The sequence below is a fragment of the Danio rerio genome, chromosome 18, assembly GCF_049306965.1.
Source record: "Danio rerio strain Tuebingen ecotype United States chromosome 18, GRCz12tu, whole genome shotgun sequence".
Taxonomy (NCBI): Eukaryota; Metazoa; Chordata; class Actinopteri; order Cypriniformes; family Danionidae; genus Danio; species Danio rerio.
In genome coordinates, this window is record NC_133193.1 from 47,260,605 (window position 1) to 47,325,000 (window position 64,396).

Below are 64,396 nucleotides of genomic sequence, written 5' to 3' on the forward strand. Positions count from 1 at the left end.
CTTCATGAAGTTTGCATGCTATCTATCCTGGAATTGAAATCATTAGAATCATGAAATACTTTGTAAAGCTCTTGTTGAATTACGGAAATGGCCAATGAATGGCAGGAGAGCAGCTGAACATTTCATTTGGAGAGAAAATGAATGTAGCTTCATGATGACTCTTATAGACCCTGATGAATGGGAATCTTTCTTATACATTTTAGTACTATAACTTATCCCCATACAGTGTATAGACTCGCCAGTCTGATTTCACCAAGTAGGACATGTTCCTGCATTAACATCTATGTTAATCCAGGAACAAAATTTTAGTCATCCAATCAGAATTAAGGGCTATGTTTACAATTTATGTTACGTTCAGGCTTATTCATTTCTACATGATTGTAACAACTAGTATTCCCCTCAGATTTTGTGAATAATTTACAGTTATCATTGGGTTTTGGGGTAGGGAATAGGTATATTACATTTTCCAAAAAAATTATGTTCCAGGATCAATAGATGTTAATCTAGGATCTTGTTGCAAATCATGATGTGCTGTATAGACTTCCTTTTTAGAGTGATTTGTGAGCCTTGCAGGCAGGATTCAGCTTATGTGAAGCATTATTTGTGATGAAATTGTGCCCTCGTGTGGCCAAATATGGCATGGCAAGCACTGATCATCAGACTTTAGTATACTGTGTCTGATTAATATTTCCATATTTATAATTCAGCTAATTGACTAAATAATTTAAAGTTAAAATACTACATTTTAGAGTAATAGGAGATGACTTTCGTAATATTAGATTGCAAAAAATGGTCAGAAAAACAAATGTTTTCAATTGTTGATTAAAAAAACAAGTAAATGCCATCAAATATTGGATTTCTTAAGTTAAAAAAATGGCATTGTGTTGTCTAAAATGATTGTAAATATGTCTGAAAACATGATTTATGTTTTATTTATGATTAACATCTTTATGTTATGCAGACTTGGAAGAATGGTCATCTGTAATTTACTAAATAATCTAAACTGCTGATCTACTGGGATTTTTCATGCACAACTATCTCAGAAAAAGAGAAAATATCAAGTATGCGGCAGTTCAGTGGGCACAAATGCCTTGTTGATGCCAAAGGTCAGAGGAGAATGGCCAGACTGGTTCGAGCTGATAGAAAGGCAACAGTAACTCAAATAACCACTAGTTAAAACTGAGGTATGCAGAGGAGCATCTCTGAATATGTCCAACCTTGAGGCGGATGGGCTACAGCAGCAGAAGACCACACTGGGTGCCACTCCTGTCAGCTAAGAACAGGAAACTGAGGCTACAATTCACATAGGCTCACTAAAACTGGACAATAAAAGATAGAAGACAATAGAAAAACGTTGCCTGGTCTAATGAGTCTCAATTTCTGTTGTGACATTCGGTTGGTAGGGTCAGAATTTGGTGTCAACAACATGAAAGCATGGGTCCATTCTGCCTTGATCAATGGTTTAGGCTGGTGGTGGTGGTGTAATGGTGTGGGGGATATTTTCTTGGCACACTTTAGGCTCATTTAGTGCCAATTGAGCATCGTGTCAACACCACAGCCAACCCGAGTATTGTTGCTAACCATGTCCATCCCTTTATGACCACAGTGTACCCATCTTCTGATGACTACTTTCAGCAGGATAACGCGCCATGTCATAAAGCGCAAATCATCTCAGACTGGTTTCTTAAACTTTGCAATGAGTTCACTGTACTCAAATGGCCTCCACAGTTACCAGTTCTCAATCCAATAGAGCACCTTTGGGATGTGGTGAAACGGGAGATTCACATCATGGATGTGCAGTCAAAAACTCTGCAGCAACTGTGTGATGCTATCATGTCAATATGGACCAAAATCTCAGAGGAATATTTCTAGTTCCTTGTTGAATCTATGCCACGAAGGATTACGGCAGTTCTGAAGGCAAAAGGGGGTCCAAACCGGTACTAGTAAGGTGTACCTAATAAAGTGGCCGGTAAGTGTAATATCCATAGAAAGTTTTTTTAATGGTTATGTACATATAATTTTAATAAAAACCCATCACTCACTATTATATTTATTATCATGAATATTACTTTATTAATTATTTAAAATGAAAATATATTAGTGGCAAGTTTACAGGTAGAAAATCCTGTCATTATAGATATCATTTTCTGACAGAATATTTAGTAAAACTGTGCATAAAGTGCATAAACCTGCTCAACAGGCTGCTCAATTTAATACAACAACATTTAAGGACATCCAACCTCCATCACAGCTGCGGTGTTGACGTCCTCCTCTTCCTCCCACAGAGCATGTGGAAAGGAGACATTCTGGAGTGGCGTTTCTGAGAGGCTTCTGGAGACTCCTGATCACTTTCTGGGTCTGAATGAGGCTGCGCTGCTTCCGGAACAGCGATGTACACTGGGACAGCAGGAGGAGATGCTGTTTGTGTCTGATCAGCTTCGCTTATTATTGTCTTTTCCTCCTCAGGAACATTTAGGCCCCTCAAGTGGATCACAAAATTTGACGTCTGCTGCTCCAAAGACATGAAATCCTCCTGGATCTCTGAAAACTGTCAGTAAAGAGAAAGAAGAAGATTCACAAAACAAATCAAAGCTTATCAAAATCAAAAATACACTATTTTGTACTGGTTTTGTCTGGGTAAGAGTTCTGATTCCGTCATATTTTCTTCCTCTGTCAGAATATTGACCTTATTCTTCGATGCGGAAGTGCGCTCGTTTTTGCGATTGTTTTAGAACTTTCGATTTAGCTGCCTAAGGGAAAAATGACTATGAATAATAAACGTCAGAAAACAGTCAAACTACTTGCTCTACAAACAAGCGTTTGCATGACTATACAGACAAAATAGAATAATATAAAATGAAAATATCAGTTTGCGACATCAAGCAGCCGAACGAGCTGTTTTTAACATATAAAAATGAATGGGAGTGAATGAGACAGGAAGTATCGAGCCAAAATAATTAAAATGGCTGCGCCCGCTCGTCCGTGGAGAATAAGGTGAATAGCCTGTAAAGTGAGCATCTCAGTTTGAGTAAATGTTTATTACATGCTATTATCACCTAGCATTATAATAAAAGTTGTACAGTACTTCCTACTTTATTAAATCCATGAAGTATACTTACATAATATGATAAATACCTTCTAGCAAGTCTCATCAGTATGACTTTATTACACAGCTTTCTGGAATACTTGATTTGATTGGTCAATCACAACATTCCAAAGAATTTTATTCCTGGATAACAACCAATCAAACTAATAACACAGACTAATTAACATACTAGTGGATTAGTGAATCTGTATATATATATATATATATATATATAGTGTGTGTGTGTGTGTGTGTGTGTGTGTGTGTGTGTGTGTGTATATATTATTATTATTAGACTAGACCATATATATATATATATATATATATATATATATATATATATATATATATATATATATATATATATATATATATATATATATATATATAATTATTATTATTATTAATATTATTATTATTATTATTATTATTATTATTATTAGACCACTTGTTTATTTTTTCCCCAATTTCTGTTTAACGGAGAGCAGATTTTTTTCAACACATTTCTAAACATAATAGTTTTAATAACTCATTTCTAATAACTGATTTATTTTATCTTTGCCATAATGAAAAATAAAATATTTGACTAGATATTTTTCAAGACACTTCTATACAGCTTAAAGTGACATTTAAAGGCTTAACTAGGTTAATTAGGTTAACTAGGCAGGTTAGGGTAATTAGGCAAGTTAATGTAAAACGATGGTTTGTTCTGTCGACTATTGAGAAAAAATATAGCTTAAAGGGGCTAATAATTTTGGCCCTAAAATGGTGTTTAAAGAATTAATAACTGCTTTTATTCTAGCTTAAATAAAATAAATAAGACTTTCTCCAGAAAAAATATTATCAGACATACTGTAAAAATGTCCTTGCTCTGTTAAACATCATTTGGGAAATATTTAAACAAAGAAGAAAAAAATGTGAAGGGGGCTAACTACTACTGTATTTAGTATATAACATAAGTGTGTGTGTGCATACGTATGGGTTTGATTTAGCATAGTGTGTATTATATAGTATGATTTCACCAAGTAGGACATGTTTAGGCTTACAGTTAGGGTTATGTACTTCTACATGATTATCCGCTATTATTTTGGGAAAAATTCACAGTTAGGGTTGTGTTTATGGGTAGGGATTAGGTATGGGTTACATTTTCAAACAAAAATTACGTTCCAGGATTGCAACACACTTGGCAGAATCACACCCACTGTAAGTTTGTGTACATTTATCTGCAAACATTGTTCAAGGTTAAAAAGAGCTTACAAGAAAAGACATAGCAAATGCAAATACACTCGCATGAAGCATGACATATCTTCGGTACACTCATGGAGGATAATATATGTTTATTGGAAAAGTCGTAAAATATTTTTAGAATAAAATTGGATATTTAAGTATGTTCAAGTTTATCCACATGCATGAAGTATACTCTCAAAATGTGATATTAACTACAGTACAATGCAAATTGCATCCCCTTGGCATGTGAATGTGATTTGTATTGTATTGTAAGCATTATAAGTAGATACTGTTTGTGAATGTCTTCATACCAGATCAGAGTTTGTCTGTAATAAGTCTTTGCTCCATGTAGTTTCAATAGCGGTGCCCACAATCTCATTCAGATGCTGATGACTGCTGCGAAGGGCCTGCAAAAACACATATAACATGTATAAAATTTGCTGTTGGCAGTGTGTACTTGTATACAATAACCCATAATAATATTATACATTCCTGACAAGAGTCTTGTTGAATTTCCAAGTTTTAGGAACAACAAATAATAACTTGACTTCTAGTTGATCATTTGGTATCAGAAGTGGCTTATTTAAAAGGCAAATGCGTCTAGATTACGCAAAATAAAACATGATCAAGCCTTAATTTTTGATGATTTAATTAGGACAGTAAGGTCTGACTTAAACAAAAGTGTTGTCACTTAAAAGAAACAATGGCCAGTATAGAATATAAAGTCATGGTGCAGTTGGAAAAGAATTAATATGGTGTATGACTCTGCAATGACTCAAATAAATAATTATTAAAGTCATCTGGAATGGCACAGAAAGTCTTCTTGCAGAACTTTTCCTCCTCCTTCATCTTATCCCAGACATGCTCAATAATGTTCATCTCTGGTGACTGGGCTGGCCAATCCCAAAGCACCTTGACCATCTTTGTTTTCAGTACTTGATATGGAGGCTGAAGTATGAGAAGGAGCGCTATCCTGCTGAAGAATTTGCCCTCTCCTGTGGTTTGTAATGCAATGGGCAGCACAAATGTCTTGATAGATACCTCAGGCTGTTAATGTTGCCATCCACTCTGCAGATCTCTCGCACACCCCCTTACTGAATGTAACCCCAAACCATGATTTTTCCATCTCCAAACTTGACTGATTTCTGTGAAAATCTTGGGTCCATGTGAAACGTGGCAGTATTTGTGATGATTGGGCTGCAGTTCAACAGTTGATTCAACTGAAAAATTGACCTTCTGACACTTTTCCAAATTATCAACTAGAAGTCAAGATATTATCGGTTGCTCTTACAACTGGGATTGAAGACAAGACTTTTGTCAAGTAGTGTATATATACCAATATAAAATAAACAGACCACTATTATTATTATTATAGCATTGTTTGTGTGTAGTAACCTGTAAAAGGTTTATACTGTTTTCCAGCTGTGTCCGGCACTGTTGGACTCTGCTTTTGAACTGACTGAGCTCTGTAAAAAGTCTCTAAAATACAAAGAACACAAATAAATATTCAAATATCAGTAAATATTCATTGATATGAGACAATATCAGATTTCATATGCACCCTAAAATATTGTCTTGTTCTGAACAACCTTTAATGCTGGAGAAGGAGTTGTGTTAAAATTTAGGCTGCTATATTTCAGCTGATAACGGATTTTCTGATGCTCAACCATCTAAAACTCAGACTAATAGCATTATTTTTAACAGTACATGATTTTTTTTTCTGTTAAATTTATTAAAAATCACAATAGGTAGGAAACTAGTTACAATTTGAAAGTCACAATGTATAGAAATTTTAAGGAAGAAATAATCTGTAGTAAGGTGATTTGAGGCGGAATCAAATAATCCTGAACTTTAACACAAAGAACAATTAAGAATGGTTGTTGAGGTTCTAAAACAGACCTGTTTCTGTTACACCATATAAGAATAGTTCTATTTACAACAGAAAAGATTCTGCTATTGATACATGTTTGTTGAGATTGTTCAACACAGGCTCATTCTGAAAAGTTGCCCTATATACATTTCTGGAGATCGCAAATAATGTAGCCAGAGGTATGTATGGCTGCATTTCTTCTTTAAAACAAATTCTATAGGGCGGTATGACGTTGATCCTTCTCGTGCTTACCAGCTGACCGCTTATCTCCGTATGGACGGCTTTACTGCTGTTAACAGATTGTCCAGTGGCTCGCCATGTACGTTGGCGGCCTTGAGACGCAGAAAGAAGTTGACCACGGCGACAGGGTACGACTCTGGCGGAGAGCGGTGGGTAAAACAAAAACAGAAGCCAAAAAATAAAATAAACAAGTAAATAACAAGGTGAGAATGTGGTCTTTTTCTTCTTCTTTGGCCTTAGTCCTGTATGGTTGCGGGGTCGGCTCTTTGGAACAAGTCCTCCATTTAGACTTGTCCATATGATAACGACTTTTTTACACATTTTGGCCGGCCTGTCACCCTCATACACTCACACACTCATACACTACGGACAATTTAGCCTACCCAATTCACCTGCAGCATGTCTTTTGACTGTGGGGGAAACCGGAGCACCCGGAGGAAACCCACGCGAACGTAGGGAGAATATGCAAACTCCTTACAGAAATGCCAACTGAGCCGAGGCTCGAACCAGCAACCCAGCGACCTTTTTGCTGTGAGGCAACAACACTACCTACTGCGTCACTGCTTCGCCAAGGTGAGAATGTGGTAAACTCTCGAAACGTGGCAAAAATCAGACGAAGGCTTTTCTTTTTCTGTAATGCTTTTAAAAACACTGTCGGTTAGGTTTACGAAGTGGGTGGGCGAGTCAGTCTGCACTTTTGAAAACACTATTGGTTGGGTTAAGGAAAGGAGGAGGGTGGGTCGGTCAATTAGTCAATAAGTCTACAGCTGCCTCTAATGGATTCGTGAAAACAAAAACTGCAAAAAACTTAGCTTCTGGGACGTATTTGGTGCTCTCCAGAAATGTATATGGGAGTACGTTTTTAGAAGGTTAAGATTGTTGTATTACCTCAGTGTCGTTTAGGACAGCGTGCGGCTCGTGATCATCCTGTGTGCTGTCAGGCCTCAGAGTGACTCTGCTGTGTAAATCCTCAAGCAGAGCCCAGTGCTTCTGTAAAGACCTCTGAACATCACACACATTTGCATCACACTCGCGCTGAACCTGCAGCAGAGAGCGCAGAGAGCTCACCCTGTACACACACAGAGGATAACTGTATTAGAACAAGACATGATAAAACATAAATCTGTCAGCCCATCCAAACAACCTTATACACCAAGCTGATTATCAGTTTCTTTTTAGAGATGCTGGACTTATGCTAGAAGACAGCAGCTGGATATAGTAGTTATAATAAATTAAAATGAATGTTGCCACAGTACTAAATATTAGTACTAAATTTAACGGTTTGGTACCATGGAAACTTAATTTCCAATCTAGATTTTGGGCTCTGATAATGCTTTAAGTTATAGTAGTTTTATTTATAGTTTATAAGTCAGAACTATTAGCCCCCTTTTAAATTTGTTTTTCTTTTAAAAAAAATTCCCAAATGATGTTTAACAGAGCAAGGAAATTTTCACAGTATGTCTGATAATATTTTTTTCTTCTGGAAAAAGTTTTATTTGTTTTATTTCGGCAAGAATAAAAGCAGTTAAAAAAAAATTTTTAAACTATTTTTCAAAATTATTCAAAATTATTAGCCTCTTTAAGCTGTTTTTTTCGATAGTCTACAGAACAAACCATCGTTATTCAATAACTTCCCTGATTACCTTAACCTGTCTAGTTAACCTAATTAACCTAGTTAAGCCATTAAATGTCCATTTAAGCTGTATAAAAATGTCCTGAAAAAATATCTAGTAAAATACTATTTACTGTCATCATGGCAAAGAGAAAATAAATCAGTTATTAGAAATGAGTTATCAAAACCATTATGTTTAGAAATGTGTTGAAAAAAATATTTTTTTTAAAAAACCTCATGAATTGAGAGAAAAATAAACAGGGGGGCTAATAATAAACTTCAACTTTAAAGACTTCAACTGTGTACCTGTATAATATTTTAAATATATTCATTCATTCGATCCTTTTGTTAATCCAGGATCGCATCGTACTTTGCAAAATCATGATGTGCTATATAGACTTCCTTTTTGGAGTGATTTGTGAGCCTTGCAGGCAGGATGCGGCTAATGAAGCATTATTTGTGATGAAATTGTGCCCTTGTGTGGCCACATATGGCATGGCAAGCACTGATCGTCAGACTATGGTATACTGTCTCAATAATGTTTCCATATTAAAATTCAGTTAATTCATTCATTCATTTTCCTTCGGCTTAGTCCCTTTATTAATCAGGGGTCGCCACAGCGGAATGAACCACCAACTTATCCAGCATATGTTTTACGCAACGATGCCCTTCCAGCTGCAACCCAATACTGGGAAATTTTAAATATATGTAATAATGAAATATATGTAATAATAACAAGATGTACTAAAGCATTTTTAAGCATTTTATAATAAAACAACACATTTTTTTATAGTAACTAGATGTTTTGTCTTCAAAACAACATATTTTCTCATAATGACGACTACATGTGTGTTCAGTATAATAACACAATATATAAAATGAAATTAAAGGTCACTTAACTAAAAATATACTTTAAAAGAGAATACTTTTATACTTTTGATGGCTGACACATACATACTATGTGTAAACATACTATTATACAAAACCGAGGCTCATTCTGAAAACGTACCCCCATATACATTTCTGGAGAGCGCTAAATACATCCCAGGAGCAACATTTTTTTCCAGTTTTTGTTTTCGTGAATCCACCAGAGGCTGCTGTGTATGCTTTTTGAGATCTCAAATTTCTCTCACAAGTGCCGTTCGTGCCTGGTCTTCTCGCGTAAATTCACCTGAGGCGACTGACTGACTGACCGACCAATCGTTTTAATAGAATTTTTTTTAGTTTTTTACCACATTCTCAACCAGTTATTTACTTGTTAATTTTATTTTTTGTGTCTGTTTTTGTTTTGAAACCGTTCTTCTCTGGACTCAAATCCGATTGTAGTGGTCAACTCCTGTCTGCATCTCAAGTCCGCCGAAGTACATAACAAGCTACTGGGCAAACTGGTAACAGCGGAGCGCGAAAAGAAACGGTGACATACTGCACTGTAGCATTCGTTTTAAAGACAAAATGAAGCCATACATAGTTCTGACTACATAATTAGCGATCTGCAATGTATATAGGGCTACGTTTTCAGAATGAGCCTATTATACATGTACAACGTAAAGTGTATGTTTTAATAACTGTATTTTATCTATCATTTAATATATAAGAAACATTTTATGTATTTTAGATGCACTGTATATCAAGTTCATCCATTGTAGCAAATGTGTAATTACAAAAATATAATGTAACTATATAACACAAATGTTTCAAATACAAAGGAAAATCCATTTAAGCAACACAGGCTCATTCTGAAAACATAGTCCTGTGTAGGTTTCTGGAGACCGCAAATTATGAAGCAAGAGGTACGTATGGCTGCATTTTATTTTTTTAAACCAACGCTACGGTACGGTATGACGGCTTTTCTTTTCGCTCGTACCAGCTGACCGATTACCTCCACGTGGACGGCTTTTCCACTGCAACCAGTTTTCCCAGTTAGCTCATCAAGTACGTCAGCGGACTTGAGACACAGAGAGGAGTTGACCACGATGACAGGGTTCGAGTCTGAGTAAGAACGGTTCCAGAAATCGGGTAAGACAAAAACAGACGCCAAAAATTAAATAAACAAGTAAATTGCTGGGTGAAAATGTGGTAGAAATCAGATGAGGGCTTTTCTTTTTCTAAATGGTTTTTGTAAACCGTTGGTTGAGTTTAGGGAAGTGGGTGGGCGGGTCAATCGATAAAATTGGCTGGGTTTAGGGAAGGAGGAGGGTGGGTGGGTCAGTCAGTCGATTGGTCAGTCAACATCGGCCTCTGGTGGGTTTACGTGAGAACAGCAGGCACAAACGGCACTCGTGAGAAAAAAAGAGCACACAGCGGCCTCTTGTGATAACAAAAACTGCCAAAATATATACCTCCCAGGATGTATTTCACAGTCTCCAGAAATGTATGAATGACAAAACTACGTTTTTAGAATGAGCCTGGGTTGCCTTTAAGGGTACTTTATTTCACAATAAATGCTTGTCAGCACAATCATCAGTACACTTTCTGTATTTTTATGAAAAAAAAACTCTAGAAGTTATTTAAAAATGTATTTGAATAATACTACTCAAATAATGTTCAAATAAATGCATTTTTTTCATTAAATTTTGTAAAAAAATACTTAATTAAGCAACAAAAATGTTTACATTTGTATTCAAGAATATTATTTTAGGGGGGACACGATGGCTCAGTGGTTAGCACTGTCACAGCAAGATCGCTGGTTCGAGTCCCGTTCAGTTGGCATTTATGTGTGAAGTTAGTTCGCGTGGGTTTCCTCAGAGTGCTCTGGTTTCCCCTACAGTCCAAAGACATGAGCTATAGGTGAATTGAATAAACTAGAGTATGTGTGTGCAAGTGAGTGTGTATGGGTGTTACTGGGTTACAACTAGAAGGGCATCCGCTGTATAAAGACATATGCTAGATAAGTTGGCGGTTCATTCCGCTGTGGCAACCCCTGATGAATAAAGAGACTAAGCTGAAGGAAAAAGAATGAATATTATTCAAAAGTACAATATATTACTTTTGCAGTAAGTACGACTTTAAAAGCATGGAACTGTTTACATATTTGTCATAATGGCGTGCAGTTACATTCAAGACATATTCCCATGTCAGTCGGCAGTCTTACATGACAGAATGTGAGGTGGAGTTGAATGTAGACAATTACAAGTCTGAGGAGCTTGTGACAAAGGGTAAATATTTGTCCTATGTATGTGTGAAGATCAGGCTCATCTCACCTGTCCAGCAGGTAAGAGCGTATCTGATGAACTCTATCTTGAAGTACACATTTCCCCTTCTCTTCCTCATTATAAACCCTCCTCTGGAGTGCCCGAGACACTGCCTGAATTAAAAAAGACAAACATTTTTGGTATGTTAAACGTCACTAATTCAAGTCTATCAGGATCAACAAGGGAGTTCAGTTTCCAAGGGCAACATAATTATAAGTGCTTATACTGTGTATTGTGCTTGACATGAGAGTGTAATGACTGCTGACATGTTAATGACTATTTATTGCGACAGAAAGTCAGGGCGGGCCTGTGGAGCTTCAGAGGTGTAAATGAGGGGGATGCTTCACAGACGAACCTCCAGTCTGGTGACGAGTGCTCGTATGTGGGGCTCGCTGGAGTCCGGCAGCGGCTCATAGAGGAGAGACACGGCTAATGCATCAGCAACAACACTGAGCTGTGAATCCAGATCACCTGCATCCTGTGCATTTATACTGAGACAGAGAAGAGGAATCAACGATGTTTTTAACCAACTCTAGAATATATCTGTTAATAAACTAATTTCATTTAGCTTGTGATTTTTTGTTTGTTTAGTGCAGAAAATTTGACTAAAAGTGACTTTTATGGACATTTTTAGTAGTAGTTTGAGGTGTAAAAGCACCTTGAAACAGTATATTGAACATATTAATGATAAGACAAAAATGGGTCATGAGTAGGGCCAGATGGAATCTGCGGACGTTTTTTGCTATTTCTGCAGAGAGTTTTGATAAAAATCTGCGGATTTCTGCGGAATGATTTTGGGAGTATCATAACTAAAACCTTAGGGTGCTTTCACACCTGTGAATCGATTCAGTTGTTCCGCAACAGAGATTACAATTGTTACATTGTTGCTCTTTGCTCTTGGAGCGGTTCGCTTTCACACTGCAAAGTTTCTAATTGGACCAAAATAGCTAAAACAAGTCACGTGCGAGTAAACTCTCCTCACATTGGTCAGAGTGTCAGGGTTTATTTTGCAGAGTCCCGCGCGCGATGTCTCTGAGGAGAGATGCGGTGGGGAGGGGTGAGAAGGGTGCGCGACGTAGCCTATTTGAGGACCGGGAGGGAGACGTGAGATTACCGGGAGATCATCACTCGTTTGCGGGCATCCGGAAACTCGCGAAACTTCCCGCCATACTCATAATTCTCTCTTCATATAGCCGTAAGCCTATTACATATCCATAAAACACTGTGATATAACCGCTCCAGGGTTCGTTTCAATCGAGCCGAGACCACCTCATTCAAGCGATCTCGGAGCGATTACTTTGGCGCGGAACAGAGCGCGATTGCCCTGTTCACATATGCCAAACGAACCGCGCTAACTGGGCAAACGGGATACGTTCCGAAACAAAAGTGTAGGTGTGAAAGCACCCTTAATATATGTAATAAAAAGTAATACCTTTTTAACTTTTATTTAATGTTTAAAATGTAAATCCAATTATATTCACTTTATTTGGTAAACAAAGCAAGTCTCTCATATAATATCTCGAATAAAAGACAGAAAATATGACTGTACAAACTGCATTGTACATAAATCTTATGAACATTTTCATATTAGTCAATAATATCACTTTAATTAATAAAAAAACTGAAGAAATATAATTTACACACGTTTATTTAAGTAAATAAACAGAATTAATGATGGCTAAAAATCTGCAAAAATCTGCAGAATTCTGCGCGTGCAGATTCCGTGTGGGAATATATGAGCTGCAAGTACTTTATCTGTTATTGAACCTTGTTATTTAATTAAAATCACTAAAGAGATATGAGAATATTGAGAATATCGAGATGAGAATATATATCCATATGAGAATATCGAAAGTGAGTATTTTGTATATTATAAAGGTTGTGTGTAGGATTGGATCTCTCTTACCTGCCCTGCAGGTTCCCAGCAATTTTTTCGACGATAATATCACCATTATAAGGCAGATGCTGTGAAAATTGAGCAAAACAGAAATATTTACTTGATTAGAACTTGGTAAGCAAAACTAATGTTTTGAAACACATTTACTTTTAGTCATTTAGCAGATGCTTTTGTACAAAAACTTAAGAGGCAATACGTAAGCTGCGTCCAAAATGGCACACTGTACACTATGCACTCATGCGCTATGTACTTATGCACTTACACACTCAACAGGATAGTATATGTAGGTAGTGTCATCCCAAAAGGAGCACTAATGTTTTTTTACTAGGCGGAAATTCAAACCGTTTCCCTGATGACGTCTGACGGTTGCCAAATCAGTGAAATAAACGACCGAATTATCAAATAATACCTGCCGTGAGTATAACCGCATTCTCCATCGGGAGGCGCTATAATCACTCTCGTAGGAGAATTTTGCTTTCATCATCCAAAATAAATAGTTATCCAACTAGTGCACCCGATAGCTCCGCCCTTTCTGCTACATGAGCAAACCTGCAGCTGTTAAGTGCGTGAAGTGTCCATCATTCCACACACGGCTGAATGAGTGCATCATCCGGGTAATTAAAGTGCACTTATTATTTATAGAGTTTTCAGTGTGAACGCACTACTGACACTATTTATACTACAAAATAGCATAGAATAGTGCATAAGTATGCGATTTGGAACGCAGTGAATTTTTTTTTCTTTTTTTTTTAGAATATATGCAGCCTGATCTCACGAGAAAACATAAGTATTTTACGTTTTGGCAGTTTAGTGGCTAATTCGTACGAATTTGTACGAGTTCAGTCGTAAGAAAATGTACGATTTTAAAAAGGAGGCGTGGCACCTAACCCCACCCCTAAACCCAACCGTCATTGTGGGATACGCAAATCGTACTAAAATGTACGAATTAGATCGTACGAATTTGTACGAATTAGCCTCTAAATGAAAAAGTTACTAATTGCCGTGAGATTGTGTTGATATATGAAGTGATTGTATGTGTCGATTAAAGTGTCAGAGAGATGAAAGAGGGTGTTTTAACAGGTGGACTGTCAAGCCCACTCACCTGTGTGAGGCACACTCAGAATAGCATAATATTTTAAGGTTGTTGTGTAGTTTGATGGGAGCATTTGAAAGCACATCTTAAATAGAACATTAGACTAACCAGCTTTAAGCTTTGTCCATGCTGGAGCAGGAAGCGTAAAGCTAAAGCACAGAGAGCAGCGACGGCACACAGCAGCGCAGCTAGAAGCAGTCGAGCAGCAGCTTCAGTCAGACTGACAGAGGGGTGCAGAGGAGACTCTTCCTGAATAACCATCCACACCACTGCGATCGGAACCAGACCATGACTCCATCTCGGCCAGTTACTCCAGCGCAGGCTGGAAACAGAAAGAAAATTATTATATTGGCACAACTGACCGAACTCTGCCCTGATTTAGAAAATGTATATGAAAATGTAAATGATACAGTAGTCAGTATGGCAAAAATATAATTGAGAAAAATATGCTTATGTTTATTTATTAATTATTTCAAAATTGTAAGTTATATATTTATTTTACATTCATATTTCAAGCCATCTGTAGAACAAACTCTATCCTTTCCGTATGTACCAGACACTATCAACACTCCATGTTTCTGGAAAATATTGTACAATTCTGAGTGTGCTTCATACTGGTGAGTGGGCTTGACAAACCACCTGTAGAACACACTCTTCTCCATATGCATAAGGAAAAAAACTAAACGAACTAAAGCTCGTCATAGCATTTATATACTGCTAATCTGATGATTTGAAGTGCTTCTTTTCTATCCTCACTTGTAAGGTTCTTCAGATAAAAGTTTCTGCTTAATGCATAAATCTAAATGTGAATGAGCAGAACAATCAACATCTATTTTCAAAAGTGAAGTGACGTGTGGCCACGTATGGCGACCCCTACTCAGAATTTGTGCATTTAATTAATCACAGTACAAACACACACACACACACACACACACACACACACAGGAGTGAATACACACACAAAGCAATGGGCAGCTATTGATGTGGTGCCCAAAGGGAAAGTGGGTGTTCGATGCCTTGCTCAGATGTCCCACCTTAGTGTGTTGAAGGTAAAAGAGAACACTTCATTTCTCCTACAACTACAATCACTGCCAAAAATCAAACCCACCGCATTCGAAGTACAATTGTGACTTTCTAGTTAATATTGTTAAATTTGTTGTTGTTTTTGGAGCAACCTTTTGCTTTTAAACAAATTACTTTAGTCTGTGATTAAATTAGGTCAGTCACTTGTTTGTTTTTGAGGGAATCAGCTGTTTTGATTGAGGACGCGGAGGAAACCCACGCTAACATGGGGAGAACATGCAAACTCCACACAGAAATGCCAACTAGCCCAGTCAGAGCTCGAACCAGCAACCGTCTTGCTTAAAGGCGACAGTGCTAACCACTGGGCCAACCGTGCCGCCACGTTAAGTCTCTTAATATTAGTGGCCTTTGATTTCAGTATAATATGAAATAAACACTTTTACTTCAAAATATGATCTAAAGCACATTTAATTCCACGATTGTTTCCGAACACCCACCTCATGGGTCTCCACTGCCCTGTAGGGGTCTGCTCCACCCCTCGGCTGATCATCTGTTTGTCCACCACCTGTACATGCTGTCCTGCTCTGCTCTTCTGCCAGCAGCTCCACACATGTCCCACACTCAGCTGAGGCATGTATTCTCACAGACGTCCTGCGGAGAAGTGTTTGGGTTCCTCAAACCATGCCGTGGAAACTGAACACTGGAATTTCTGGTTGTACCAGTCGGTCCAGCAGGTTTAATTTATCAAACACTAATGTTTATTGTTGTCCATGTTGGGTTTCAAGAAGAGTATGTAAGGAATGCAGTGAGGGAAGTCAGGCGCTGCCCAACACACCTGTGCCAGCTGATGCCACTCCTAGATCTAATACACACACACACACAACACACATCACAGTGCATGACACAAAATATACAGTGTATAATATACACTTACCAGCTATTTTATTTGGTACACCGTACTAGTACCCCCTTTTGCCTCCAGAACTGTCTTAATCCTTCATGGCATAGATTCAACAAGGTACTGGAAATATTCCTCAGAAATTTTGGTCCAAATTGACATGATGGCATCAAGCAATTACTGCAGATTTGTATATTTTATCTTTTTCTCACCATTCTCTGTAAACCCTAGAGATGGTTGTGCATTAAAATCCCAGTAGATCAGCAGTTTCTGAAATACTCAGACCAGCCCGTCTGGCACCAACAATCATGCCACATTTAAATCACCTTTCTTCCTCATTCTGATGCTCGGTTTTTACTGCAGTCTTGACCATGTCTACATGCATTGAGTTGCTGCTATGTGATTGACTGATTAGAAATTTGCATTAACAAGCACTTGGAGAGGTGTACCTAATAAAGTGGCCGGTGAGTGAATTTACATCACTTGCACAGTGAAAGTAGAAAAATTAAAATTCTTAAATATACAAGTGTACATTTGTATTGTTGGCCTACTTTCAATTTTAAAAGTATAATAAAAATCAAATAATTATTATTAATTAATTAGTTAAAGAAAATACACTGCAAAAAATGCTTTTCTTACTTTGATTTTTTGTCTTGTTTCGAGTCCAAATATCTAAAAATTCTCAAATCAAGAAGAATTTACTAGATAAGCAAAACATATTGTCTTGTTTTGAGAAATAATATGCTAATATTAAGTGAGTTTTTCATTAAAACAAGCAAAATAATCTGCCAATGGGGTAAGCAAAAAAATCTTATGTCAAAAGAAAAAACAAGACTATTTTGCTTACCCCATTGGCAGACTATTTTGCTTGTTTTAAGGAAAAATTCACTTAATATTGGCATATTATTTCTCAAAACAAGACAATATGTTTTGCTTGTCTAGAAAATTCTTCTTGATTTGAGAATTTTTAGATATTTGGACTCGAAACAAGACAAAAAATCGAAGTAAGAAAAGCATTTTCTGCAGTGTAATGCTTACAACTGACTAACTATATTTCCTAAAACACATAAGTATGCACTTAAATGTATTTATTTTTTATGTGCACTTTTAAAGTTTTGTTCATTTCGACTATTTAGGGTGCTAACAAATACAATCTATTACACTTTAGAGAAAATTCAATTACAGGATAAACAGAGTTGTTGTCTTTAACCATTGACTGAACTGCTGAAACGAGTCATCAGTAATTCCAGTTTTAAATCTCTAGGCTATTTCTAAACTTCAAATGAATTAAACAAATCAATAGAGACAGTCGATTGTTTTGTTTTTTTACTTGAATGCATGTAATGCTTTAAGTACCATAACATAACTAGCACAGTTTTAGTTTCACTTTTTGTTTCTCTAAATGTAGAAATAACAGAATTTTGTAACACTTTATTATAGGATGCCCATGTTCTGTAAATACTATTGTATATTCAGTGCACTTTAAGTCAAATATCAAATTCCCTGACCGTCACTGACAAAAAAGATGAATTTCTGTGAACCAATAAAAATAAGGTAACTGTTGTGCTTGTGTTTTAATAATGTAACATTAAAATAATATGTTAAAATATTAGCAATACACAACAATTCCCTGACTTTCAATGTCAGGAAGAGAGCTTTAAAAATTGCATGATATTCCAGAAATCACATGACGCGTGGGAACCCTGTATATTAACTACAATTAATTATGCATAATTACCCATAACACCCTAAACCTAACCTACATTCTAACCTTTAACATATAATATAGTAGTAAGTATGTGTAATTAATTCATGTTACTCAGTAGGTAAATAAATAGTTATACTGTGAAGACACCTAAAGTGTAACCAACAATTTTCCAAGACGCCTATGTATTTTGTATTTATTTATAGGAAACTGCCACAAAACTAGTAAATTTTTGCCACAAAAATGTAATCTATGCAAAATCAGCTCAAGAGTGTTGTCGGTGTCAATTCTAACAATATTCTAACACAAGTAATTGTGTGTTTTTCACCTGTATTCATCTCTCTCCCTGGTTGAATCTGTGAGACCCTGGTCCAAAGTCAGTAATTGACCACCTTAATGTATAAAATAGGAAAGAAAAAAAGATTTAAACTTCACACATCGGCAGCCTTGAGTTTTTAAACTGTTTGAATGTCAAAGCAACTACTAGAAATGTACAATATCTACATCAAACATCATATTATGTTTGTTGATTTTGTCTGCAATGAATATCTAACGTTACCGGCATGCACTAAATTCCAGGGGTTTCATTACCACGACGTAAAATGGACATGGCTCGGTCGGTGTTTAGGAAACGCCCCCTTAAAAAACAATATGAGAGAGAGGTCTGATGTTACTGTATATAATAAAAAAAAATGATCAACTTAATGGGCTAACGTTACATACCATATTGCAGCGCATTACGAGTTATTTTGATAACTGGATTGTTACTGCTAACATTAGCTAAGCTGACGAACACAACAGTAAATTATGTTAACGTTAGATGAAACTCAATTGCACACTTGATGTATGAACAGCTCGGTACCTTCCTTGGGTCCTTTTAGAAAGTTTTTTTTAGCATCTTTGCTCCACCAGGGTTAATTTTTCTCCATCTTCAAGTCCCTCACTGTCGGTTTGAATTTGATAACGTTAACCGTTTTCAATTGCGCGCTCGCGTTCACGAACCATCCAGTTTCTGTGGTTTCAAGATAAATAAAAATATTAATAGCCGAATTCAGAAATTAAAAATGTATCACGTAACAGTTTTAAATAGTGACACTATATTAGCCAACAGTATAAAATGTGTATCACCATACTGATTTACTGTTTATTTATTTTTGAATGAGAGCTTAACGTAAATGTTTTACTTCATTCAATTTCTTTTCAGCCTAACTTTAGTCCCTTTATTAATCAGGGGTCGCCATAGCACTGCCATGTTTTTACTTAAATATGCGGTAAAACATATGATGTTTTAAAATAATAAAGGATATTTGAGCTCTTTAATCCCTCCGTAACTTAGAAAAAAAACACCACAAAGATCAACAATAGTTTCTGACTATGTGTAGAATAAATTGTACATAAATGGGTAAATAATATAAAATATTCATCTGTAAAAACCACTATGAATAGAACTGTATATTTCTGAAAATGCGTTAGAAAAGAAACATATTATGAAAAGCCTAAAAATTGAACCGACAGCTGCATAAAAATAGGCCCCACATTTAGTTTGCTTTTTGATTGAGTTAAAAAGATGAAAATATCATTGACTGACCTTATCAAAACTGCCAAGAGAGACATTCAGTTGATGTACAGTTACTGTGTTGTATTCTTCTCTCATTAAAATAAAAAACTGAAATGGCAGCCGTGAGGAAACAGCGGTGAAGCAAACACAGAACGTTCCCCTAACATTGCCAGATGGTCTCATTAGGTTATTTTTTCAGCATTTACATAAAACAAATGAGTCGACAGACTTTTCAAGTTTGATTTTTTAGGTTTCCTTAAAATCTGTTCTCACACTGGCATAAAAAAATCACGTTTAGCCCCTTTTAAAGTAAAGAATAAAAAGCCAAAATTAAACATTTGAGGATTGACACTCCATGAAGACATCAAGTGTACAAAAGCATGTTTATTTCCCATCACTTAGGGACAACAGGAGACACCAACCCAGAGACACTGAGGCGCATGACTGTACAGAAACCGTCAATAATTACAACAATACTTACCATAGTACACATACTCATTTTTACATTGTACAAGTTTATTTCAGTATAAATAGCGTATGTTGAATAAGTTTCCCTTTTTCAGGTTATAAAGATGCAGCAGTGCTTCACTGATGGATGTGCAAAACCCAAATAAATACTAGTATGTCCATAAACACAACTTACATGGCAAACACAAGTTCTCCAGTCATTAAAACAGATAACACACAGAATAATGGGAATTTAATGGGAATTTTTGTGTTCAGTCTTCATCTGAGCATTGTTCTGGCTGGCGGCTCCTTCCATTGACCTTATTATGGTTTTATTTTCCTAAATTTGGGTTTTGCTTTCACTTTCATTGGTTATATGATATTTGAACTACTTTTTCAACGCTGAATTTTAATATTGGAGACATGTGGATGGACATTTCATTCCAAATCTAAATAATAATATTGAAATTGCATTGTGAAACCCTTTATGTCAAACATATCTAAATTCAAACTGCAATGGATAGCGTGTCACTAGTCCAAATATATAAAAATTCTTAAATCAAGAAGCATTTTCTTGACAAGCAAGAAATATTTTCTTGTTTTAAGAAATAATGTCAAAATAAACTGAGCTTTTTTTTAATATAAGTAAAATAATCAAGTAAAAACCAAAAACTATGATATTTTGCTTACGCCATTGGCTCTATTTTGCTAATTTTAAGGAAAATCTTGCTTAATTTTGGCATATTATTTCTGTAAACCATACAATATTTCCTGCTCGTCTAGAAAATGATTCTTGATTTAAGTATTTTTAGAGATTTAAACAACAAACAGGACAAAAATATCTAGGAAAATATATTATATATATTTTTTTGCTGTGTTTAATTTAGAAAAGGGGTGCCCAAACTCTGTCCTGGAGGTTTGGTGTCCTGCAAAGTGTAGTCCCAATGCCAATCAGACACACCTAGGCTAGCTAATCAAGCTCTTACTAGGCTTACTAGAAACATCCGTGCAGGTGTGTTGAGGCAAATTGAAGCTAAAATATGCAGGACACCGGCCCTCCAGGACCGAGTTTGAACATCCCTGATTTAGGATTTTCATTTTAGTCCTCCTTTAGAATGTTTAAGACCACAGAACCTGATTGAAACACATTAAACTGTGTGTTCTTCAGAAATTTAAACATATTCTAACTAAATCCACTTTAATAATCATCTGTAAAAATGAAATGAAAATATATAACCCCTTAATACTTTACTGAATGGAACAAATAAAAAATAAAAGGGAAAACAATCAATGAAATGAGATGATAAAAGAGGCAGGATGGCACAAGTAAAGGTAGCTCCTGAAATTAGCTCTTTTTGGGTCTCTAGAAACACAGGTAACCACTCCAGTGTTCTCATATTTCATAAAAAAAACATCTTGAGTATTTAAAGTTCATCGTTTTCACTCTTTAAGGGAATAAAAATAAATCTGTCTGCTCATGTGAGGTCATTGATCTGATTGTTTGTTGTGTGTCAGGGTTTAGTGATGTGGACTTCGCTGGCCCCCGCCCCGTTGGTGGTGGTGGTGATGATGTATTGTGTGGTGGCCTGTTGGCCGCCTGCCGGCTGCTCCAGTGGATCAGGGTGACCCTGTGTGGCAGTGGATGGGACGCTCACCTGCTTACCGTCCAGCTCTGTCTGTCCATCTGAGATCACATAGTGTGTCTGAAACACACCGGAAACAAAATCACAATTGCTCTAAAATGCAACTTACATAGCGTTTCAGATCATGTCATTTTATTTCCAGGTTTCTCAGTAGCGGAAGTCGCCATAGTTGGGTAAACTTAGAGCATTGTGTCCCAAACCTGTTCCTGGAGGCACACCAACAGTACATATTTTGCATGTCTCCCTTATCTGACCCATTCATTTCAGGTTTTGGAGTCTCTTCTAGTGTTCTGATGAGTTGCTTCAGGCGTGTTTGTATAGGAAGAGGCTGAAAATGTAAAGTGTGCCTTCAGGAACAGGGTTGGGAAACACTGACTTAGAGCTTAGCAGTGTTGGGCAGTAGCGTGTCTACTTACTACATCTCTCAGTAGTGTGGCGGTAGCATCGTTACTTTCTAAATCAAATAGCTTTCGTTAGCGAAGCTATTATTTTAAGTGCAGTAGCGTCCATACAAGCTACATTTACTGATCGCAGATCATTACGAGATGCTACTGACATTCACAGAGCTGTGAGGTCGGTGCCTGCCTGGCCAATAAAAGTAAATCCCTATGATGGCGAGAATGGCGAATTCTTCTTCTTCCTCTTCGTGTTTTATGGTGGTTTTAAAGTTATTTCTGATCCTGTGATCTTCTTAGAGTTGAATTAGTTTTAAATGAATTCAATGTTTGTTCTGCAAATGTGCCCTTGCATGAAAAAAAATAATAGTAGTTTAATGTAAATACAATATAACAATATTTATTATTATTTACTTTGATGTATTTGTTGTGGAGTTAATTCAAGGCTTTCTGCGACGATGAGTCAGACACGATGTTGTTACAAAGTTAACGCACAGACAGACACACACAGAGTTTGGTGTAACGCGTTCCACAGTAAGACGTTAATGTATTCCAATTACAATTTTGAGGAATGCAGTAATGTAACGAATTACATTTTAAATTTGTGTAATTTTGATTACAGTTACTAAAGTCCATGTAATTGCGTTACTTACAAATTGCTGGAGGACGTGAGCTGAAATGGTTGTCGTTGAGAGTGGTTGCTTCTTCAAGTGCAAATACAGACATTACTTTGATTTTAATGAGCGTAAAAACAAAAATATTGCTGTAAAATGCAGTCTATTTCTAGTCTATATATATTCGACCAGCAACTTGTTCAGCACTAGAACCGAAAGCATTCTACGACATTAATCATCATCAAGAAAGACACCGGTGCAAAAATAAGGGCGGCAGAACTCAGCCTGAACAGGCTAAATTACATTTTTGTTCAGGATCGGGAGTGAAGGTACCTTTCAGAATGTGAAAAGAAGCGTAGCCACTTAACACGTCTTTTGCACGCACGCATATATTGGAAGCGCATACTGCATGCGCTCGTATTTTCCAGGCGCTCTCGGTTGAAAACCGCGAGTCACGTGACAAGAACTGACCGATTAGCTTCATATTATGGAATATACACATTTCGGTAGACTAATTACCTCAGAAAAACACTGAACAAACCAAACCACACAAGTTTTGGGCAATCTTTTTAAGTCTTTTGAATATATAAAGTTGCTGTAATCAATCCATGGTAATGTTTTTCAGTGAATATTAAATCTCTGAATGAGCTGCAGTATATTTTGTATTTTATAGTTATATTTTATGTTTTTAAAAAAAATTTAACGTAATTAGTAATCTGATTCCTTTTTACATGAAGTAATTAGTAATGTAATCTGATTACAATTTTCCAGTAGTAATCAGTAATTTATAATCTTTTACTTTTTTAAAGTAACTTACCCTACACTGCACAGCGGACACACACACAACATGCGCATTTAACTTTCCACTGTTTTTGCACAGCAAATATGGATATCCGTTAAGTTAATGTACAAAATAAATCTGATTTAACGTCCACAAACCGGGATTAAAGCATCTTCTTTCATAATTGTACTGACATGTGGCTGTGGTGATAAAGATGGCAAAATCGCTGTAATTCAATACAAACATGAACGGTTTCAAAAAAGTTTTAAACTTGTAAAACTCATTCTTGATCACATTTGATGATGACTGATGATCACAGAGAGCTGAACAGATCTTTTAATCCCAGTTGCTTTGCGCACGTCGGTGGGCGGGGAAACCAAACTCCTACGTCACAGTGCGGTGGGCATCAAAACAGGAGGGATTTGGATTCTTTTTTAACGTCAGGAAACTTTAAAAAAAGAGACTTATTGGGTTTATATCACCCCAGTATAACCATGGACACAGTATACCTACACACAGTTCTGTCCAAACAGCTTACAAAAGATGATTTTCATCATAAGTGCCCTTTAAATTGACAGCAGCTCAATAATACACAGTTTCATATTAATAATTAATAAAAATAAATGAATGAAATAAATCTACTGCTCTTAAAGGAATATGTTATTATAGCTCTATTAATATATGTTGAATTTAGAATCTAGTAGTAAGTGTGTGTCTGTAGATATATTTAATGGGATTCCTGTGGTCTCTGACTTTGAAAAAACATGAATTTCTAGCATTTAAACAGTTGAATGTACTCATTCACTGCTAATTTTATTGACATATCAATTGCTCTGGTATTCACCGAATGTAATTGAGAATCAAATAAAGATCTTGTGATTCAGAATGTAATTAAATCTGGTCATCTGAACTTATACCCAGAATTTGTCCTACATATAGAGCCCAGACATTTAATCAGACTCACCGTTTTGACCTGACTGCTGTTAACAGCTGCTGTGACGGGAGTGCTGGCCTCAGCTATCACATACTGAGTGTGAGGAAGAGCCATCATCTGGATCTCAGAGGCTGAGAGGGAAACGTGATCTTGTCATCATATGTACAGATTAATATAAAGACCAAAACAGATGCTTCTGCTAAAGATACTCACGGTAACTCCTATAGTTCCAGTTGCTGGGCAGGTAGGCATGTTGTGTGGCTCCTTGCGTCTGATTGGATGATGTCTGTAGAGTCTGTTGAGCCAGGGTTACCGGTGTCAACTGGGCTGTGCTCAGCTCCTGAGCCGCTTGCTGAGAGGAGGGGCTTAGAGGCTGACCTGACACCTGATTGGATGGTAGGAAGTGTTAAAAGGAGAAGTGATCGTGAACAGAAATATAAAACTCTTGTATTTTCTACCATAATTATGTAAATGTAGAATTTCATTAATAATAGTCTTTATAATATATCTCTGATAATAAAACTATATTATTTCTGATCATAATACATTAAATAGTATGTATGAAAAATGTGAAAAGTAAATCTAGAACATTCCAGGAATTCACAAACTTGTATTTATTTAAAGGTGAATATACTAAACATGTTTTGGTTGTCTATGCGTACAAAATAGTGGACAACCCCAACAGAACCCCTGATAAGATCAAAATATTACGTTTATTCCCATTTGTTTGTCAGCAAAAATGTTTTGCATCATATATTGGGATGCATTTACACTATATTGGGTTTTGAGACATCTGCCTTTACATGCACGTGAACATTATTGACATCCTAATCTCAATAAGTAGGGATTAATATGAAATGGGCCCACTCACTGCAGCTATAACAGCATCAAATCTTAAGGGAAGATATTCAACAATGATTAACAGTGTGTTTATGGGGATATCAGAAACTGTTGGACAAGAAGGCTTAGCTAACAGTCTCTTCAATAATTCATCCCAAAGGTGCTTAGTCAGGTAAACATCAGGATTCTGTGCAGGCCAGTCATATTCCTCCACACCAAACTTCCTCAAACATCTCTTTATGCACTGGTGTACAATCATTTTGAAACATGAAGGCGCAATCACAAAACTGTTCTCAGAGTTTGGGGAGCATGAAATTGTCCACAATGTTTTCTTTTAGTGAAATATTAAGATTTCACTGGAACTAAGATGCCAAACCAACCCTAAAGAACACCCCTCACTAAAATCCTCCCACCACCAAACTTTTCACTTAACACAATGAAGTCAGGAAAGAAACTATAGTGAATTGACAAACTGCAATTAATATTACAGTAAACTAGTTTTTACTAGTGGTGTAACAGATTACAAATCACACAGATCGGGTCGGTTCACATTATGTTTTTTTTTTTTTTTTTTCAGATCAGCCAAAAAAGGAACAAATGTAATTTGCTTTCCATTCATTACAATATCATATAAAAAAAATGTAAAAATAAAATTATGAAATAATCAGATAAATAAAATAAAATCAGTTTAATAAGTTAAGAGCGGGGAGGGCTGATGATCGGTTAGTGAAGAGGGAGGGTAGGCGTTAGGTAGTGCGCGGCAGGCCAGAGTCACAGTGGCAGGCCAGATTGCCCGTCTCCCTATGGCCAGTCCACCCTTGGATGTACTTGCTGCCTACAACTTCCATTTTTGAGCGTCGCTAAATGCACATGATGGTGATTTTAACTTGTAACTTCATAACTAACTCAAAAGACTGAACACTTAATCTCTTTCGAGATTTTTTTTTACATTTTTCCAACACAGATTTGAATGCAGCGATTCGAAGGGTTAATAAACATATGCAAATCACCATCATTTATAATTTATGTTGCCTGGGTGTTAAGATCCCGATGTTTTAATGATTAATCATGCAGCTTCCACTGAATGCATTAATGCAAGCTAAACGAGTAGTGACAGAAAACGCCTTTAATAACCCACAAATTAATAACCAACACCTTCTAAGATACCCACCACATCCCAAAAACCCTACCACAACTCCTTCCGTCATCATTATATTTTACAGGAAAGCCTAAATGCTTTCATACATGTTATTTAAATGATGCGATCTCTCTGTGATCGTTACAAGTTTAGGATTAATCTACAAGTAAAACAAAATGTATTAATCCACGGGCCACGTGTGTTCACGTGTGTTCTGAACCATGGTTGTGATCTGTACGAATCATGGAGCAACTGTGATCCGTTAGACCCCTATTTATTACTACTGTAAACTGTGGTGTATTGTATTACGATATATAGTCTAATTTGTGCATATTTCTGTAGTTGCTGTGTTACCAAAGCAGCTATAGAATTACCACAACAAGTGCTTAATTCAAGTGCTTTACTATAGCATTGTAAGAGAATTTAAAAATGCTCCCCTTGATCACGTAGAACAGTTAAATGCACTGAGCTCCTGAGAGCAAACTGCACTTTCACAGATGTCTGTAGAATCGATCTGGATGTTTAGTGCACCCCCCTGTGGCCATTTGAACTCCTGAATTCAATAATTTGGCAATGAAAGGTGTGCATTACATAAATATACATATGCATGTTGCACTAGAAGGAAAACAAGAGCTGCTCACCTGTGCATTGGCCTGCACTGCCGCTGTGGGCTCTGCCACTTGAATGTGCTGAACCTGAATGGAGTGCTGACTGTAACTATGAGGATCGTGCAACTGACTCACATCTACTGTAGAGTGCTGAGAGTGAGGAGAAGACGCCTGCAATGACAATCACAAATAAGATTTACCAAAGATCTATCGCTAATGTACAAATCCACACATTGAGTATGTTGATCAAATACTTTAGCTTCAAACGTAGTAAAGCCCAGCCACAGCCCAATCAGAAATGCCTGTTCACTGACAGAAACCTTCGTTTATAAGACAAAAAGCCTCTAAAAATGTACAGAACCAATCAGAATATCCAAATGCCACACATATGACTGGATAAATCAAGTATGAGTTGGGAAAGCAGTGTATATTTTCGCTTTTCTGACACACATACTGTAAATGACGCGCTGTAGCCGGGAGCTAGCTCTCTACAACTCTCACATGGAGCAGGGCTGCACCTGGTCAGTACCTAGATGGAAGACCACATGGGAAATCTAGGTTGCTGCTGGAGGTGGTGTGAGTAAAACCAGCAAGGGGTGCTCAAAATGCACTCTAGGTGGATCTTAATGCCCCAAAATATTGATGGGGACTCTATACTGCTCAGTGAGCACCATCTTTTGGATGAGACGTTTAACTTAGGTCCTGACTCTCTGTGGCTGTTAAAAATCCCAGGATGTCCTTCGAAAAAAAGTAGGGGGTTTAACTCCGGCATCCTGACCAAATTTTCCCACTGGCCTCTGTCCATCATGGCCTCCTAACCATCCCCATATTATAAGTCATCCAGGTGGATGCTGCACTTTTTATATATTCATTTATTCTCTTTTGGGCTTAGTCCCTTAATTAATCTGGGGGCGCCACAGCGGAATGAACCGCTAACTTGACCAGCATATGTTTTATGCAGCTGATGCTCTTCCAGCTGCAACCCATCACTGGGAAACATCCAAACATTCTGATATTGCAATTTTAGCTTACCCAATTCACCAGTATCGCGTTTCTTTGGACTTGTGGGTGAAACCGGAGCACCCGAAGAAAACCCATACAAACATGGGGAAAACATGCAAACTCCACATAGAAACTTCCCGTGAGACGCGTGTTTTATCTTCCTTTCAACAATAGTCTCAAAATTAGAGCAATTCAAAACATTTATGAACAAAACTAAACTTCCTAGAGAGTAAAAGTGAGATTATCACACACCACAGAGAACTGAAAGTCATTTTATATGTCTTATTCAACATTTTTCCGCAAATAAAAGACAATCAAATATGTAATTACCAATTAAATGACTAAATGGGTTTCTTCATTGACATTACAGGGAAATTACTCAACTTAAATGTCAAAATAGAAGACAAATAATATGCTAATTTTAAAAAAAGCACTTCAAGGCCTTTAAGCACATGCCAAACTGAGAGTATTTATTTAGTAAAACCTAGAACCATTTCTAGGCCATGAGACCAACATGCATTGATTCAACTTGTCTGAATTATAGTCAAATAAGGAATAAAACAGGCATTTGTTTTGTTGACGAGAGGAAAGATAAGTTATGGGAGCACATGAGAATAAAAGGTAAATAAACCGAGAGCCAAGCCCTGTGCACACTGGAACGCTTTTTGCTTGCGTTTTCTGTCAACGTTTAACGCCTTGTAACTAAATAAAAGGCGCCAATGTGATTGTGCACCAACGTGCAAAACGCCAGGCATAAAAGCGTCTGTTTTAAAGTAACGTCTCATGCGTGATGTTTTGTTTTGACGTGCGGTGTCAAAACCTTTAATACCTTTAATCACGTAGATGGAGCTGCTGAAGTTACAGTAAACAGCACTTGGAGGCGCTCAAGTTTAAAACTGTCAATGCAAGCGCACATTGAAGAAGATGCCCAGAGGTGATCTGAACGAGGAGCTGCTTATTGCATTGGTTAACAATAATTATTTCTTCAGCGCTAGAGCTGGAGCTGCTACTTGAACCATGCTTGTTCGAATCGCCAGTAGCTTAAACAAGTGTGTCAACTCATAGATATATACACTAGATGTCGCCTGGCCTATTGTTGTCTATTGGACGGAATGCGTCAATACCGCCGCCATCTTGCTACAGGGTAACGCTCCTTTGAAATGAATGCGATACCAAGGTACAGTGGAGGACTGTGGCCATGCAAAGCCAGAGATATACACATATATCTATAATCGGGAGTTTTCCTGAATGTTATTATGTAATTTTTTTTTCTAATTACGAAAATTATAATTTTACATCACTTTTCTACATTGATGGATCAGTGACCGCACGGCAATTACTGACAAAAAACTTGTGTTTGTGTGTACAAAAATGTACTATTCACCCTCCCTGTTAAATTTAATCTAATCCGTGTCCTGAAACACACCTCCTCTCCTGCTTTCACTGCTCATACTGACGGAGAGAGCGATTCGTTTGTGAATGAATCCCCCGAACGACTCTTTCACTAACGTTAGCCGACAATAATATAAGTTTCTGGCAGCGCAGCAACTCGTTGTCATATTTCTTTTGCATTGTTTGCTGATTTTATTCAAAAAAACTAGCATAAGCCGAGTGTTTAGTGCGAGTTGGAGATGCTTTGCCGTATGGTGAATGCAGTAAGTGACTGTTCATCAATAAAGTTACATGATTAGCACAAAAGTTCAGAACATACAAAAACAGAAAAAAACTTCATATTACCTATGAAATGTTCTGCCTTTGTGCTTTGTTTTCTTTGTTTGCTCGTTACTACACCCGTAGACAGCGCTAAAGTCCCGCATCTTCACATAGTAACACTGTCTTGACTAGTGCGGTTGAATGACATTTGTCCTGGGAGCACTGTATCAATGTGGCGGCGCTATTGGCGCATGCTCAGGGTCCCTATGCGATATCTAGTGTATATATCTATGGTGTCAACTTTGTCGTCTTCTTCTGTGCTACAAGCGGGCGTCAGAAGCTTAAAGTTGTGTAGCGCCATCTAACATCAAGGAGTGATTTTGCATACTCTTCTGCTCGACGCCAGTGAAAATCGATTAGGTTTGAATCCATAAAAACGTCTTAAAAAACGCTGACGATAAACGCAAACAAAAAGCTTCCCGGTGTGTACAAGCTTTAAAAGTGTGTATGTGTGTTCGTACCGGGGCCACCTGCACCACCTGCAGCTGTATGTGCTGAGGCTGGGACAGACCTCCTCCCGCCTGAGACACAGGGATGTACTGGATCCTCTGGAAGTCTCCCTGTGCGGTGCGGTAGTCTGTGGTCAGAGTCTGCGAAAGCTCCGTCATGGCCTGAGTCAGCAGGTCCGTCGTCTAGGACAAAGACAGAAACTGATGGTGACAGAGCACTTTGTTTTGTTTTACTTTCATCTTTGCCATGTTGACAGCACACAATATTTGACCAGATGTTTTTCAAGATGCTAGTATTCAGCTTAAAGTGACATTTAAAGGCTTAACTAGGTTAACTAGGCAGGTTAGGGTAATTAGGCAAGTTATTGTATAATGTTTCAGATACTAAAGGGCATCTGATTGGACAGTAGATTTGATGATATCATAAAAATCATAAACATTCCACATTAACGGAGGTATGGAAATGCTACATCTGAACGCCTGGATCTTCTAAATCTGTGTTTTCCTATTGTTTTGGAGCACACTAGTTTATAGACAGCCTTTAAGACCAGGGGTCCGTTCTTCGTACGTGGATTACTCAGTTAGCTGGATTTGGATATTGACGATTTGACACGATCCAAGATCGTTTTGTTCTTCAAAGCTAATCCGAGAGTTGTTGTCATAGCAACAGTTCTGCTAGCTTAAACCTGATCGGGAGCAGGTTCAATTCATATAAACAGGATTAGATCGGCTCAGTTCAAGCAAATATAATACAGAAAGTATGTACCGAGTTCTGATATTTTCCTACAGTAGTAGTTATATACACTTGGGAAAAGAGTAAATATTTTTAAACTATATATATAAAGTAATAGTTATTAATAAAATAAATAAAGGTATATATATTAATGAAACTTATGCAAGCTGCACTCTCGAAATGAAAGTACAAAGACTGCCACCTGGTGGTGCACAGAGAAAACTTATTGATATGAACTTTTTAGATCGCTTAGTACAAATTGTGGATAATAAACATGAACAATATGTGACTTTTTTAAAGCAATAACACATTTATGCAGTCATGAACATGTTTTGATAGTTAAATCCCAGTGATTTGATGCTTCACAAAAGTTGCAGACGCCTTTACCAATATGAAAATGCTTTTGTAAACAACCAGTTATTCTTTACACCAATTAAAAAACGGCTACTATAATAAAGAAAATCTTTTCTAAATGTAGAACTAAATACATTGATTTGCATTGAAATACATGATGAATACTCTTGACACATGAAAGTGTAAAGCCTGCAGCTCACAACAAATGTGGAAGGTTATTGCGTGTCATATTTAACAAACCGTTTACTGCTAATTTGACGTAATTTTGCTCACATGGATAATTGAATATTAATCAGATGATGTCATTACGCAGCTGTGCCGTCAGCCAATCGTTGCATTGCTGATCATGATTTCGAGGATCGATAGATCTGTCCTTCACAACACACGCGGCGATCTCAGATCAGTTTATCCAGACATTCTAATCTGATTCGCGAACTCGTTTGAAGAACCAAATTAGCGAGAGATCAGTTATCGAGATGAAAAGATCCAGGATCTGCCAAATCATCTTAGATCATTTAAGCGAGGTACGAAGAACGGACCCCAAGAAATTTAAGCTTTATTTGGTTTTTCACTCACCACCACAGCCTCCGCAGTGGTGCCATCTGTAGTGATGACAGCAGGAGTGCTGCTGATGACCGTAGCAGCCAGAGGAGCCTGGATGTTGCTACTGCTGTTGTACTGATATTCCGGATGCTTCTTACGGATGTGCTGGACCATTTTTGTCTACAATATAAAGGCATATATTAGGACAATTGCATCAGTCAAGATTCACACATGCATCACCTTAGTGTGGACTTCTGTACCTTGCTGCTGTATTGCTTGGCGCAGTGCGGGCAGCAAACCGGAGCGGTGGCAATGGTGCCTGTCAGTTGTGTGTGTGTGCTCAGCATCGGGTCGGGCTCTCCTGGCCCTGCCGGACGCAGCTTCCGGATACTTGGGGGCAACTCTGCTCCGGGGTGGTTCTTTAAAATGTGGGCCTTCCTTTTACTGGCACTTTTATACACCTGAACAGATAAAGAAAGGACAATATGACTAAATCTACTATTTATAAATAGTCATACGACCTTATATTTAAGAAATGAGTACAAATTATTTTTCTTAACAATGATTAAATGTCAAAAAGTAGCAAACAAAAATGAAAAGGCTTTTAATCATGGAATGTCATGATACAGTTTTTGAAGGTGCTGTAAGTTTTAGACTCATCTAAAGCATAAAAATACCATAATATGTTTGCATATATTTAAAAAACATGCTAATGAACTGTTACGAGTAGTGTAGTGTAGGCTTGTGTGTGGTTTCTCTCTCGCGCTCTTTCTCTCTCTTTCTCTCGCTCTCTCTCTCTTTCTCACTCTAAGTATTCGCAGGTGCAGCGGATTACGTTGGGACGGACCATGATTGGCGGCGGCTATAAAAACCTGCAGAGAACATGGGTTCGATGGCTCCCCGCTCTCTCTCGATTTCCCCGCTTGTACTCAGTGGAGAATGTGATCCCATGAGTGTTTGCTTGTATATTGAGATGCCGTTGTGTTAATTTTTAACCGGCGATTGAAACCCAGTTTACTGTCTCCCTGTCGGGCTTGGAGCATGTAGGGAGGTTTGGTGCCTTATTTGTTATTTTCGTTTTCTCCTGTGTTTGTTAGTAGGGAGGTAAGTTTTCTGTATTTTATTTTATTTGTTTTCTAGGGAAGTTTAATCTAATTTAGTTAGCTTGGTTTATTGTCATTTATTTTGGCTGACCCCTCCTGATGTTATTTTTGCTCCTTATTTCTGTTAATAAATCATATTTTCTTGTTAATTCTTAGTGGTTGTGTTTTTGGTATATATTTTGGGGAGAGAGATTCTTGTTTATCTGAAAAACAATGCTATAGTCAGATATTCTGCTTTGAAATTTGTCGTTACGTGCCAGAACATGTCTTTGTTTTAGTCCCTTTAACCTGTACACTGCCACTTTAGCCAATTGTAATTTATTTATTCAGTGAAGAAAGCTCTTAAAGTTACACATGAGGTGGTTATTAGTTAGCAAATAATGTAAATATCACAAATATAAACATTAGGTGAGCAGGTTACACTGTAAGCCTGTGTCCTAATAACATGATACGTGATAAGATTTTCAGTGATAAACATTTTGGCTGTTTGCACCGGATGAAACATGGTAGAAATTTAAATACAGCCATTCAGAAGCACAGAATAGTGCACTCACTGCACTTTAGCGAAATGGTAAGCTTTATAATGTAATTAATACATATTAACATTATTAAATGTACATGCTGAATCACTCATATGTTGGTGGTGTCAATCTGGCAACCTGTGCTGGCGTGTGTTTTGAACCAGGCGTGTAATAACTAGTTCAATCACTGGGTGACAAACTTGCATACAGAAAAAAGGATTTCATATGCAAATGAAGTATTTTATGAAACTGCAATCATAATCCTAAAAAAAAATCTATAAAGGAAGTTATGCCCATACATACAAAGTATATCATAATATAAAATAAATATATATTTCATAATATTATTTTATAATCTAATTTACTGTTATTTTGGTAAAATTATCCCATGAAGATTCCCAATTACTTAGAAATTTCTAACGGTGATTTATTCAAAAGTAATATATTTTAATATCTATATAAACCTCTAATAATTTTTACATTTGTGATAAAATATGATCTTGCAAAGACGGTTTAATGCAAAATTGTGAGTAAAAAAAGAGTAACCGTGAAGACCAAAGAGACGGAACCTTATCACAGTACTGGCAGTAGTAATCTCTGTTGGGTTTGATGATGGGCAGCGTCAGCTCCGGAACCTCCTCCAGTCGCATCTCAGGATGCCGTTTAGACAGGTGATTCACCTGCGCACACACACAAATACAGCAATAGAGTGAGTTATAGCCAAGTGATTTCACTAAACATTAAGTGTCATTTAGTGATGACACTAAACATTGCAAAACTTAATCTAGTTGTGAGTTACAATGTTAATTCTAGCCCAAAAAAATATATTGATCTTTTTTAAGAAGAAGACAATACTATGCAAGAACAGATTGTGTATGATTATTATTATTATTATTGGTGTTTTTAGATATTTTTTTATTTTAATTATTATTTATTAAAAAAAAAAATTCCCATTTTACTCAGTAAAGCTTAAAAGGGTAGGTATTTTACTTCAATTATTATTTATATGGTCTCTGATTGCAACCTTCTTGCTGTGAGGTGACAGCACTATCCACTGCGCCACCGCGTCGCCGGTCTCTCATTGTAATAAAGCAAAATTAAGACCAGTCTTTTTTATCTATAACAACCTGTTTTAATTTTACCCATGAAAAATAAACTCAATCAAACTTAAACTTTAAAAAGTTTTATTAAAGTTTAGTAGCAAACTGTTTTATTTTTCTGAAGTAAGAATTAGTATTTTGAAAAGAAACAAGTCATGCCGAGTTCAAACTGCACGATTTTCAAAGTAGTCGTGTCACAGATGTTTTCATACTGCATGACTTACTGGGCTAGCATTCTGTCGGTGCTGTGTTTACACTGCACGATGCTTCGGCGATGGGGTTTCACACTGCATGACTTTACAATAGGAAGAATGGCAGACAACTTTGTCTCAGTCAGCAAACTACGTCTCACAACCAAACACACGTGAGAAGTCATGAAGTACATATTTTGTCATTAACTACATAATGAGAAAGAAGCCTTTAGTGGGGTAGAAAAATTTACATATTTGCTCACCTGGCTTTTGAAGGTAATTAGCAATTTCTCCTCAACTTTTTTTTTTTTCGTCTCGGTTGTGGTATTGCTCAGATAACACGTCAAACAGACACGGGTGCTCCTGCCAAATTTACACTAGTTTTCCTCCTTTTCCTGGGTCCAAATAGACCAACAAGAAGCCCTTTTAACTTCTCCCCCAACTTCCCGCTGGCCTGCAGGTACCCATACTAATGGATGCTTCTCTCTCATTGGCTGTAGGTGATCGCCGATGTTATTTTTAAGCCATACTCACACTAGCTACAGTTGCCTCGAACCGGGGCAAAGCACACTTGTCCCGCCTCCCGTCTCCCCCGACAGCCCGCACTCACACACAATCGGGCCTTGGCACGCTTAAGTCATCGCTGCTGTGCTGTTCAGTGAGAAGCACTCTCTCACTCAGCAGCCCAGTGGAGATTTCTCTAGTTATATCGTTTCAGTCGTTTGATATGCAGTGACATGCAGTCAAATATTTCGCCAAACACGTCCTTAGGGATGCAGTGACACGCAGTCAGATATTTCACCGCAGATTCTTTTGGCGCTCATAATCATAATGCTCTCGTGCTGCAGGAGGAGGTCTGCTGAAGCCGCGCAGCTGTCATGCTGTAAGGAGTTCTCGTCTTTAATAAACTACGGCAGTTTGCGTTCACTGAACAGTAAGAATGATTAATTAATCCATATGAAACAGCCCCTTAAAAGTCATGTCTCGCTTTCAGTTTCGGGCTTTGGCGCGTTTTGCACTCACACACAAGCGCACTGCGCCAAAGCCCAAGTGAACCGCGCTCAGGCCCACCTCTTCCAACCGGGCCAGGGCCGGCCAAGTGAACCGTGCTTGAGCCCGATTCAGCGCACTCACACTTCTCAAACGATCCGGGAAACGGGCCTGGGCATGGTACGGATGGCATAGTGTGAGTACGCCCTTAATCAGAACACATTTCACACAGCCTGACTTTGAATCGCTGTCAGCTCCAGATATTTAACATGTCAAATATCTCATGGGTGTCGGCGACTTATCTGCAATTCTCTCAGATCACGTCTTTGATAGTTTACACAGTGTGATTGTCACTCACATAAACGAGCACCGATTTGGCATTTGTCTGCTCAAAATCGGGGTTAAAATCATGCAGTCTGAACAAACATTTTGCATTGTAACTCCTATCTATTCTTATTTTGATTAAAAAAATGTGAACAATCCAGTTTCAAGACCTTTTCAAACAAAATCAGTAAAGCAACTTGTTTAAAAAAATAATAAACAGCTGGTTTTAAGATAAATACACTTTTTTTAAATACGTTTATGTCTTTACTAAAGCCTAGGTAAGTTTTCTGCATTCAAAAAAACTGACCAAGTATAATTATCTGACTGCACTGGCAGATCATTTGGCTTGTTTTTAGTCTGTATCTTCTTAAATCCTTCATTTATTTCTTGAATTTAGATGTTTATTTTATTGCAGTGAATCTGAAGGCCTAAGAAAGCCGGACAATGTTGAGTACCAGCATTCCTCGTCTCCTGAAGCCCATCATGCAGAGTCTGCATTTGAACATGAAGCTCTCGAAGTCAGTGGTGGGCTCCTTCTGCTTCAGAGCTTTAGTTCGGTGGATGCGGTCCGCTTTCTTGGCCTCGCGCTCAGGGTTGTGCATCCGCTGCATGTGCTCCCGTAGCTTATCCTTCCTCTGGTCAACAACACAGAAACAACACTTCAAATAATGCAGAATGTGTGCATAAATAAAATATTATATGGAAGACAGCATTAATAAACTGTAAATCCAAAATAAATGTATTTTAGCTCAAAAACCGCACAAACATGATAACACGTTGAATTTGTTTATGTATATTTGAATAATAATTAATAAATTGTCAGATTTTGTAACCTTTTTCCTGCCAGCTTGACAAACTTTTGTACATTTTCTTGGTTCACTGAACCAATTATGACCAATTAATTATTATAAAATGAATTATTTAACAATTAATTATTATTAAACTAATTATTAACCAATGAATGACCACTCTGAGTTTGTTTACACTCTTTTGATGTGAAGCATAAAGTCTTTTACATGAATTTACTGTAGTAACACTAACAAAAACCACTTGCAAAAATGTATTAATATCCGATTTTATTATATTATAAGCATATTAAATATAATAAAAGTATAATGAGAAAAAAATGGGAATAACACTATAGTTGCAATTTCATTTTCTTATGTCCCTTCATTTATGTAGGGTTTATGTTAGTTTACTATAGTAAAATAACACTGCATTATGCCCAAATGTAGTAGCCATTCCTTTTTAAAATTACTATTGCATTTTAGTCGTCTTAAATTTTATTTTAATTATTTTAATTATTGTTACTGTTAATATTTATAATTTGTCATTGACAGTTTTTAAATATTTAAAAAATCTGAATAAACCATGCCGTTTGTACTTGACATTAGAGGTCTGCACGGGACTAATTTTTTTGTCCTGCTCCTGCTCGCTCCCACAAGGTTTTATTCCACACCCAACCGCCCCTGCTGTATATTCAGCCTTTGTTCACTCGCTGTCCGCCCCGCCCTCTTTTCTACCCACCCCGACTGTTCCTGCTAAATTTAGATCTGGTTTCCAAAATCTCACGTTTAAATTGGGTACAAACAAAAAAGAGAAAGATAACAGATACAACGGTAGGTTGTGCAAGGATTGTAGGCTTAATGTCAGTTTTGGGTAACACTTTACAATAAGGTTCATTAGTTAATGCATTTACTATCATGAACTAATCATGAACAACACATGTACAGCATTTATTAATCATAATTGAACATTTACTAATGCATTATTAACATTCAAGTCCATGCTTGTTAACATTAGTTAATGCACCATGAGTTAACGAACTAATAATGAACTGCTGTATTTTCATTAACTAACATGAACAAATACAGTAGTAAATGTATTGTTCATTGTTTGTTCATCTTAGTAAATGCATTAATTAACATTAACTAATGAACCTTATTGTAAAGTGTGACCCATTTTTGTTTGTGATGAGACATGAGTGCTGCCTTAAACCTGAGGTTCTAGTCTTGTGACTGGGTAAAACTTTAAGGTATTATCACGTCGCCCAAAGTGTAAAATTTTTTTTTTTTTATTTGCAACTATGACGCATGAAAAAGACTCCCATACATCAGACTTGCCTAATGTAGGCTTCCTAACAGGAAACTGATCGTTCTCTAATGCAACCTGAAAGACAGCGCATCTTCACTTTCCTCTTCCATGTTGGTAGAGCCCACTCTGAGGACTGCTAAGCAGATGATGCCCGCACGAAAAAAAAGCACGTGCAGAAAGCAGTGGTCCATGCGTTCATCATGTGTAACATTCTTATTGAGCACCGGTACAGCCAGTGCTCATGACTGAGGAAATCACAGATATGCTGTTCCGAAATAACGTCGGGACTTGAGAGCGTTAGACCACCCGCTCCCGTTCAAATTACACGTTATACACGTCGCTACCACTTATTATTCGGAAATTTATTCCCACGCCACAAGAAATCTGGTCTGGTCCTGTGGCTCCCGCGGTACAGCCGTGGGAATGCAGACCTCTACTTGACATAACAATTAATGGGGGGGAAATAATAATGTGATTAGTGTATTTTGTGATAAGTCATATTAGTTTTGCTTTTATATCTGAAGTAAATGTCTTCAGGTTATTGTTTTTCATAGCAAATGCCACTGAAACTATAAAGCTAAACTACATTTTACATCTTGGGTAAATGTTTAAAATAAAACAGTTACAGTTTTTGTTGTACTGTTTGTACAACAAAAAATTGTACTGTTTTTGTTGAAGAAAATACATTCTAGATGTCAAGCTCCTGTCAAATGTGCATTTCTAACAGACAAAATGTGCAATACTATTAATATTACATGTGCTGGCTGCACTGTTGAACAGTAGTGATCTGAAATGTTAGTTATTGTTCTGGACATCTGTGAATGACCTTAAACTGTTTTCCACAGGTGGAGCACAGGAAGTCCTTGCGGTCGGAGTGGCGCAGCATGTGGAGCCGCAGTTTATCAGGCCGGCAGAAAGCTTTATCGCACTCGCTGCACTGGAAGACCTTCTCTGAGTGGAAACTCCTGACATGTTTCTTGACCTGCACAACACAGATGAAGGAATGACCAACCCAACATCATTAAAACACAAAGATACTGCTACAGAACCTGAAGTTATATCACTTTTAATGATTTATTTTTTGTTTCCTTAAAACTCCTTGTCATTTTTAGTGAAGGTTTTTTGAACTACAAGCAGTCCTGCAAAGGAGCAATTAATAACAATGGTCCTTATAATTAATGCTGACTTTTTGTTGTTGTTGTGGAAATTGTTTTTGGTATAGCTTCATTTAAAGGGATAGTTCACCCAAAATGTAGAAGTACTACAGCGCTCTACGCAAGTTTTTAACATCAGATAGTGTTTAGGCTAGTTTTTTACAGCAGATGGCGCACTAGGCTAGGCTGGTTTTTAACAGTAGATGGCGCTCTAGGCTAGTGTTTAACATCAGATGGCGCTCTAGGCTACTTTTCAAAAGCAAACAACACTCTAGACTAGTTTTTAACAGCAGATGGCGCTCTAGGCTAGTGTTTAACAGCAGAAGGCGCTCTAGGCTAGTTTTTAACAGCAGATGGCGCTCTAGGCTAGTTTTTAACAGCAGATGCTGCTCTTGGCTAATTTTTAATAGCAGACAAAGCTCTAGGCTAGAATTTAATAGCAGAAGGCTTTCTGTGCCAGATTAACAGCAGACGCCGCTCTAGGCTGTTTTTTTAATAGCAGATGCCACTCTAGGCTACTTTAACAGCAGATGGTGCTCTAGCCTAGTATTAACAGCAGACGGTGCTCTAGGCTAGTTTTTAATAGCCGAAGGCTCTCTGGGCTAGTTTTTAATAGCACATGGCACTCTGGGCTAGATCAAAAGCAGCTGGCGCTCTAGGCTAGTTTAACAGCAGACGGTGCTCTAGGCTAGTTTTTTAATAGCAGAAGGCTCTCTGGGCTAGATTAACAGCAGATGTCAATCAAGGCTAGTTAAACAGCATACACCGCTCTAGGCTAATTTTTAATAGCAGATGGCTCTCTGGGCTAGTTTAACAGCAGATCGCGCTCTAGGCTAGTTTTTATTGGCAGAAGGCTCTCTGGGCTAGTTTAGCAGCAGATGGCGCTCTAGGCTAGTTTTTAATAGCAGAAGGCTCTCTGGGCTAGTTTAACAGCAGATGGCGCTCTAGGCTTTTTTTAACAGCAAATGGCGCTCTATGCTAGTTTTTAATAGCAGAAGGCTCACTGGGCTAGATTAACAGCAGATGGCGCTTTAGGCTAGTTTAACAGCACAGCAGATGGCGCTCTAGGCTAGTTTTTAATAGCAGAAGGCTCTCTGGGCTAGTTTAACATCAGATGGCGCTCTAGGCTATTTTTTTAACAGCAGATGTCACTCTAGGCTAGTTTTTAACAGCAGACAGCAATCAAGCATATTTGGGTGTAGCAAACCTTTAAAAACCTCTAAATCATTGTAATTCATCCTTGTTAAATAGTAATAACCTATATTTTTAAGGTCTTGCTTTACACAAAATTTCTGAAAATCAGTCCATGGCTGTTTCCACAAAAATACTAAAAATAATCATCACTGAAAATAATAAGAAATGTTTCTCGTACAGCAAATCAGAACTCTTTCTGAAGGCTCATGTAATACTGAAGACTGACGATAAAGAAAATTTTGATTTACAATAGAAAAATCGAAAATTTTCGTTTAAAAGAACTATTTCACAATATTGCGCGGTATTATATATCAGATATTTTTATATTTGATAAATGCTGAGCATGAAAACAATAAAAATGCAGCCTTTAGCTCAGCACACCTGTATGAAGTCTGTGAAGCTTTTCTTGCAGGACGGACACAAGAAGCAGCCGTTGACCATGTGAATCCCGACGTGCACTTTGAGCAGCTCCAGTCGGTCATATGACTCGGCGCAGAACAGGCAAGAGTAGTTGCGCTGATCTGAGTGCAGCACTAGGTGATCCTCTAGAGATGTGCTGCTCAGAAAACCCTTACCGCACTGATGGCACACGTGACGACAGCCGTCCCGTCCGTGAAACCGCATGTGCTGCTCCAGCTTCTCTTTATCCCTGAAGGCTTTCCCACACTGGGGACATTTAAAGGGTCGAAAGGACTTACGAATGAACAGATGCTTGAGTGCTGCATTCTGGGGAAGAAAAGAGAGAGAGAGGTTAGATGAGTGGATATTTTTAAGAGAAGACGACTAGGTGGTACACTGAATTCGTATGATCTGCAAAGCAATGATTTAATGCATATGCTTAGGGTTTGTATGTCACAGAGATGGCAGAGAAACAGGCTGTTGTCTTTGCATGCCGGACACACAGAGGATTTCAGCTCTCACTTGTAGATTTGCATGAAATTTCACAAAAAGATGAACAGCGTGCCATTATTTGCCCACTCTCATTTGGTTCCAAATCCATACTTTTTCGAATTTTCATATTTATGCAAACTTTAAGGAAGGCACTAAACCCTGCATATTCCTTTAATTAGTTTGGTGCAAAGGTTAGAAAGACTCATTTGTAAAAAGTGTGAATAAACAAACAAAAGATCTAAAAAGTTTATTTTAATTAGCGATTTAAAGAAAAATCATTCAAGAAACCGACTTTTAAAACAACTCGCGATTCAATTTTAAATTGCTTTAACAGCAGATGGAGCTCTAGGCTGGTTTTTGACAGCAGATGGCGTTCTAGACTAGTTTTTAACAGGAGCCGACCCTCTAGGCTAGTTTGTGACAGCAGATGGCGCTCTAGGTTACTTTTTAACAGCAGATGGCACGTTATGCTGGTCTTTAACGGCAATTGACGCTCTTGGCTAGTTTAACAGCAGATGGGGCTCTTGGCTAGACTTTAACAGCAGATGACAATCTAGGCTAGTTTAACACTAGATGGTGCTCTACGCTAGTCTTTAACAGCAGATGGCCCTCTAGGCTAGTCTTTAACACCAGATGGCGCTCTATGCTAGTCTTTAACACCAGATGGCGCTCTATGCTAGTCTTTAACAGCAGATGACAATCTAGGCTAGTCTAACACTAGATGGTGCTCTACGCTAGTCTTTAACAGCAGATGGCCCTCTAGGCTAGTCTTTAACACCAGATGGCGCTCTATGCTAGTCTTTAACACCAGATGGTGCACTATGCTAGTCTTTAACACCAGATGGTGCACTATGCTAGTCTTTAACACCAAATGGCGCTCTATGAAAGTCTTTAACAACCGGATGGTGCTCTAGACTTGTCTTTAACACCAGATGGTGCTCTAGACTTGTCTTTAACATCAGATGGTGCTCTAGGCTAGTCTTTAACAGGAGGAAGCGCTCTGGGCTAGTTTTTAGCAGCAGGTGGTGCTCTAGGCTAGTTTTAAACAGCAGATGGCGTTCTAGGCTAGTTTTTGACAGCAGCTGGCATTCTAGGCTAGTATTTAACTGCAGCCAGCACTCTAGGTTAGTTTGTGACAGCAGATGGCTTTCTAGGTTACTTTTTAACAGCACAAAACTTTGCATTTTCCTTCAATAAGTTTGGTGCAAACAAAGGTTAGAAAGACTCGTTTGTAAAAAGTGTGAATAAACAAACAAAAAAAAAAGATCTAAAAAGTTCATTTAGTGATTTAACAAAAAATCATTCAAGAAACCGACTCTGTGATTTTCAAAACATCTCGCGATTCAATTTTAAATTACATTAACAGCAGATGGAGCTCTAGGTTAGTCTTTAACACCAGATGGCACTCTACGCTAGTCTTTAACACCAGATGACGCTCTACGCTAGTCTTAAACAGCAGATGGTGCTCTAGGCAAGTCTTTAACAGCAGGCGACGTTCTAGGCTAGTTTTTACCAGCAGACAGCGTTCTAGGCTAGTTTTTAACTGCAGCCGGCACTCTAGACTAATTTTTAACAGCAGGCAGCGCTCTATGCTAGTTTTTAAGCAGATGGCACGTTGTGTTGTAAAAAAGATTGATCGGTTGATTTATGTATAACAGACTTTCGTCACAAGATTAACAGAAAAAGCTTTCGTATTTCGCTTGAACATTTCCTAACGATTATTTTAAGTGATATTTGATAATTTATAAATAATCTAATAATTTCTATTATAATCTCATTTAGGTCAAAAAGGGTGACATGACAATGTTCAAACGATGGCAGAAAGTTTATATTTGGTGAAAATTAAACTATTGGTTGATGAAGCTTGAGGACTGAACTGATACAGACAGATGTAATGGGGATGTAGGGAGTCATAGGCTGACATTCCAAACACTGTATATAGACTGAAGGAGAAAAATCCCTTTGACTCCACTCTGGCCCGCACTAGACCTACCTGCAAGTCCACCTTGCAGCGCGCAACAAAAGAGAAAGACACACACCCACACACACACACACATACCATTAAAAAACTCCTACTAAATGCACTATAAAGCAGAGATCTGAGTGTGTAACGGGGTCAGACTCTTACCCTGATCCTCCTGGCCCTCCTCATGTCCTGCGGGGTGAGGTGAGGGTCTATGGGGCTTGTGTGGGACAGGTCGTCTTTGGCAGATTCGGGGATTTCGGTGACTGGAGGAGGAGTGACAGAATCTTCTTCATCTTGCAGCGACTCTGTGTGAATCGGTGGAGGATCAAGCGCATCTTCTGTCTCGGTTTCCATCGATTCAGCCGCCATCTCCACCACTTTCAGGCCATTCAGAGCTCCATCAGTCCTCTCATCAAACTGTAGTTTATCAACAGATGCTAGCAGCTCCTAGAGAGAGAGAAAAAGTACAGAATTCATTAAAAGCTCAAAAGAAAACTGCAAAAAAATGGTTTTCTTACTGTTTGTCGTGTTTCAAGTCTAAATTTCTGAATTTCTTCTTAAATCAAGAAGCATTTACAGACTAGATAAACTTTTATCTTGTCTTATGCAATAATATGGCAAAATAAAGTGAGTTTTTCCCTAAAACAAGCTAAATAATCTGTCAATGGGTTAAGCAAAATAAATGTATGTCAAAACGAAAAACAGTATTACTTTGCCTACCGCTTTGGCGGATTATTTTGTTTGTTTTAAGGAAACACTCACTTAATTTTGGCATGTTAAAAGATGCAGTATGCAAGTTTGAACCCAGTGGTTGAACTAGGTATTGCATTCCAGGATCAAAACAAACTCAAGTGCAGGTTGCCAGATTGAGGACCAACAGGAGCGACTATCAAGCTTAAACGCTGCTTTAGTTTTTATTCGAACAAACACCTCGAATTAATATATTAGAAACGGCTTCTATTTCTTGCAGCTGAACAACAGAAAATTTGACAATGCTCACCACAAGCACACCTCATGTGCTAAATTCAGTGTTAAATGCTATTGATGCGAGTTTGAATGAGAGGGTGCTCGCTGCAGAGCCATTTGAGGAGAGATGAGCTCCAGCGAGGGGGAGGATGAGCTCTCGCTCTGCCTCCTGTAAGCTGTTTTAATGCGTACACCAACCCCACCCCTAACCCTACCCCCAGTGACATCACTCGTAGAAGAAGTGCAAAAAAGGTGAAGCTCAAGCTTAAAGGGTCACGAAACACCAAAACACTTTTTTTGAGCTGTTGACAGTCGTATATGTGTCCCACACTGCTAAAAACACTATTAGGACACCTATATTTCACTAAAAAGTGTAAATTGGTTGTTTTTGCGTTATTTCAAGCAAATTCGTACTTCCGGTTTGAAACGAATTTTTGAAGCTGCGTCACGGCCATGACATAATAGTGTGTATTCCAGCGTGCAGACTGGGCGTCTGTGCCAGAGTGTGTCTTATTACGTCTTACAGTGTGATGCATTAATGCATGAGTAAGACTTGGTTCAAACCAATCAGCGCGCTCTATTCTGCAACTTCGTTAATATTCATTAGTGTCACTGTTTACACCAGAGACGCCACGTTGTGTTGGCAAAACAAGCGTGGAGTGTTGCTTTTATAGTTTGCTGCCATTAAGTTTCGTTTTCATTTTCTCTCTGTGAGAGCTCAGCTGGATCACGTGTGGATTAACAGTGTACGCGACGCTCGACAACAATAACTTACGTGTCCAAGGAGGATTATTGTTTACCCAAGAGCTGTTCTCATCTGCAAACGCTGAAATCCGGATTAGCTTGTAGTCTTCTCTTCATAAAGACGCGGCTCTAGTTGCTGGTGATTGTCCTGTCTCTACAGATTTGGTAAGTGAGCGACCAGTGCTCTTTGTTTATTTAGTTTGTTCATATCGAATTAAGTTAACTATTGCACTGAGTGCAAACTTGTTAGCACCGCATTTTGTGACCGGAATAACACACGCGGCTTTCTGACGCTACCTGCCGTGTGCATCTAAGTTTCCGGGAATTGCGGAGCTTTTTTTTCTCTCATTCGCCGTGCGGTATCAAACATTGCATGAAAAATACACGCTTAGAGCAGATCCTCGAATCAAATATCTCGTTTGTCGCGAGGGGCATGAATGAATTCCCTGAATGAAAGAGCCAAACTGCAGTTAAAGTCCAACATTTAATAATCTGGCAAATAATTCAACTACAGATGTCCATGTAGGTTAAACACAATGACTGTAAAAAATACACCATCACTTTCTCGTGTGAGTATTTTGACTGAAACTCACGCGTGCCCAAATAGACACTCCCACACCATCCCACTTTAGTTCCTCCGACACTCCCCCCTAAACAGAGCTGGACACGCCCGCTTTTCTGACTTTTTCCGAAGTAGAGGTGTGAAAACACCCTGCTGAAACGAGGGGGTTTCATGGCCCTTTAAGCTCCCCCTCGCTGGAGCTCAGCTCTCCTCAAATGGCTCTGCAGCGAGCACCACTTGGTTTGAATGGCACTTTACGTGACATTTATTGTCATACTACTGAAAGCAGCAGCAGATCTTGAAATTGAACTTTAGAACTGTGACCCAGTGCAAACTAACACGTCAGTGATTTAGCATGTACATTTATAAATGCTAAAGAGGTTTAATATGTATTAATTCGATTATAAACCTTAGCATTTTGTTGGGGTGCAGTGAGTGCACTATTCTGTGCTTCATTAATTGCTTTTTTTATTTCTGTCATGCTGTGTCTGGTATAAACAGCCAAATTGCTTATTGCAAATCACGTCACATAGCATGTTGTTAAGACACACGGCTACAACGTAACCTGCTCACCTAATGTTCACGCTCGTAAAATTTATAATATTTGCTAATTAATAATCACTCTTGCGAGTTTGTTGTCATGGTTAACATCGGTTCCACCTTACCTGTGTCTTATCAGCGCTCTCAACAGGAGTCTGTGGGCAGAGGAATTTCGTACGGCGTCCTGGTCGTCTTGCACCTCCGAAACGTTTCCTGCCCCGCCCTCGGCCACGACTCTTTGGCCTGGAAGAACAGTAAGCTAGTCAGACTCCATTATGGATTCAGGGAGAACACAAGTTAATGTGCGTTCAAACCTTTGGATGAGGTTCAGCTTGTCATCATGCATGTTTAAGTGCTGCTGAAGCTGCTCTGAGCTCATGAAACGTCTATTGCACTCATAACACGGCCAGTTCTTCTCCTGTTCACGCAAAACTGGAAAGACCCAGAAAGAGGTTTCAAACAAGAAGCATAAACTGGACATATTTTGATAATATCATCGTAATAAATTGTATTAAACCATATCAATCACCATGCATATGCAGTTCACATTTGTCACAGGTAATTCCGATAGCAAATAAACATTTAAAACTATTTTTTGGACCAAATAAAAACAAATGCCAAGGCTCACTAATGTGTTTTCATTTTAAAACATTGAGACGCATCTTTAGGCATCGATTTTTGATATTTGTGAAAACGCTGTCCCAAGTATATACTTTTTAAAACACAAAAACATCCGAAAACTATGAGGCATTTTTAGTCATGTGATCAATTCAGCTAAAATGGAGGTGGAGGACATTGTATAGCAGTTGTTTTTGTTTCTCTTTATTTGGAAAACATTTTTAAAGATTAAAATCAGTTTGTACATGCTTTAGACATTTTGCACATTTACACTCCTGTGTTATTTGTAGCAACACCTCCACCTCACTCTCGGTTCATTTCCAATGAACAGTAATGTAGCAAGTGTGTTAATGTAGTGTTAAGGTGCCAGAAACTAAATAAGCATCTTACGTCTTAACGCATGTGCAGTACAGGGAACGTTTTTACTGTCATTTCAATGTGGATGACGGATCAGTGTAGCTACAGACAAAGTTTCAAACAGACAGACTGAGTTAAAATTCCTTTCTCATGTCAGAATTTTAACTGACCTTTTCTCTCTTCTTCTGTGACATCGTGAACCTTCTGGTTGACAAACTCAGCATATGACGCAGCATACCACACCTGGATAATAAGATCACATATGAACACACAGCCTCTGAGCACTTAAAAAACAAAACTAAAAGAGTAAAACAAATAACAATAGTAAGAACTGATAATAATAATACAATTTTAATATAATATAATTTTTTATGTATTCCCTCATCTGTAAGAAGCTAAATTGTTGGGGAAGGGGTTGTTCTGGATTTTTTTTTTATTATAAATAAAAACTTTTTAAAAATTATATAATAATATAGTTATGGAATATGTCAACAAATTGTATTAGTATAACAATCAAAATTATGATGATTCCTTAAAATAAAATGTATATTAATTCTAAAAAAAACTAATTAGAGTTTGAGGCACATTTCTCACTTTTATTTAGTTTGAAGTACTTAAATGACAAAAAAAGGAAAATAAAAAAGGTTGAAATGTTATAACCAAGGTTAATATAAAGAGTATAATCATAATACATATACATTAATAATACAATAATAATACATATATATATATATATATATATATATATATATATATATATATATATATATATATATATATATATATATATATATATATACATACATATATACATACATATATATACACACACACACACACACACACACACACACACACACACACACACACATATATATATATATATATATATATATATATATATATATATATATATATATATTAGTAAACCATTAAAGAAAGTATTGTAATAAACATGATAAATAATACATAATAAATAAAAGTCATTTTTATCTACAGTTGAAGTCAAAATTATTAGCCCTCCTATTATATTGTAATTCTTTTAGATTTGTTCCACAATTACTGTGTAACAGGGAAGATTTCTTTCAACACATTTTTAAACATAATAGTTTTAATAACTGATTTATTTTGTCTTTGCCATGATGACAACACATCATATTTGACTAGATCTATTTCAAGCCATTTCTATACAGCTAAAGTGACATTTAAAGGCTTAACTAGGTTAATTAGGTTAACTAGGCAACTAGGGTAATTAGGCAAGCCCTTGTATAACAGTGGTTTTTATCTGTAGACTATAAAAACATTGCTTAAGTGGGCTAATAATATTGACCTTAGAATGGTTTTTAAAAAAATTATAACTACTTTTAATCTAGCCGAAATAAAACGAATAAGACTTTCTCCAGAAGAAAAAAAAATATTATAGGAAATACTGTGAAAAATTCTTTGATGTTTAACAGAGCATTTGGGAAACCCAGGAGGGCGAATCATTTGTCTTCAGCTGTATATTTTCCAGTTATTTGTTTGCTATAGATATGATTTTTTTTCTTTCTACTGACCTTAAGCTCCTGTTTGGGCTGAATGTTCTTAATGCTGGTGTAAAAAATGTCGGAGCCGTACTGGTACGCCACCAGGTTCTGCTCCAAATGGTTTTGAGCCGGCCGGACAAACATCATCCAGTTACAGCGCTCTTCATCGGACAGGTCAAACCACAGGTCCTGCGCCCTCTCGCCTTCTTTCTCAGGGTCTAACATGTATAACTGCACAGAGGAAGCAGAAATAGACCATTAAGAAATACTCTTAAAGTCCACATGAACCAGAAGCTGCGACCATTTTATTTTCGTATTGTGACACAGTTCATAGAGAAATGCAATATTAAATGAGAAAATAGTAGGCGTGGCTTGTTTCTTCTACTGCAAGCTGATAGGATGTAGTAAAGTAGGCATTTCATTCTAGAAAGATTGGGAAAAGGGTTTGGGGGGACAACCTAACCTAACCTAACCTAACCTTATTACAACCTAACAGACTCCTCCTCCCCCTCCTTCTCACCCTTTCTGTTTGTTGTCAAAACTGACAGCTGGAGGGGCGTGGTTAAGTATATTAGCCACGCCCAATATCTCAGACAGACACAGTCTGAGAATTAAACTGAAAACAAACAGGGAGTGCATTTTCAGATTTCAATATTAGATTACAGGGGTGAACATTTTTTTCTACTTTATGACATGCACAGATGAATTGTACACCACAAAACCAGCAGCGTGAGCTAACAAAATCAATATGGCTAGTTTTGACGTGTACTTTAAAGATAAAAGAGCAGGGTTTCTGATTTGTCGTACTTTGAGATGGATGTGTGTGTCCAGCAGTTCGCTTTGTCGCACCAGAGGGCCCTCGAGAGGACCAAACTGTGTGCGTTTGGGGATTCTGCGTTTGGTAAAGACTCCACCGAGGAAGCGGTCAATGTAAAGGACCAGAGGAAGACTGGCTCGAGCCTTGGACATCACAGGCCGGTTCAGGATGGGGTGCAGAGGACCATGTTTTATGCAAGCAGCAGGATTTGCGTTATTACAGTCTTCACACCCTGCGCAATGAAAAAAATAGAGACAGATGAAGTTAGAATTACTAGCCCCCCTAAATGATTAAACCCCCTGAATTACTAAACCCCTATTTATTTTTTTCCCCAATTTCTGTTTAACGGAGAGCTGTTAATATTTTTATTAACTCCTTTCTAATAACTGATTTATTTTATGTTTGCCATAATGACAGCGAATAATATTTGACTAGATATTTTTCAAGACACATCTATACAGCTTAAAGTGACATTTAAAGGCTTAACTAGGTTAATTTCTGTAGACTATCGGAAAAAAAAATAGCTTGAAGGCGCTAATAATTTTTTCCTTAAAATGGTGTTAAAATTAAAACTGATTTTATTCCAGCCGAAATAAAACAAATAAGACTTTCTCCAGAAAAAAAAAAACTTTATCAAACATACTGTGAAAATTTCCTTGCTCTGTTAAACATCATTTGGGAAATATTTAAAAAAGAAAAACAAATTCAAATGGAGGGCTAATAATTCTGACTGTCATTGAATACATTCAGTGGATTTTGAATTTAAAAGGAATGCTGCACTTTTTTTGAAAACAATAATAATAGTAATATAAGAACTTGGCTGCAGCAGGCACAATAACAGTAAGCACATTTATGAAAGATGATTCAGAACTATTTTCAGGCTATGTGTATTATCACTGTGCCTGCTGCAGCCATGGTACAGCATCAATGTTTCTTAAAGGGCCATGACACCCCGCACTTTCTGTTAAAGGCTACTACAGAATTTTTTCAAAAGATGCATGATTAATGGGCGTGGAGCTCCGTGAGCATAGGGCAGGAGTGGGCGTGGCCAGCAGGGGAGAGAACAACTGTTGATGTAAGTTAGCTCACAAAATGAGACACAAACCGTGAGGAGACGCATGAGTTTATAGTTCACAAAGTTAAAATGCAAAGAAATAAACAGTAATTTAATGCCCTGCTACATTTGTTATTCGTAATTTCATATACACATAACCATAATTTATATCACTATAAAGATAAGTGTGTTCATGTAAACACTATAAATGAGGATTCGCCCTCGATCCCCGGGTCTATTATAGATCTGAATGCAGACTCAGTGCAGTAGGTCTCCTGACCTGTCTATTTTAATCATTAGCCCTGCTTGTAATCTGGAGGATTTAGGCAAACACAGCATCACAGCGATGTGTCTGAATGTGAACGAACTCCTGATAAAAGTCAACGTCCGCCATTCTTCAATTCTCGTGCTGCTCTCCCGACAAAAATGTTTGCAGCACACACAGAGCTTTGCTGTATGATTGGCCCTGACAAGATCGCGGGGAAAAAAAACATGCAACAAACCCTGTGGATGATGGAAACAAACGCATATGAGCCTTCATGAACGGCTACGTGACTCCGTGTCTCACAGCTTGCTTGAAACTGGCAGGTCTGCCTTCGGAAAGCATGTGCTCTCATGAATAATTAAGCAGCCGGCTCTTCTCATAGGATCAGAAAACTCCGCTATGAATAATAATGAGAAACCGACGCGTCATCATTGCACTTGCAGTACTGCGCTACGTCGCCGATTTTGATCCCGCCCCATAAATCATTTTAAACCCGGAAGCTGAAATTAGCTGACAAAAGCTCAAAATTATCCAGTTTTCCCCACAATTAAAGCTGACAGGTGCTAACATTGTCTTAACTGATGCTCAACACACACAAATTTGTTAATATAAAAAAAAGTTCTCCAGGGTGTCCTGAACCTTTAATCATTACGCCAGCGTGAGAGTATAGTTCCTACTCAAATCAGCCCAAAAAAATAGTAACTTTTCATTTTCTGTCAGTCTTAGTCTACAATGTAACTACAGAGGAGCTTTAAACAGGAAAATTACTGAAACACTTAGTCATTCGTTTTTAGCAATATGCTAATGGTCTAATCCGATTTAATGATTTAAGCTAAGCTAAGCTAAAAGTACTCGATTTAAAAAAATAAAATAAAATAACACAGTACTCACAGAGGTTTTGGGGGGTGAAGGGCTGCAGTGCCCTGGGTTCCCAATCATCCATTTCAGAATCCTCGCTATCATTGTCTTCTTCCTCGTCCTCAGAGTCTACAGTTGAATCTGTGGCCCCGAGGGGACTTGACGAGGCCTCCGTCAGGGTGGGCAGAGCAGCATTAGTCACAGCAAGCTGGCTCTGCAGGGAAAATAATCAGCGTCTTCTCAACAGGAGGTTAACCTTTTATCACTTATGCATAATGCTCTTTATTTCACACGCATTTCAACAACGCTAAAAGCCCGTTCACACCAAACACTGAAGGTGCATCTCAAATCACATACACATACTATTTATACTGCAAAATGGCATAGAATAGTACACGTGTCAAATCCAGTTCCTGGAGGGCCGCACAGTTTAGTTCCAACCCCACTTCAACACACTTACATGTAGGTATCAAACAAAACTGAAGGACTTAATTAGTTTGATCAGGTGTGCTTAATTAGGGATGGAACTAAACTGTGCAGAGCTGCGGCCCTTCAGGACCTGGATTTGACACCGGTGGAATAGTGTATAAGGGGTCGTTTTTCCTCTCACACAACACATTTCTATTGTTCTTTAATGTAAACGCACTGGGTGGACGTGTTTGACCGTTACACTCACACATCGCAACTTTTGAAGCTCTGTTTTTTTAGTATATTCAGGTGCTTATCATAACCTGTTGTTTTCCTATTTCTAATGAATATGTATTCATAATATCGCGTCACATGGACCTTGTGCCGCCCTTTTTGTTTTTTAAACACATTCCTGACCGCCGTGTAAACCGGTGTCACTGAGCCCTAAGTAGTGTTTAGCGAGCGAGACCTGGTCCAACGCCTCTCAAGAGGGGAGACTTGACCGGGAGAACATTTGCTTGTAAGTTGGTCAATAGGCAAATGACACCTGTGCCTTTGCAGTGATTGTGCAGGACAGACTCCATAAAAACCATGCTGGAAATGCAAGCCAGAGAGTCTTGAAGGCGAACAGCGCTAAATTTGCCATGGGCACGTTATTTTATAAGCTCACCCTGTGCATCTCGCTGACCAGTCTTCTTCCTCACTAAAACAAACTCATCAAATAGTGAATTTACACTGACATATATCCAATTTTATACTAAAAAGAACACGTGCACATTAAATACCCAGTTGATGGACTTATTCAACCTGTAAAAAGAAGACTTGTTGTGTAGCGGAAGGGGCGGAGCTTTCATGCACTGAGGTTGAATTACTTAAATTATTTTGCATCGTGCAAGCAAAACTCTCCTATGTATGCGATTATGCCGCCTACCGATGGTGACTGCAGTTGTACTCATGACAGGTAGTATTTGTTAAGCTGCCTTTCCACTGCACACAACATTTGGACACGACTGTCAGAATACACCCCCTTGTGGCAGTCGCACAGAATTTTTAGTTCTGACGTGCACCATGAGAGAGAAGCTATTCTCGCAGGGTCCGAAATAAAGGAGTGCAAAAGCAAGAGCCTTTATTCTCTGTGCGTTCACAGTGGTTGAAAGAATAAATGAATACTAGGAACTCACAGAGCGCTAAAAATATTGGAGGGAATGTGGAGACAACATTAAAAATATATATTTTTATTACTTTATTGCTTACATTTATAAACAGAAAGGCTTTTTTAATATAGACTTGCTGATTTAAAAAATAAACAAAAAAAAATTGTATTTCTCATCTTGCGCACACAGACCTGCTTGTACAACACAGGAATACATCAGGAGCTCAATTTGTAACCGAATTTTCTCCACGCACCTCCCGGACTACTCTCCATTGGAAATGAATGACTTCCTCTCTGTTGCTTGTTGTGTGCAGGGGAAAGGAGGCTTTAGTTTGGTCATTTATTTCACTAATTTGGCAATCGTTAAATGTCGTCTGGGAAATTTGCGTTTAGTAAAAAATGTTAGTGTTCCAGTTGTGGCGACACTACACTCATACACCACATGGTTGAGCGTAAAAGTGCATAGTTTATAATGCATATTGTATAGAGTGCCATTTGAGACACAACTAATAACTATTAATATAACGAGCACTGGATTTGCTTCCACACTGATGAAGGATAAAAATCATTACCGCTTGGAACCAGCAGATGGTGCTACTAGTGCATCTGCCCAGTGAATCTTTCGTTCATTCATTTTTCTTCGGCTTAGTCTCTTTATTTATCAGCGGAATGAACCGCCAACTTATCCAGCATACGTTTTACGCAGAGGATGCCCTTTCAGCTGCAACCCAGTACTGGGAAACATCCATACACACTTAATCACACACGCACACTCATACACTACAGCCAATTTAGTTTATTTAATTCACATATACTGCATGTCTTTGGACTGTGGGGGAAACCGCAGCACCCTGCAGAAAACCCACGCCAACACAGGGAGAACATGCAAATTCCACATAGAAATGCCAACTGGTCCAGTCTGGACTCGAACCAGTGACTTTCTTGCTGTGAGGCGACAGCGCTAACCACTGAGCTACTGTGTTGCCCACCAGTGAATCTTTAATTAAAAAAAAGTTATGAACCTAAATCAAATCAAATCAAACGAATTTAGCGATTATAGTCAGTGTAGTTGAATAAAAATAAACTATTTTCCCCAGCATTTTCAAAGGAGGAAACACAAAAACGCTGAAACTAGTGCTAGCGATGGATAGCTGAGGTACTTTATGCTTCAGTTTGCTAGTCTGCCTTGCATAACTTTCATGTAATTTTTAATCAGTCTTTCCCATGGTATAACCAGTCATTTTCCAGATAGCCATTATCTTTGCATGATCTTTGAAAAGTGGGCTTAACATCAAACAAAGCTTCTCCACAACATCGTCTGTAGCTTTAAATTACTCAACTTCTCTATATTTCAATGGATTCTGACTGGCTGTCAGTGTTTTATCATTTATTAGATGGGGGAAAAAAATCATGAAAGTGATGCCAGCAATATTTATATCTACATCATTATAGATGTGGTCTGAAATCTGCTGTTGTTTTACACCAAAGACTATAGAATACACAAGACGTGTCACTCGTATCTTTTTGAATGGGGAAAAGTGTAACAGTCAATATGGTGACTAAAGCCCCGCCTACTAGTAGAGAAGCCAATCATTGATCGCTATATAGCAAATAAATTTTGCCTTCTAGTACAGAAGCCAATCATCAATCACTATATACTGACAATACTCCGGGGGAGGGGCTCAGACCAGAAGTGAGTTTCTGCAGATTTTGTGTGACTTGGAAGTTTAGAAATAAAACTAAAGGGACAGTCGATGTTTAATTTTATTGCTGAATCGACATATGTAATGTAATCGTAAGCTTGGCAAGCAATTTTGGAGAATTGGATGTTTCCCCATTCAAACAGAATGCCCAAAGATGGCCGCTGAGTGAAATGACTTGCCTTAAAGGGACTTTGTTTACACTCAGAATGATTTTCAGAACTCAGTCTTTAGTGTGTTTTCTATAGTTATTGTGCTTGGTGTGAACGGGACTTCCAGAAGTGCTGATGCATGATGGAAGATGTTTAGCAATAAAGTGTCACCTGTGTCACAGGTTCGAGGATCGCCTGTGGGCCGTCAGCTACGTTACTCAATACATGCAGATTGGCAGTATTCATGTTTTGACCGCTTGGTAACAGCACAGTCACCTGGGAAAGCAATATGAAAGGTCAGATGCTAAAACAGTACAATGACAATACTAACATTTTTATGTGACAAGTCTAAAAAAAAAAAAAAGGAATGTTCGATAAAGCCACGATACCTGTTGCGTTGTGCCATCTTGCTGAATGTAGGCCACTTGAGGCTGATCTGTAAACACTGCCTGAAATGAAGCAAAAAAAAAAAGAGCAGTAAACCTGAGGTATGTGTTGTCAAATATTGTAAAAATATGATTTATTTAATATTTAATGGCCCAAAGTAACAAACTAACAGCACACTGTGGTATTTTTGGTAATCGAAATGTAGCATACATGCTAACATACTCATTGTTAGATGCTCATCCCACATTGTGTGATTTTGCCAAGACAAATTTGAGACAATATTGGAAATCCTAAAGACTCCTATAATCCTATGCTAAAACCTTTTGCTTTTTTCCATTTGATTCATCTGTCCAACAGAAATAGTAAACTCAGTTTAATTCGGGAATGGTTAACCTTGCTATAAAGGTCTGGATCTTGAGAACAAAAGCAAATTGTAATGAACATCTCTTACACACACACACGCACGCACGCACGCACGCACGCACGCACGCACGCGCGCACGCACACACACACACACACACACACACACACACACACACACACACACATTATTGTTCTGTGATCTCTTTTCTCTAATGACCTAATCTGTTGATAATGTATCTGAACTCACCTGTGTTCCATCAGCAGGGTGTATGTAAACAAGTGTGTGTTCGGCAGACTCAACAGAGGTGTAGGAGCTTCCATCGGCAGCGTAGACAACCTGCTGCTGAGTGCGGTCAGACTGATCTCCACTGTACACGATCTGAGCCACTGCACCCGCCTCAAAATGAACCTGCACACCCAAAACAACACCCTTTAGCACTGATAGCAGGAGCCCTCCTGAATTAGTATCCCCTGAACATTCGTTCATTTTCTTGTCGGCTTAGTCCCTTTATTAATCCGGGGTCGCCACAGCGGAATGAACCGCCAACTTAGCCAGCAAGTTTTTACGCAGCAGATGCCCTTCCAGCCGCAACCCATCTCTGGGAAACATCCACACACTCATACACTACAGACAATTTAGCCTACCCAATTAACCTGTACCGAATGTCTTTGGACTGTGGGGGAAACCGGAGCACCCGGAGGAAACCCACGCGAAGGCAGGGAGAACATGCAAACTCCACACAGAAACGCCAACTGAGCCGAGGTTCGAACCAAGGACCCAGCGACCTTCTTGCTGTAAGGCGACAGCACTACCTACTGCGCCACTGCCTCGCCTCCCCTGAATATTGTTTCCCCAAATTCTGTTTAACAGAAAGAAATTCTTTTCAATACATTTCTACACATAATAGTTCATATCTAATAACTGATTTCTTTTATTGTTGCCTTGATGACAGTACATAATAATTTATTTAATATTATATATTTTATATATATTACTTTTATTTAGATAGCAAGTCATTGTATAACGATGGTTTGTTCTGTAGACAATCGAAAAAACTATTAATAATTTTGACCTTAAAATAAAAGACTTTCTCCATAAGAAAAAACATTATCAGACAAACTGTGAAAATTTCCTTGCTCTGTTTTGCAAAGTTGCAAAATTTTTTATAGTCAGTTAAACGTCTGTTGAAGGAGCAGAAATTAAGTCCACTAATACTTAAATGAACCATCAAAATAAATTGTTACCTTAAGTAGTTTTTAAAAATGTGTACTTTTACTTTCACTTGAGTACATTTTTAGTGGAGTTTCGGTACTTTTAATCCACTATTTTCCTTCAAATTGCAGTCTCTACTTTATTTGTCTATTTATTTTTGTCTATGGTGGAAGTAGAATAATCAGTCCTGTGATTCCCCTCCAAATCAAATTGCACAGAGAGAAAAAAAGCATCATAAAGGATAACATTAAAACACAGAAAACACTAAATTGTCACATGCAATGACCGAGAGACAGTTTAGAGCAGGCAGAGTTTCAAACTGTGGGCTGCACAGTGAGGAAAGGTGGGTTGCGCAATGTCCCTTAGCTGCAGCTATATTCATGTTGCGGTGAATCAAAACCAGTACGATAATGAACGAACGATTCTTTAGAGACGATTCTGTTTTTAAAATGAATCATTTAGGTTAGAACACATGTGCTGAAACAGTCTGTATCAGTATTCATTGAATGACCGAGTCAGATTCATTTGTTATGTATGTTTGTACCTGAGGTGTATTTCCAGTGTCGTTGTTGGAAGCTGTACTCCACACTGTCGACGACTCCTGCTTGGCCTCCATGTTAACAGTATGAGGTGAGTCTATACACCTCCTCCACAGATCCACCGCTCATCAACCGTCTGTATTCATGAGAGAAATAAACATTATTTTTCTAAATATTACAGCATTTTTTTAAAGAGTCATCATAACCAATACTTGGTGGTGATTATGGTTTTGACTAGCCCATTATCATACAGTATATATATATGACGCATTATTAGACATTGTCACATATACTCAGTAGGGTTTTTGGATATTGACGATTTCACATGATCCAGGATCATTTCGTTCTTCAAAATTGATCTGAGAGTTGTTGTCTTAGCAACAGTTCTGGTAGCTCAAACCTGCTAGGGAGCAGGCTTATTTCATATAAACATGATTAGATTGAGTCAGTTCAAGCAAAGAAAATACAGAAAGTATACCGAATTCTGATTTTTTCTTACAGTGGTACTGGTAGATATATACACTTAGGAAAATAGTAAATATATCCCTAATGGAAAAAAACTGCTTAAAACAGCCTTGGCTGGTTGGCTGGTTTTAGCTAATCAACCAGGCTGGTTTTAGAGGGGTTTTGGCCACTTTCGGGCTGGTTTCCAGCCTGTGCTTAGCTGGTCAGGCTGGGAAATGACCAGCTAAAACCAGCTTGACCAGCCTAGCCAGGCTGGGAGCACAGCCAAAACCAGCTATGTCCTGCTTAAACCAGGCTGGTCAAGCTGGTTTTAGCTGGTCATTTTCCAGGCTGACTAGCTAAGATTAGCCTGGAAATGGCCAAAACCCCTCTAAAATCAGGCTGGCCAACCAGCTAAAACCAGCCAACCAGCTTAAGCTGGTTTAAGCAGTTTTTTTCAGTGGGGATATTTTTAACTATATATATATATATATATATATATATATATACATTATATATATATATATATATATATATATATATATATATATATATATATATATATATATATATATATATATATATATATTGTGTGTGTGTGTGTGTGTGTATGTGTGTGTATATATATATGCAACTTATGCAATCTGCACTCTGAAATAAAAGTACAAAGACTGCCACCCTGTGGTTCAAAGAGGGAATTTATTGAACTTTTTAGATCGCTTTAGCACATTTTGTGTATGATAATAGACAAGTACAATATGTGACTTTTTAAAAAAAGCAGTAATACATTTATGCAGTCATGAACATGTTTTGACAATTAGGCCCAGGTTACGTTCATAACAGAACAGTGGTATAGGTGTCTCATGTCATCATATCCTATAATATAGCCATTATACAACCCTCTATCAACTCGTATTTCAAGTCTTTTATGAAGGGTAAAACTAACAAAAAAATAAATAAGTTAACCATATTTTCATTTAAAAACAAAATGCAATGTCTCAAGGACTTTGACGTCCTGTGCCTGCTGGGATAATTCAAATAAATCTGATTTGACTGTATTACTACTGTATATCCCAAAACAATGACAATAAAGACTCCTCAACGATCCATACTGTTTACTTAATTTGTATCTTTGTTTAATTTTGTTTTTTTGTGCTATTAGTTGTAATTTATGCATTTACTTGTTGATTTAATGTTTCAATATGTATATAGTATACTATATAGTAGTTTATGGTATGAACATCTTAACTGAGAACTGTTAATGTCTAAAATTTGGATGCCATAATAACTAATTATAACACATTGCAGCATGGGCAAAAACAAGTAAATTGTTTTTTTTTGTTTGTTTTTTTTTGTGGCAGGTGTGATGAAAATTATGGTAAAAGGCCCATCCAGGCTTAGAAGAAAAAAAGATCTGTCTCGATAAATGGAAAAGTACTGCAGCGATACTATAGTACAATCACAATCTCTCATATGGTATCAGAGACGATATTTGTAACGTACCGTGGTATCATTAACGTTACAGATAATATATGCTTGAAATGTACATGACACTCTCGTGTTTCCACGTGATAATAACGGTTAATCTGAATAATACACTATATAGATTTGGTAATAAAGTGGCTCATGTAAAGGCAACATAACCATACTGGAGCTTCGTTTTAAAATAACTGTACATATTGAAAGCTCGCGTTTAACCCCAAAACAAGCGCGGGCTGAAGAAGCGGTCAGTCTAATCACTGCACGGGGGTAGAGGAGATACACGGCCGGGCAGAAAATCCCCAACAGCAGTGCTGGCAGAAAAAGCACAGGCAAACGTTCATAACCTGGGCCTCCATCAAACCTTGAGACAAATTAGCAGATTATAAATGCCGTAATGGCTAATGAAGAAATTGGGGTGTTTAACGCGCACTCTCCCCCCCTGTCTGAAGCCTGCAGGTTGGGAGTTCCAGTCGGACTATACCACACAACCCGCAGCGGCACAAATACATTTCCACAGCAGCGTTATCAGACATAAACCCGCGCTGGAGGCCAACAACTAGTGAGGGATCAGAGCAGGGGGCCTGTCTGGCCTGAAACCGCATTAGGGAGTCATTTTAATCAAGCACGCTGGTTTCATGGAGGTTTTCAAATGCAGGACAGACGCGCTGGGCTCCCCGCTTATAGATGAGCTCGGCCGGCGGGCGCGCTCCGCCAGTGTCTGCAGCAGAATGAGGAAGACACGACACGACTCCATTTTGGGTGGGACTAAGACAACAACAAAGCACGGCGAAGACACTCGACAAAATATTTCTAAAAGCTAATCGACCGTCCGAAGGAAAAAACGCTGTGAATTTAGCGTGACACTTACCGAGAGACGATCCTTAATCCGCACTTAGGCTTCGGATGTAGATTTCCCGAGAGTTTTGAGCATTTTTAGGAAAAGGTTGAAGTGGGTCTTCCCTCTGAATGGTAGCTGCAGAGAAGGCTGCCTTGCATATATTAACATAATCTACCTAGCAACAGACGCGCGGCCCCGGGTCAAGATTTGTAAATTGAGGGAGTTTTTCAGGAATGACCTAGCTAAACTTGCGTTCACGATGTAGTGAGCAAATTCCTCGTCGTTTATTTTTAATGTAGACCTGTATAATTTGTTTTTGTATTTAGATATCGTCGGTGTGTTGCTCTCATGTGGTATTTATTTCTTGAGCGCCAATGAGAATTGTCCGCATTTCTCCCAACCAATGAATAAACGAGAACACCTTCAAGGCCGTCCAATGGAAAAAAAGAAAACGTGACATACCTACCAATGACATTTCAAGCGCGTCACACAAGAATATATATATATATATATATATATATATATATATATATATATATATATATATATATATATATATATATATATATATATATATATATATATTAAATACTATCCCAAAAGAATTAAATTAACTTAACTTTAAAAATATATATTTCATATATAAATAATAAAAAACAACCCTGAACAGAAATATATTATAAGAAATGCAACAACAAACTTATTCTTCTAATTCTCCAACAAAAAAATCAAATGCTCCAAGAGGTTAAAAGGTCCAAGAGATTAATAGAAGATATTGCTTGGAAAAGCACATGACTTCTCCCATATAAATATGTAATCCCAAACAAAGCAAAGGAAATCCATTTAAAAAATTCTACACAAAATATGCCCAATGCATTTATCTCAAAATTTACTGATATTGCAATTACTTGTTCTTTCTGTCAGGAAAATTAGAAAACTTTGTCTCGCATGTTTTTTTACATGTAAAATCTCACAAAAGTTTTGGTCAGATCTATATAATTATTTGAATAAATTCAAATCAACAAAACAAATCTTTCAATTGAAAGATATTATTTGTTGTTATTATTCTAGTCCCAGGAATAAAAATGAAGAATATGTATATAACTTTTTTATATTATATGCAAAATTCTTTATATACAAACAAAAATTTCTTAAATCCTCTCCCTCATTTGCCCATTGTTTTTTATTAAAATTGATTCATTGCTTAAAGCTATACATCTATCTAACAACAAAAAATTCTGCAAGTTAATAGAAAACTTATGAAAATATCATGCTTCCAGTATGTTAGTAACTAATGCTTTCTGTATTTTTTATTTAATAAATTTTGTACTCTCCCTTTCTTTATTTTGTTCTCTTTATTCCTCTTTCTGTTACTTTTTTTACTTATTGTTATTATCACTTTGTAATTATATATTCTTGTGTTCCAGTCTTCTACATGTTACTTCCTGATTTATATTGTACATTTCTTATTTTCTAAATAAAAGTTTATATAAAAAAAAAAAATATATATATATATATATATATATATATATATATATATATATATATATATATATATATATATATATATATAAACGCTTTAAATTACTCAATCATGTTTAAGTAAAACGCAATTTTGGTTTTATTCTGAAGTAAAAAGAATGAAATATTTATTCTCATTAGACTGTTTTTACATAAAGCAATAAAAAGGCACCATTCTTTAAGACATTTAGATTTATTTCCAGACATAATACAGATGCTTTAACTTCAGAACCGTTTAAAAATCAATATTTGGTAGGAATAACCTTAATTTTGAATATTAATCAGGCAAATAATTTGTTATTCTGATTTTAAAATATGCTCTAAATGAAAATATTTACCTGTAATTTAGAAGAAACTGCAGGCCCGTAGCCAGGTTAGGTTCGGGTGGCTCGAAAGTCCCACCCCTCACTGACAAAGGTCCAGAATTTGTCCCATACATGAGCTCATTTGTCCCATTTTGACTGCTATGACTATTATAAATATACTATCATGTCATAAATAGTGAAAATGCGGCATACTAATGTACATGTGATTTTTCAGGTTCTTTATTTTTAATAAATTTGCAACAATTTCAAAAAATCTTTTTCACATTGTCATTAAGGGGTCTTGTGTGTAGAATTTTGAGGAAATAAATGAAGTTAATCCATTTTGGAATAAGGCTGTCAAATAAAAAAAAGTGAGAAAAGTCAAGCGCTATGAACACTCCGAATGCACTGTATATACAGTAGGCCGATTGTTGTGTGTGCAACATTTGTATGTTTCTAACCACCTTCAAGAAATGTGGGGGTCGCGAGTCACTGGCATTGTTATTTTGCGGGCTGAAAAACCACACAAGGCGGAATAAAGACTCCTGACACCTCTGTGGAAGTAGTGAATTTATTGATGTGTTTCCCACCTGTAACCAAGAAGCCATTTTCCATTGGATTCACTCATTGTTTACTTCTAATATATATGAACTTTGTATGGTTTCCCCTCACCCCATGACCATCTCACAATCAAGCAGGCAATGACAAGGTCCAAGACTGGAGCCGTTTAGGTGCATAGTGAAAGTCACATACAGAAATACTGTCACAGGAAGAGGGAAAAAAGAATAGAAAAATCAAAGAAGAAGAGAACAAACTTAAAAATATATATCATAACATCTCATATAAGAACAATGCACACCACAGGTTGTCCTTGATAAAAGCCATGATTGCAACATCGACTATACAGGCATACAAAGACACTGCTAAGAAGAAGGGTAAGAGATAGAAAAAAAAAATATTTAAATTTTTCCTTGCCTTCCATAGTAGTAGCAGACATGCAAAACATCTCTCGCATTCGTTGGCCTCCAGCTGGGTAACTTTAGTGCATCTTAGCAAGATTTTCTGTGCGGGACTGATGCTAGAAACTATAAATTTCATAGTGTTTTAAAGAAACGCTTCACTTTTTGGGGGGAAACAGTCTCATTTTACAAGTTACATAGTGTAAAAGAGTTGAGTTCTACCATACTTTAATTAATTCAGCCAGTTTCTGCTCCAGGTCAGGCGGGAGCACTTTTAGCTTAGCTTAGCATAAATCATTGAATCAAATTAGACCATTAGCTTCTCACTCAAAAAATAAATAAAAAATTATATATATTTCAATAATTTTCCTACTTAAAGTTAACTCTCCAGTAGTTACATTGTGTAATATCATCGCATGTCTGCAGCCACTGTACAGCAGCAAAGTTTCTCGATTATTATGCCTGAATGAGTAGAATTTCTAACCATATCCGCCTAGAAAATTGCATATTTTAATTTTCTGTCTGTCTTAGTACACAATGTTACTAAAGAAGAGTCAAGTTTTAAATAGTAAAGTTATTAAAACTCTTTAAAACAAACAAAAAAATGAGTAAGATGCTAATGGTCTAATCCGAATGAATGATTTATGCTAAGCTAAGCTTATAGTGCTCCTGCCAGACCCAAAGATTGACTGAACGCAATAAAATATGGTAAAACTTTTAGCTCTAGGGGAGTTGTAAAATGAGCCTATTTCCAAAAAGAATTAAATAGTTCAGTTTGACCAATTTTTAATTCCTTTAGTCAACCTCCGGGTCAGGAGGGAGCACTTTTAGCTTAACTTAGCATAAAGAATTGAACCGAATAAGACCATTAGCATCTCATTCAAAAATAAAAGAGTTTCAATAGTTTTCCTATTTAAAGTTTGACTCTTGTGTAGTTACATTGTGTAATATCATTAAACTGCTGCAGCCATAGCACAACAGCAACATTTCTTGATTATTACGCCTGACTGAGTGAACTGCCTATTCATATCTGCCAAGAAAATAGCACATTTTTATATTCTGTCAGTCTTAGTACACAATGTAACTAAAAAACAGTCAATCTTTAAATAGTAAAGAAATAAAACTCTTTAAAAAAAAAAAAAAAAATTGAGCAAGATGCTAATGGTCTAATCCGATTCAATGATTTATGCTAAGCTAAGCTAAAAGTGCTCCGGTCAGAGCTGGAGATTGACTGAATGCATTCAAACATGGTAAAACTAAACTGTTTACCTTTAGAGGAGTTGTAAAATGAGCCTATTTCCAAAAAAACAACAACGTGTTTCTTTAATTACAGACGACTCTGGTCGCTATCTACACTTCTTTGATATACGCAAAGTATTGCCACAAGACAAATCTCCCTAATAGCTATGAAATGAAAATGCAGTGATAAACTCAAGCTGAATGCAACATTTTATCAGGCCAGATCAAGTAACGGCGTGAGAAACAACATTCAGAATCAGAGTAA

At 37.5% G+C, this 64,396-nt stretch overlaps 3 protein-coding genes across 12 annotated transcripts in view; all 3 read right to left on the reverse strand.

Annotated features, from left to right (window-relative positions):
- Nucleotides 1-2,049: 2,049 nt before the first annotated feature.
- si:ch211-151h10.2 lies at nt 2,050-15,887 on the reverse strand. Its single transcript, NM_001045140.1, has 9 exons — nt 15,736-15,887; nt 14,324-14,537; nt 13,132-13,190; nt 11,581-11,716; nt 11,235-11,338; nt 7,311-7,491; nt 5,708-5,791; nt 4,624-4,719; nt 2,050-2,548 (listed from the first exon to the last, which is right to left on the reverse strand). Exons 1-9 carry the CDS (start codon nt 15,870-15,872, stop codon nt 2,246-2,248), a joined length of 1,314 nt encoding a protein of 437 aa, NP_001038605.1. The 5' UTR covers nt 15,873-15,887; the 3' UTR covers nt 2,050-2,245.
- A 3,877-nt stretch (nt 15,888-19,764) lies between these two features.
- prdm10 (PR domain containing 10) lies at nt 19,765-60,532 on the reverse strand. Of its 3 annotated transcripts, NM_001347687.1 has the most exon segments (23): nt 19,765-21,549; nt 24,244-24,344; nt 24,427-24,598; nt 26,833-26,970; nt 29,976-30,146; nt 31,627-31,773; nt 31,854-32,054; nt 33,787-33,897; nt 36,278-36,457; nt 38,743-38,898; nt 40,646-40,990; nt 43,284-43,568; nt 46,059-46,176; nt 46,248-46,365; nt 47,079-47,151; nt 48,465-48,665; nt 49,242-49,483; nt 51,462-51,642; nt 55,013-55,117; nt 55,231-55,290; nt 55,839-56,000; nt 57,349-57,479; nt 60,138-60,532. In NM_001347687.1, coding segments are annotated over 22 exon segments (3,531 nt in total). In that variant the 5' UTR covers nt 57,421-57,479; nt 60,138-60,532; the 3' UTR covers nt 19,765-21,357.
- Nucleotides 60,533-62,490: 1,958 nt separating this feature from the next.
- aplp2 (amyloid beta (A4) precursor-like protein 2) overlaps nt 62,491-64,396 on the reverse strand; it is a 165,027-nt gene continuing 163,121 nt past the window's right edge. For all 8 annotated transcript variants that reach the window (XM_073929590.1, XM_068214839.2, XM_073929589.1 and 5 more), the window contains 1 exon segment: nt 62,491-64,396. This exon segment is cut by the window's right edge and continues 1,082 nt beyond it. The gene's annotated coding sequence lies outside the window, so the exon portion shown is untranslated.

What these genes read in the sequence shown, in the direction of transcription:
- si:ch211-151h10.2 (NM_001045140.1), bottom strand. Translation starts at nt 15,872, where the DNA reads ATGCCTCAGCTGAGTGTGGGACATGTGTGGAGCTGCTGGCAGAAGAGC. An exon ending in GGGCAGTGGAGACCCATGAG is followed by an intron (nt 14,538 to 15,735) that starts GTGGGTGTTCGG and finishes TTCTGTTTCCAG; the next exon opens with CCTGCGCTGGAGTAACTGGC. An exon ending in CGCTCTTACCTGCTGGACAG is followed by an intron (nt 7,492 to 11,234) that starts GTGAGATGAGCC and finishes GTGTGTGTACAG; the next exon opens with GGTGAGCTCTCTGCGCTCTC.